Here is a 72,089-nt window from a genome sequence, read left to right as displayed (position 1 = left end):
TCTGGAGTCTCAAGGAAGACATGAGACAGCAAAATCAGACAATGAAAGATCACATTGACAAACAAATCCAGGAAGTAAAAGATCAATTTCACAGGGAGATAGAGGTAATAAAAAACAAACAAATAGAAATTCTAGAAATGCAGGAAGCAATAAACCAACTTAAAAACTCAATTGAGAATACTACCAGCAGAGTAGATCACTTAGAAGAGAGAACATCAGACAATGAAGACAAAGTATTTCAACTGGAAAAGAACATAGACAGCTCAGCAAGTCTGCTAAGAAACCATGAGCAGAACATCCAAGAATTATGGGACAATATCAAAAGACCAAATTTAAGAGTCATTGGGATACAGGAAGGCACAGAGCTCCATTCCAAAGGAATAAACAGTCTATTCAGTGAAATAATATGAGAAAACTTCCCAGAATTGAAGAATGAGACAGAATCCCAAATCCTAGAAGCCTACAGGATGCCAAATGTTCAAAATCATAAGAGATCCACACCTAGACACATTATAATGAAGATGTCCAACATACAGAATAAGGAGAGAATTTTAAAAGCTGCAAGAGAAAGAAAGCAGATTACATTTAGGGGTAAACCAATCAGGATAACAGCTGATCTCTCAACACAGACTCTGAAAGCTAGAAGGTCCTGGAATAACATATTTCAAACACTGAAAGACAATGGGCTCCAACCAAGAATCGTGTATCCGGCGAAATTAAGCTTCAGGTTAGAAGATGAAATCAAAACCTTCCACGATAAACAAAAGTTAAAAGAATTCGCAGCTAGAAAACCATCTCTTCAAAAAATCCTTGGCAAAACATTACAGGAAGAGGAAATGGAAAATAACATTGAAAACCAACAATGGGAGGTAGGACAGTAAAGGGGGGAAAGTAGTCAAAGAGGATAACAAATTAGGTTTAGTAACATCAATAAACAAATATGGATAGAAGAACAAACGATATCTCAATAATAACCCTAAATGTTAATGGCTTAAACTCACCAATTAAGAGACACAGGCTAGTTGAATGGATCACAAAACAAGACCCAACAATATGCTGTCTACAGGAGACGCATTTGATAGGAAAATATGTACATAGAATGAAGGTGAAAGGTTGGGAAAAATCATATCACTCATATGGACCGTGGAAACAAGCAGGAGTGTCCATACTCATATCTAATAAAATAGATTTCAAGCCAAAGCTAATCAAAAGGGATAAAGAAGGACACTTCATACTGCTCAAGGGAACCATACACCAACAAGACATAACAATCATAAATATATATGCCCCAAATAATGGTGCAGCTGTGTTCATCAAGCAAACTCTTCTCAAGTTCAAGAGTCTAATAGACCACCATACAATAATCATGGGAGACTTCAACACACCTCTCTCACCACTGGACAGATCTTCCAAACAAAAGTTAAATAAGGAAACTATAGAACTCAATAACACAATTAACAACCTAGACTTAATTGACATATATAGACTATACCACCCAACATCAAGTAGGTACACTTTTTTCTCAGCAGCACATGGAACCTTCTCAAAAATAGACCATATACTATGTCACAGGGCAACTCTTAGACAATACACAGGGGTAGAGATAATACCATGCATCTTATCTGATCATAATGGAATGAAACTGAAAATCAATGATAAAAGAAGAAAGGAAAAATCAAGCATCACCTGGAGAATGAACAATAGGTTGCTGAGTGATCAATGGGTTTTAGAAGACATTAAGGAGGAAATTAAAAAATTCCTAGAGTTAAATGAAAACACAGACACAACATATCGGAATCTATGGGACACATTGAAAGCAGTTCTAAGAGGAAAATTCATTGCTTGGAGTTCATTCCTCAAAAAAATAAAAAACCAACAAATAAATGATCTCATACTTCATCTCAAAATCCTAGAAAAAGAAGAGCAAAACAACAGCAAAAGAAGTAGAAGGCAAGAAATAATTGAAATCAGAGCTGAAATTAATGAGATTGAAACAAAAGAAACAATTGAAAAAATTGACAAAACTAAAAGCTGGTTCTTTGAAAAAATAGATAAAATTGACAGACCCTTAGCCATGCTAACGAAGAGAAGAAGAGAGAGAACCCAAATTACTAGCATACAGGATGAAAAAGGCAATATCACAACAGACACTTCAGAAATACAGAAGATAATCAGAAATTACTTTGAATCCTTATACTCCAATAAAATAGAAGATAGTGAAGGCATAGATAAATTCCTTGAGTCTTATGATCTGCCCAGATTGAGCCAGGAGGATATAGACAACCTAAACAGACCAATAACAATAGAGGAAATAGAAGAAACCATCAAAAGACGACCAACTAAGGAAAGCCCAGGACCGGATGGGTATACAGCAGAGTTTTACAAAACCTTTAAAGAGGAACTAACACCAATACTTTTCAAGCTATTTCAGGAAATAGAAAAAGAGGGAGAACTTCCAAATTCATTCTACGAGGCCAACATCATCCTGATTCCGAAACCAGACAAAGACACTTCAAAGAAAGAAAACTACAGACCAATATCTCTAATGAACCTTGACCCCAAAAATCCTCAATAAAATTCTGGCGAATCGGATTCAAATACATATCAAAAAAATTATACATCATGATCAAGTAGGATTCATCCCTGGGATGCAAGGCTGGTTTAATATATGGAAATCAATAAATGTTATTCACCACATCAATAGACTTAAAAATAAGAACCATATGATCATCTCAATAGATGCAGAAAAAGCATTCGACAAAGTACAGCATCCCTTTATGTTCAAAACGCTAGAAAAATTAGGGATAACAGGATCATACCTCAACATTGTAAAAGCAATCTATGATAAGCCACATGCCAGCATCATTCTGAATGGAGAAAAATTGAAGGCATTCCCTCTAAGATCTGGTACAAGACAGGGATGCCCTCTCTCACCACTTCTGTTCAACATAGTCCTCGAAACACTGGCCAGAACAATTAGACAGACAAAAGAAATTAAAGGCATAAAAATAGGAAAAGAAGAACTTAAATTATCACTATTTACAGATGATATGATTCTATACCTAGCAGACCCAAAAGGGTCTACAAAGAAGCTATTAGAACTAATAAATGAATTCAGCAAAGTGGCAGGATATAAGATCAACACGCATAAATCAAAGGCATTCCTGTATATCAGCGACAAAGCCTCTGAAACGGAAATGAGGACAAATACTCCATTCACAATATCTCCCCAAAAAATAAAATACTTGGGAATCAACCTAACAAAAGAGGTGAAAGATTTATACAATGAAAATTACAGAACCCTAAAGAAAGATATAGAAGAAGACCTTAGAAGATGGAAAAATATACCCTGCTCATGGATAGGCAGAACTAACATCATCAAGATGGCGATATTACCAAAAGTTCTCTATAAGTTTAATGCAATGCCAATCAAAATCCCAGCAGCATTTCTTGTAGAAATAGATAAAAGAATCATGAAATTCATATGGAATAATAAAAGACCCAGAATAGCAAAAACAATGCTAAGCAGGAAGTGTGAATCAGGCGGTATAGTGATACCAGACTTCAAACTATACTACAGAGCAATAGTAACTAAAACAGCATGGTACTGGTACCAAAACAGGCGGGTGGACCAATGGTACAGAATAGAGGACACAGTAACCAACCCACAAAACTACAACTATCTTATATTTGATAAAGGGGCTAAAAGCATGCAATGGAGGAAGGATAGCATCTTCAACAAATGGTGCTGGGAAAACTGGAAATCCATTTGCATCAAAATGAATCTGAATCCCTATCTCTCGCCATGCACAAAAGTTAACTCAAAATGGATCAAGGAACTGGATATTAAATCAGAGACATGGCATCTGATAGAAGAAAAAGTAGGTTATGATCTACATACTGTGGGATCGGGCTCCAAATTCCTCAATAGGACACCCATAGCGCAAGAGTTAACAACTTGAATCAACAAATGGGACTTACTCAAACTAAAAAGTTTTTTCTCAGCAAAAGAAACAATAAGAGAGATAAACAGGGAGCCTACATCCTGGGAACAAATCTTTACTCCACACACTTCAGATAGAGCCCTAATAACCAGAATATACAAAGAACTCAAAAAATTAGACAATAAGATAACAAATAACCCAATCAATAAATGGGCCAAGGACCTGAACAGACACTTCTCAGAGGAGGACATACAATCAATCAATAAGTACATGAAAAAATGCTCACCATCGCTAGCAGTCAGAGAAATGCAAATCAAAACCACCCTAAGATACCATCTCACCCCAGTAAGATTGGCAGCCAATAGAAAGTCTAACAACAATAAGTGCTGGAGAGGATGCGGGGAAAAGGGCACTCTTGTTCATTGCTGGTGGGAATGCAAATTGGTGCAGCCAATTTGGAAAGCAGTATGGAGATTTCTTGGAAAGCTGGGAATGGAACCACCATTTGACCCAGCTATTCCCCTTCTCGGTCTATTCCCTAAAGACCTAATAAGAGCATGCTACAGGGACACTGCTACATCGATGTTCATAGCAGCACAATTCATGATAGCAAGATTGTGGAATCAGTGTAGATGCCCCTCAATAGATGAATGGATAAAAAAATGTGGCATTTATACACAATGGAGTATTACTCTGCATTAAAAAATGACAAAATCATAGAATTTGGAGGGAAATGGATGACATTAGAGCAGATTATGCTAAGTGAAGCTAGTCAATCTTTAAAAAATAAATACCAAATGATCCCCTTGATATAAGGGGAGTAAACAAGGACAGGGTAGGGACGAAAGGTTGAGAAGAAGATTTACATAAAACAGGGATGAGAGGTGGGAGGGAAAGGGAGTGAGATGGGAAACCGCATGGAAATGGAAGGCGATCCTCAGGGTTATACAAAATGACATACAAGAGGAAAGGAGGGGTAAGACAAGATAATACAAATCGAAGAAATGATTTACAGTAGAAGGGGTAGAGAGAGAAAAGGGGAGGGGAGGGGAGGGGAGGGGGGATAGTAGAGAATAGGACAGACAGCAGAATACATCAGACACTAGAAAGGCAATTTGTCAATCAATGGAAGGGTAACTGATGTGATACAGCAATCTGTATACGGGGTAAAATTGGGAGTTCATAACCCACTTGAATCAAACTGTGAAATATGATGTATTAAGAACTATGTAATGTTTTGAACGACCAACAATAAAAAAAATTTAAAAAAAAGAAAGGAGAGGTTTAAAATGTAGAGAATTAAAAATACTTTTGAGAAAGTGAAGGAAATTTAATTAATGCATATGAAAGAATGCTTTTTATTTTAAAAAGTAAAATTCACATGACATAAAATTAGCCATTCTGTAGTGAAAAATTTCTCATTTAGTACAATTACAATGTTGTGTAACCATGACATCTATCTACTTTAAAAACATTTCTTATCACCACAAAAGGAAAACCTGTACAGTATGCAGTTATGTCCCATTCCCCTGTCACTCTTGGGGCTGGCAAACTCTTATCTGCTTTATGACTCTATGTGACTTTGTGTCTGGCTGCTTCACTTTGCATAATATTTTCGAGAATTTTTCATACTGTAGCATGTACCAGTAGTTCACTCTTTATTCTAGACGAGTAACATTGTCTAGTATGTATATGACACAAAATTTTTTTAAAAAAATCCTTTATCCGTGGATGAACATTCATTTTGTTATAACTTTTGGCTATTGTGAATATTGCTAGTATGAAAATGTATTTATGTGTATCTGAAAAAATAAATAAATAAAATAAAAGAAGTTTACTGAACTAAACCAACACACAAAAAAACAGAATAAAAGTTAGTCAAGAATTGTTAATAGCAATAAGCAGAAAATGTATGTTTAAAGACTTTCTTTAGAAAATGTCTGAAAGAGTCAGGGGTGGTTGTACATAGCAACTTAGGAGGTTGAGCTAGAGCATCAAAATTTGAAGGCTAGACAAAGTAAAAAAATGCAAAGTGCTAAATCACCCTTAAGTTCTCTTTCCAGTACTAATAAACACATCTCAGAAAATAGAAAAAATGAACATCTAAGCAGCTCAGATTTCTCCAAGTTGTAAAGACTCAAAGTAGGTTTTAACCCAAGTTATAAAACTCAGAATACTGAGAGCATCCAAGAGAAAAAGATGGGTCACCTAGAAATGTGTAACTATATAATTGTGAAATCCTTAGTCAAATCTTCACAACACAGGAAGGAATTAGAGTCTATCTATATTCAAGGGATGAAAGAATAAAAGTAAAAACCAAGACATTATATTCACACCTACTAACTTTCAAAAGAGAAGGAAAATGAAGACTTTAAACATATAAAAATACACATACTATTCATCAACACTAGATCTGTTCTCCAAAAGTACTAAATATAATCTTTCATAATAAAATGTAAGTGCACAGCATCATAAGTCATATGAAATTTTAAATATTTCTTGGCCAAAACAATTCTATTTTATTGTAATGATGGGTAATAAAACATGTAATTTTTGCAATAGAATTTGAAAGAAAAAAGCATAACAACAATACTGTCAATAGGCATATATACCTGTAACAATAATATAATTTTAAAAGGACAGTTTTTTAATAAAGTGAAGTCAAGTTGATACTCATACAAAGTATGAGAAGGAGATTCTTCATTTTTAGAGATTTTCATTGGCAAATGCAAGATTACAAAATTCTGATCAAAACAAAACTTGGATATCTGAATTAACTCTAAATATTGCAACTGTAGGTAGTCTATAGGATATGCTAAATCGAAGAACACACACATACTGAAAGCAAAGGGATATAATAATGACACATACAAAAGTGATCTAACAAAACCTGGGCTGTCTAAATTATAGTACACAAAACATAGTTTAAGACAGTTATAGGACATAGAAGACATTTTAAATTAAAAAAAACTTGAAAAAGAGACAAAAGAGAGAAAAGGACCCTTTCCCTTAGCTTCTGAATTAAGAGTAAATACATTCGCTACATACTTCATACTTCCCAAACACACAAAGAAAACACTGAGAGGGTTCAATGAAAACAAAGAATCACTGTCATACTAAGACACATATATCCCCACTTACTGAAAAGGGAAAAACAGTGAAGCAAAATGGTAATTGCAAAGCATAAGACTTTGAAAATATTTTGAAACTACTATAGACTTATAGAATCCCTGTTCTTAATCACAAATGGGATATTATGCTAGTTAGATCAATTTTATATATTAAAACAAAGGTTAATAAATATTTAAGTGAGAGTTATCTTGTAACCAACATGGAATAAATATTTGAAGTCAAAAGTGGTCGGGATTTTCAAAAATCCCTAAATATGTGTCACTTGATTGAACACTCTTTAGCATGCTGTTGTTCAAAATTGAAAGATTAAATTTAAAGATGTTTATACTAGTTAAATTTAACTAGAGGCTCCATGTAGTATCCGTCAACCTCCTACTGATAAAAAAAAAAAATTGCAGAGAAATCTATCCTTTAAATTGTATAAATATCCCCCAAAATACAAAGAAGACTATTTCCCTGCTAAAAAATATATTAAAAGTTACAGCATTCAATTGTGAATGCAAACATGGAGTCAGGTAAACGGAGTTCTTAGTGAGTGTGGCAATAAGCCCTCACATCGTAAGCAAATTAAAAACATTCGTTAGCAAATTAAAAACATTGCACACCAGTGTTGTTAGATTGTTATTCAACAGAGCCATCATAAGGGACACAAACCAAATATCCCTTGAGAAGAATGATGAGCCATGTTGGAATATAGAAACTATAGAACTCTGAAGTCAAAGAATTTATTCTAATTATATATTTTACAAAATGTATGTATACTAGGTTAACTGATATGTCACAGAAAGAATACTGCAGAATTCTATGAACATGACAGCTCTAAACTAAAAAAGAAGCTTTCTGAACAAAAGAGAATAGTTTTGTGATGAGATGACAGAAATGATCCCTTGCTTTCTAGGCATTCTTTATTTTTTTTTTGAGATGTAAACTTTGTAGAGATTTATTGCATAAAAATTTGAATTAATGTTACTGAAATGTATATTTAAAATTTTGGAGACAGTAAGTTTTATTTTGCGGTTTTGATTACAATGAAAATTAAAAGATAAAGAGAATTGCAACATTTCTCAAAGCTACATTTAAAATAATGTGGTCTTTATCCTATAAATAAGAACAAGCTCATCCATATACAAATGATGGGCACGCATGTAATCTCAGGTACTAGGAAGTCTGAGGCAAGTGAATTGCAAATTCAAGACATTCTCAATAACTTAGTGAGAACCTGTCTCCAAATATGAGTGAAAAGGAGCTTGGGGTGTAGTTCAGCATGAGAGTATCACTGCCATCAATCCCCATTACACTTATACATAGAAAACTTCAATTTCTACGTACATGGGCAGAATCAAAAGCCAATCAAGATAAAATACAAAAGTCATGGACAAAAGAGGCTTAATAGTTATACAAGCAAAAGACATATAATATTATTGGCAATACAAACAAGAATCATACATATCTTAGTTTGTGAAGCAATTAACTGATATGCGGAAACCCAGTCCTTAACAGGAAACCTACTGTATACAATTAAAAAAAGAAAAAAAAGCAATTTGTAAATATTTACCAATGTATTATTTTACAAATCCTCTAACTCAAATAAAATTTACACCATCTCTCGAAACAGCAGTCTTTGTCCAACTTGACATTCATTCCATGGAAGATAATTTCACAGAAAATCCATTACACATATCAGAAAAAAACACTGATAAGGAAATTTTCTTGAAAAAATGTACAAATAAGATTAGAGAAACTGACATATGATAGTAATGTATTACAATGGGTGGACCTAGAGGTCTCCAGAAATGTGGAAAACTTTCCTGCAAATAATGAAAGAAGGGCTGGAGTTGTAGAGTAGTGTTAGAGAGCTTGCCTAGCATGTGTGAGGCCCTGGGTTCAATTCTCTGCACCATATATGGATAAATAGGAAATTCATTAACAACTAAAAATATTTTTTAAATTATGGAAGAGCTGTCAGATAATATTGACACTCACAAGGCAAGGGGGGTGTTTTGTTGTTAATTTGAATGTATGGAGACATTACTGAAGGAAAAGCAGGATACTATATAATTTTAAAGCACAAAACACAGGACAGGCTTTTCTGATAACAAGAGAAAGAATTCAAAGCTTTTCAAAAATATTTTCTGGTGTATAATGTCTCAATGAACCTTTTTGAATGTAGGCTTCCTCCCCTACCTCAACTATGTCCACTGCTATATGTGGGCCACAGGAGTTGACATCACTGCATTCCTCTAAGTCAACCATATTTCAAGTGAAAGATATATATCTTGCCACCAAAGGAAAACATTAAGGGTGAAAATAGACATCATTAACATTATCTTGTCAGCACCAAGAACTACCCCATCTTCTTTATTGAAAGCATAAATCTGCAACACATTCTTGTGGAGAAGTTCCCAAATGATATACTTCAAGGGAAGAAAACTAAATAATGATAATTAGTAATTTTGAAGGAAAGTTATGCTCACCCACAAAGACTAGGTTGCTGTAGTTTTCCAACATCACTTCTCTATATAAATTCTGCTGAGAAGGATCCAGGCATTCCCATTCCTCCTCAGAGAAATCAATAGCGACATCCCAGAATGTCAATGGCTCCTGAAATAAAAATTGTTAGATAAATAGAACATGGACAAACCATTATTCAGTTTTTAATTTGAATTAAGAGATTGTAGAACTGACTGTCATGTAGGACAGTGACTTTAATTATGTAATAAGATACTTTCCATTATCTAATTCAGAGGAAAATACATGAGTCCAAATACAGTATATATATTTCATATCAGAGTGATGTGAAGGATATATACCATAACACAAGGACTGAATAAAAGCCCAACTCCTAACTTTTCTGTCATCAGTGAAGGTGAAATTTGGCGGACATTCCAGATGCAAATTAGACTTCTCAAAGATATTCTCACAAGGTGATTGTGTACAACGGAGAAAAAAGACTGGTAAAAAGCTTTTGAAAATGTTCTTGTTTCTATTCTCTCAGCTTTCTATCCATGAGATAGATTGAGATCCCCAATACAATTAGTTTCAAATATCATCCATGAAACATTCCCAATGTATAAAATATTCATGAAATATTAATGTTTGGAGACAGGTAAAGTGACACTTCCACCTCGTGAAAAGACAAACTTGAAATATTTCAAGTTCTATAAGCAGTTCAACGAATGAATCAATTTGGTACAATAGAATGAATTATGGGTTACAGAAGACTTCAAGGAGGAGATTAGAAAATTCTTAGAGGTAAACAAGAACATGGACACAACATATCAAAATCTCTCGGACACTATGAAAACAGAACTAGGAGGAAACTTCATTGCATGGAGTTCATTCCTTAAAAGAAGAAAAAGTCAATAATTGATCTCATACTTCATCTCAAAGCCCTAGAAGAACAAATCAACAACAAAAGCAGTAGAAGGCAATAAATAATTAAAATTACAACTTAAATTGAATTAAAAGAAACAATTAAACCTTGACAAAAAGTTGGTTCTCTGACAGACCCTTAGCTATGCTAATGAAAAGGAGAGAGAAAATTCAAATAACAAGCATACATAATGAAAAAGGTGTTATCCCAACAGACACCTCAGAAATAGAGAGGATAATTAGAAATTATCTTGAAAATGTATACCCCAATATAATAGAAGACATTGAAGGCATCAACAAATTTCTTAAGTCATATGATATGCCCAGATTGAATCAGGAAGACATACACAATTTAAACAAACCAATATTAAATGATGAAATACAAGATGCCATCAGAAGCTTATCAACCAAGAAAAGCCCAGGCCCAGATGGATACACTGCCGATTTAAACAAGACCTTTAAAGAAGAAATTCAAAATACCAATACTCTTCAATTTACTTCAGTAAATAGAGAAAGAAGCAGCACTTCCAAACTCATTCAATGAGGCCAATATCACCCTGATCCCCAAACCAGGCAGGGATAAATGAAAGAAAGAAAACTTCAGGCCAATATCTCGAATGAACATAGATGCAAAAATTCTGAATAAAATTCTGGCAAAATAAATACAAATCACATTAAAAAGGTCGTGCACCAAGACCAAGTGGGGTTTGTCCAGGAATATAGGGTTGATTCAACATATTGAAATCAATAAAGGTAATTTATCACATCAATAAACTTAAAAATAAGAATCATATGATCATCTCAAGAGACACAGAAAAACCATTTGACAAAATACAGCACACTTTCATGTTCAAGAAATTAGGAAAACTTGAGATAACAGGAACATACCTCAACATCATACTGGCTCTCTACATTAAGCCTAAGGCCAACATCATTCTAAAGGGAGAAAACCTAAAGGCATTCCCTCTAAAAACTGGAACAAGACAGGGGTGCTCTCTCTCACCATTTCTATTCAACATATTTCTTGAAACACTGGCCAGAGCAATTAGACAGATGAAAGAAATTAAAGGAATAACTACAGGAAAAGAACTTAAATTAGCACTATTTGCTGAGAATACGATTCTATACCTAGAAGACCCCAAAAACACCACAAGAAAACTTCTAGAACTGAATTGAGCAAAGCAGCACTATATAAAATTAACACACATTAAAAAAAGGCATTTCTGTATATCAGTGGCAAAGCCTCAAGAAGGAAATAAGAAAACCTACCCAATTTACAGTAACTTCAAAATGAATTTACAGTAACTTCAAAATGAATGGCACCTTTTAACTAACCCACATGTGTTTGGTTTTCAATGGTTTTTTATATTCAGATGTATATATGGTGCTCACTTTAGGATCAGCAGTGTTGACCATTTATGCTGCATAGCTGTATTATAGCCTTATTAGTTATGTGTGGTGGGTGACCCTCTGGGTATACAGTTGTCTGTCTGAGTGTTGTCTAACTCATTTGTTGATAAGTGAATGATTGTGCATGTGTTGTATGTCATAGTATGTCGTCACATAAAAGGGAGGGAGCGGAAAACCATTACATTAAGATAATATTGGACCAAACTACTTACTTGCTCTAAACAGTTACTTGTACCCCTTAACCTGTCTTCAAAAGTTGCATATAGTTACAGTAGTGTATATTAAATATTGTGGGAAAACAGTTAGTCTTGTATTTTTCTGTATGTGTGTATATACATATAATTATGTACTTCTGGCAATTCTATCTGTATTTAAAGATGTAACAATCTTGACACCGATTTTAAGACTAGCCGCGAGACTGAATTAAAGATGATATCCCTACCAAGTGAAAATTGATGTGTGTTAAGAGGGTACAGAATTATCAACTGATTTGGTCAGTTGCTTCCAATTCTAGTTGATTTTCCTCATTGTGTAAACATTGGCAGGTATGTGACAAATGGGAAAATAACCCAAATAATAAAGTGACATATTGGTGTTCAGCAATAAAAAAAAAAAGAAAGAAAACATAAGATACTTGGGAAACAACGAAAGAGGTGAAAGATCTATACAAGGAAACCTACAGAACCCTAAAGAAAGAAATCAAAGAAGACCTTAGAAGATGGAAAGATCTTCCTTACTCTTGCATAGGCAGAATAAGTATTATCAAAACAACCATACAACCAAAAGCACTATACTGATTGAATGCAATTATGAACAAAATCCCAATGACATTTCTCATAGAAATAGAAAAAGCAATCATGAAATTCATCTGGAAAAATAAGAATCCCAGAATAGCTAAAACAATTATAAGCAGGAAGAGCAAAGCAGGTGGTATCACTATATCAGACCTTAAACTATACTACAGAGCAATAGTAACAAAAACAGCATGGTATTGGCACTAAAACAGGCCAGTATACCAATGGTACAGAATAGTGGACACATAGACTAACTCACAAAATTACAATTATCTTATATTAGACAAAGCTGCCCAGAACATGCATTGGAGAAAAGATAGCCTCTTCAACAAATGGTGCTGCGAAACCTGGACATCCATTTTCAAAAAAAAAAAAAAAAAATGAAATTAAAACCCTATCTCTCACCATGCACAAAACTCAACTCAAAGTGGATCAAGGACCTACAATTTAAACCAGAGACTCTGCATCTAATAGATGAAAAAGTAGGCCATAATCTTCATTACATGCAGCTAGGCCTCTCCAATATCCTTAATAAGATACCTATAGCACAAGAATTAAAACCAAGAATCAACAAATGGGATGGATTCAAATTAAAAAGTTTCTTCTCAGAAAAAAATCTGAGGTGAACAGAGAGCCTACATCCTGGGAGTAGATTTTTACCCCTCACACACCAGATAGAGAACTAATATCTAGTATATAAAGAACTCAAAATGCTAAGCAACAAAAATCCCAATAATCCAACCAACAAATTGGCCAAGGACCTGAACAGACACTTCTCAGAAAAGGATGTAGAATCAATCAACAAATATTTAAAAAAATGTTCATCATCTCTTGCAAGTAGAGAAATGCAAATCAAAACCACTCTCAGATATCATCTCACTCCAGTCAGAATGGCAGCTATCATAAAGACAAACAAGAAGTGTTGGCAAGGTTGTGGGGGAAAAAGGCACACTCATACACTGCTGGTGGGACTGCAAATTGGTGCAAACAACATGGAAAACTGTATAGAGATTCCTGCGAAATCTGGGAATGAAAAAAAACATTTCACCCAGCTATTCCTCTTCTCGCACTATTCACAAAGGACTTGAAAACAGCATACTACAGGGTCATAGCCATGTCAATGTTTATAGCAGCACAATGCAGAATAGAAAACTGTGGAGCCAACCCAGATGCCCTTCAGTGGATGAATGGATAAAAATATGGGGCATATATACACAATGCAATTTTACTCAGCAATAATATAATCATGGCAACTGCAAGTAAATGGATGGTATTGGAGAGTGAAGTTAGGCAAACCCAAAAAATAAATGTTGAATGGTTTCTCTGATATAAGGAGGCAGACTATAGTGGGGTAGGGAGGGGGAGCATAGGAGGAATAGATGAATTCTACATAGGGCAGAGGGGTTGGAGGGGAGGGGAAGAGGCAGGGGATTAGCAGTGATTGTGGATTGTGATGACACTTTTTTCCAAAGTACATGTATGAAGACCCAAATTGGTGCCAACATACCTTATATAGAACCAGTGATATGAAAAATTGTGATATATATGGGTATTAAGAGTTGTATTGCAGAAAGATATGAGTACATATATAATGGCATAAATTAGCATGAATATACTTTCTGTACAGAGATACGAAAAATTGTGCTCTAGGTGTGTAATAAGAATCGTAATGCATTCAACTGTCGTGTATTTAAAAAAATAAATTTTTAAAAAAGAAAGGTATTGAAACCCATTGGGGACACTATAAGCCTACATGGCTATATATCTTAAAAACACAGAGCTGGAAGGGAAGTTGCATGAACAACATGAGAAACCAAGAAAGAATGTGCCCCAAACAAAGATGCTACATTATTAGAATCCATGGTCAGAATAGCAGGATAAATAGGAGAAGGTACATAATTTTCTGTGAATTAAAGGATCCTATGAGAGAAAATACAGGCAGCAAAGGATCATTTTGATAAAGAGCTACATAAGCAAATACAGAAAGAAAAAGATTCCTTCAATAAGGAGATAGAGATTATGAAAAAAAAGAACACCACAAAACAGAGATCCTTGAAATGAAGGAAACAGTAAACCAAATTAAGAACTCAATAGGAAGCATCTCCAACAGAATAGATCACTTGGAAGACAGAACCTCTGACATTGAAGGCAAAATATATAATCTTGAGAAAATAAAGTTGACCCCAGTGAAGATGGTAAGAAACCATGAGCAGAAGATTCAAGAATTGTGAGATAATATGAAAAGACCAAATTTAACAAATATTGGGATAGATTAAGGCATAGAGGTCTAAACTACAGAAATGGACAATCTATTCAATGAAATAATACCAGAAAAATTTTCAAACACGTAGAGTGAATTGGGAAATCAAATACAAGGATCATATAGGACACCAAATGAACAAGATCACTACAGATCTACACCAATGCACATCATAATGAAAACACCTATCATACAGGAGAAGCAGAACATTTCAAAACCCACAAGAGAAAGGAATCAAATTACATATGGGGAAAACCAATCAGGATCTCTGATTTCTGAACTGAGACCCTGAAATCTACAAGATCCTGCAACAATATAAACCAAGCTCTGAAAGAAATGGATGCCAACCAAGAATCATACCCAGCAAAATTAAATTTTGATTAGCAATTAGATTTCGATTCAGATGTTATTTTATGACAAAATAAAAACCTTCCATCATACACAAAATTAAAAGAATTTACAACCAGAAACCTGCACTACAGAACACCCTTGGCAAAATATTCCATGAGGAGGAAATGAACAACAATAAAAAATCAGAAAAGGGTAGTATCACTGTAAAGGCAAAACCTATCAAAGAGAAACTGACTTAGTTAAATACCAAAAAATAAACAAAAATAACTGGGATTTCAAATCTTGTCTCAATAATAACCCGGAAAGATTATTTCCAACTCAGCTATCAAAAGACAGGCAGATTGGAGTTTAAAAAGATGAACAATATGATGCCTCCAAGAGACTCATATCATAGAAAAAGACACCCACACACTGAAGGTGACAGGTTGGAAAAAAATATATCACTCAGGCTGGGGCTGGGGCTCAGTGATAGAGCACTTGCCTAGCACATATGAGACCCTGTATTGGATCCTCAGCACCACATAAAACTAAATAATAAAGGTATTGTGTCTATATACAAAAAATAAATATTAAAACACATACTTCCACTCACATGGAATGTGGAGGCAAGCAGGGGTTTCTATTCTTATATCAAATAATGTGGACTTCAAGTAAAAGTTAATCAAAATGGATAAAGAAGGACACTACATACTGCTTAAAGGAACCATACACCAACAAGACAGAACAATTATAAATATACACACCCCCAAAACAATGGAGCATTTATGTTCAAACAGACTCTTCTCAAGTTTAAGGGCCAAGTAGACCACAAGACAATAATCCTGGGTGACTCCTCTTTTACTACTGGATACATATTCCAAACAATATCCAGACAGAAACTATAGAACTCATAATACAATCAATAACGTAGATTTAACTGACATACATTGACTATTTCATCCTTCAACAGGCAAAGACACTTTCTTCTCAGCAGGAAATGCATCCTTCTCTGAAATAGACCATATGTCATGCCAAAAAGGAACTCTAAGCAATACAGAAAAGTAAATATACTACCCTGCATTCTATCAGATCATAATGGAATGAAATTATAAATCAATGATAAAAATAGAAGCTACTCCTATACCTGGAGACTAAATAATATGCTAGTGAAGGAACAATGGGTTGCAGAAAACATCAAAGAGGAGATTTAAAAATTTTTAGAGGTGAATGAGGACTCAGATACAACATATCAAAATCTCTGGGACATTATGAAGGCATTACTAAGAGAAAAGTTCATTGCATGGAGTTCATTCCTTAAAAGAAGAAAAAGTCAAATAAATGACCTAAAATTACATCTCAAAGCCCTAGGAAAAACAATTAATCAACACCAAAAGCAGTAAAGGACAGAAAATAATTAAAATCAGAGCTGAGATCAATGAAACTGGAACAAAATAAGCAATTAAAAATTGACAAAGTGACTGGGAATGGAACCACCATTTGACCCAGGTATCCCACTCCCTGGTCTATACCTAAAGGACTTAAAAACAGCATACTACAGGGACACAGTCACAATGATTTTAGCAGCACAATTCACAAGAGTTAAACTGTGGAGCCAACATACATGCCCTTCAGTGGGTGAATGGATAAAGAAAACGTGGCATTTGTACACAATGGAATATTACTCACCAATAAAAGAAAATAAAATCATGGCATTTGCAGGTAAATGGATGGCATTGGAGAAGATAATGCTAAGTGAAGTTAGCCAAACCCGAAATAACAAATGCCGAATGTTTTCTCTGATATAAGGAGGCTGACTCATAGTGGCATAGGGAGGGGGAGCATGGGAGGAATAGATGAATTCTATTTAGGCCAGTGTGGTGGGAGGAATAGGGAGGGGAAAGGGATTAGCAAGGATGGTTTAATACAATAGACATCATTATCCAAAGTACACGTATGAACACAAGAATTGATGTCAACCTACTTTATAAAAAGACATACAAAAAATTGTGCTGTATTTGTAATAAGAATTGTAATATATTCTGCTGCCATATATTTTAAATTTTTTAAAAAAATTTTCAAAATGAAACGTTAGCTCTTTGAAAAACAAATACATTTGATAAAACCTTATCCATGCTACTGTAGAGAAGGAGAGAAATACTCCAATTACTAAAATCCATGTTGAAAAAGGAAATATCACCATGAACACTAGAGAAATACAGAATTAGAAATTATTTTGAAAATTTGTACTGCAATAAAAGAGAAAATATTTAAGTCATCAACAAATGTCTAGAATCATGTGACTTATACAAACTGAGTAAGTTAAACAGATCATTTTCAAGCAATGAAATAGAAGACACCATCAAAAGCCTACCAACCAAAAATAAATAAATAAATCCCAGGACTCAATGGATACAAGACCTTCAAAGAAGAACTAACACCAATACTCCTCAAATTATTCCATGAAATAGAAAAGGAGGGAACACTTCCAAACTCACTCAAAAAGCCAATATCTTCTTGATGCTAAAATCAGACAAACACAGAAAAGAAAGTGTACTTCAAACCAATACCTCTAAAAAGCAGAAGCAAAAATTCTGAGTAAAATTCTGGCAAATCAAATACAAAAACATATCAAAAAGATGGTTCATCATGATGAAGTGGGATTCATCCCAGGGATGCAACGTTGGTTCAACATACAGATATCATTAAATGTAATTCATCACATCAGTAGATTTAAAGATAAGAACCTTATGATATTCTCAACAAATGCAGAAAAAGCATTTGACAAAATACAGCACCCCTTCATGTTCAAAACACTAGGAAAAACTAGGGATAACAGGAACTTATCTCAACATTTTAAGGCTCTCTATGCCAAGTCTCAGGCCAACATCATTCTAAATGGAGAAAAACTGAAGGCATTTCCTCTATAATTGGAAACAAGACAGGGATGCCCTCTCTCACACTTCTATTCAATATACTTCTTAAAACAATGCTGATGATATGATTGTGTACCTAGAAGACTCAAAAAGCTACACTAGAAAACTTCTAGAACTAGAATTCAGCAAAGTAGCAGGATATAAAATAAACACCTGTAAATTAAAGGCATTTCTGTATATCAGTGACAAATCCTCGGAGAGAGAAATGAGGAAAATTGAATAATATTCTAGTGAATGAACAATGGGTTTCAGAAACATCAAAGAGGAGATTTAAAAATTCTTAGAGGTGAATGAGGACTCCGATACAACATATCAAAATGAGGAGAATTGAACAACAGCAGAGGAGGTAGAGAGGGAAGATGGGAGGGGAGGGGAGGGGAGTGGGGATAGTAGGGGATAGGAAAGGTAGCAGAATACAACAGTCACTATTATGCCATCATGTAAAAATGTGAGTATGTAACAGATGTGATTCTGCAATCTGTATTAGGGCCCCCTGGTTTCAATCCCCAGTTTCACAAAAGGAAAAAAAGAACGAAAAAAAGTCCTTTCCAAAGTTACAGAAAAATAATTTTAAATTTATAAATTGTATATATGAAAACAAAAATTCTATTCCTCAAATGACTCCATTAAAGAGAACAAGGAGAAGTGACAGATGAAAGAAACCAATTGCCTCACCTTTAACCAAACACTTCTAAGAAAGGAGAACAGAGACTGTGAGAGAAACACAGGCAAGAGCTGTGAACAGCCCCTTCAAATAGCAGGTATCTAAATGTCCCTTCATCACAAAGCAATCAACATCTTAAGAAAGGAGGGACTGCACAATAAAGTCACAATGAACACAAATTGAGACAGTGTTGAAGAACATGTGGGGTTATCATGAAGGTCCACAGAAACAGATGTGGACCCCAGAGCACCTGTTCATATGGGGACACAGCACGCTCCTCCAGAGTCGAGACCCAGGGCGTGGTGACAGAGGATGTCCATTTGGGAATAGATAAGTAATAAACTATGGAAAATAACCATTTCTGGCAATCAGCCACATTTTCTTTGCCATATTGCATACAGTTTGACAAATACTATGAAACACCTTGTCAGTTTTATATAGCTGTCACATAAATGTCACATTTCACATATAAGCATACTTAAATAGTACATCTGCAGAATTTGAAAAATAATACAAACTCAGATTAGCACATAAAAGACTGAATTACACACCCTGGGTATAGATGATAGGACTCCTCATTATAAAGAGGACAGCTTCCCTCAGGTTCATCTATGACAACACCCCATCAAAATTTCACCATGGTTTCCTTTTCATTGAAGAAGGGACCAAAGCAAACAGTTTGAAAATTCTCCTGGAAGGTTGAATTGATATGAAATTAGCCAAGAATTCTGAACTCTAAGAGCAAAAGCAGGAGCTATCATTACCAGGCACTAATGCATGCTATAAAATTATCATATTGCAGTAATTTGAGGACCAAAAAAATCACAATGCAGAAATTTCATAGATGACTCCATATGTATGTAAATGTCATTTTTATTATGAAGTGCAATGAAAAGGCCTAGCTAAATGCCACCATCTCCAGCAGAAGATTTGATGTGAATGAACAAGGCAACCCAACAAGAAGGGAGGTGTGGAAACTGGAGGCCCAGAACACTAGTAGGGCTTGGGTGCAGAACGTGCGTGGTACTGGATTACACTCCAGCATCCCAAAGAAGCACATATTGAGTAGGATTAGGTTTCAAAATTATACGAGAATATGAGGCTCCTGGATTCTCTTCACACATGGATACACCAAATAAACACCTACTTCTGTTTTGAGTCCCTCTTAAATAAAGTTATACATGGACTGAGAGACCTATGCATTGGACCACTCAGAAAATATCTACCATCCAAATGGCAGGCAAAGTTGGGGGACACGTGGGCATTAGTCCTGCCTTGAGGAATGTGCCACATAATTGGGACAGAATACCCCCATCCAGTGGCACCCAGAGTAGAGGTAGACTGAATTGGGGTCACAAATGGAGCACATTGAACACTAAATGACTTGTAGCTGGAAAAGCAATTTGTCTGGTGCTCATAGAAGAAAGAGCTAGATATACACAAGTATCAGGATGAGAGAAAAAGGAGTTCTTTTCTATGGCCGTGGAGGGTCATGAGCTTTATCCATGGGACCAGGGCAGAAGGGGAGTGAGGTCAAGGGTCCCAGTTTATCCCTACAAGGGATTTGCAGCATGATCTGCAAACTGTGGTTGCTAACAGTTGAGCTCCTCTCTAGCCAGTCCCTAAGAGTAGACAGGACAAATGCAGTCCACCTAGGAGCCCTGCCTGAGCCCTCTCCCTCCTACCTCAGAAATAACTCCAGGTCTAACCAGTTCTTTCTGGAAGGAGTATGTCCAGGCACTCTGGGTCCCAACATTTTCCCCATCTCATGGACTCCATCCTGACCTACCAAGCTTTGGGAGCAATGGCAACTGTGCATGTGCATATCTGCCTGGATCACAAAGGAGGAGCATCACATTGATGTCTGAGTATTTCCCTGTGCTACAATCCACACCAGGAGTAAAACAAAAGGGGTCAAAACCCTGTTTCTTTCTAGAATAGGCTCACACCACCTTCCTGCAGTGAGCACAGGCAGCATGGGTTCTAACAAATTGCATCAGGAATTCAGTCACCAGCCAAGTAGGAGACCTTCTGCAGCCCTACTCCAGCTGTGGGAAAGGCTCCTATCAAATAGGCAAAGGAACTAGTCCTCCAACGACATGGGTATGGAGAAAAAGACCTGCTCACACGGGGCTAGAATATCAGTTTAGTGCAGCCATTTTAAAAAACTAGAATGGAGTTCTTTAAAAGCTAACAACCAATCTGGATGCATTTCCAAAGAACTTAACCAGTGTGTTAATAAATGGCTGCATGCCCACTGATGTTCAGGTATCCACAGGAGTCAGGACAGGAAACTTCTGAAGTGGCTTCTGGATAAGAAGACTCCTCCCAGCTGCATGTCAGTCACCTGCTCCCCTGAGAAACTACTTCCCCTAAATGCACCTGCTCATAGGTCCACAGGTGGCTGATATGTACCAGATTCTCAGGAGACCTCAGATGAGCCAGGTGTGGGATCCCTGTGTCAGGCAGAGCCAAACCAGGACCAGGAAAATATCACAGAGGGCATGAGACCCCTGGAACATGCAGTCCACAGAGGGGGACATTCAGGCCAAAGATATTCTGACAAGGTGTCTGGCCTGGGAGAGGAGGGGAGAATTCACATGCACACACACATGCACACACATATTTGTACTGGAAATGGGGACAGGGGACTTGAATTTGAGGGATTCATTGATACATGTGTACAGGTTTCGTCTGGGAGACAGGGTTCTGGATCTGACATTTTGCTTCCCTTATATTTAGAACATTCAGGGGGACCCAGGCAGGAGACCCACACCTGTAATCCCAGCCACTCTGGAGGCTGAGGCCCAAGTTCAAGGCCAGACTCAGAATCTCAGCTCTGTCTCCAGATAAATGATAAAAAGTATGAGGGATGTAGCTCAGTGGGAAACGGGCTCTGCGTTTAATACACTATGCCCCATGCCCCCCCAAAAGAAAGAAAAGCTCAGGGGGAAGAAAAACCTGAGACCCCTGCAGATCCCAGCCCCCTTGGGTAGGAAAGAGCCCACGGAGTTGTGGTTCTCAAGGTCCCAAGACTCTGAAATCCACCACAGAAGAAATTCAGGGAGGAGACTTGAGCTGCCAATTTGCACAGGAGATACCCATGTGTTCAATAATGAGAATAAAAAGAATCCAACATCTTTAAAACCTGAGAAATGTGAAATAAACGCCTATCAGAGAGAAAATTAAACAGTATCAATGAAGATAGGAAAGAAAAGAATTCTAATAAACTCAAAGAATTTAAGTGCTTCTTAATTATTTGTGGAAAGTGTTTTGCCATTAAAGACACGATAGCCCTGCCACAGGGACTTGCTGAAATCAGTTCATAGGACCAGGATAATACATTAATAGTCATGGGATATTCAGATTAATAATAGTATAAAATACCATGGGTAAGTTTTACAAGGGTGCCATATGCAGGTGGTATTATATATAACTCTGATGCACTAATAAACAATCCAGCATGCTTTACTCTTAATGGAAGCATCCAATCCTAAATTTCATCCGCAAAGATAAATATAAGTAAACTTAACCAAGAAACATTTGAAGTATAAGAGCAAAAAATTATAAGAGAAAAAAATAGTAAGATGAAGTTATTACCTAACACGTGCATTATGAAGCTGTTCTGTTACAATTGTCATCAAGGAATCACGACTTCAACAGAGTCCACCCACGAAACCACGTGGTTGTAAAAATCATACACTTAATTGCAACGGAAAAGTCATTATCAATCCAACCCTAACCAGGCCAATCTCAGCAACTTAGCTAGACCAGCGGGCAGAATAAAAACTAAAAACTACCAGGAGAGAGCTCAGTGGTAAAGCACCCTTCTGTTAACTACCAAAACACAACCACCACCAAAAAAATAAATAAATAAATAATAAATAAACTCCACAAAACTAGTTTAGGAATAGGCAAGGTCCCTGTTCACCACAGCTTCCATCCTGCAGGAAAATGGTGTTTGGAAATTTGATTTTTTTTGGGGGGGAGGGGGTGTGCTGGGCATTGAACTCAGGTGCACTCGACCACTGAGCCCAATCCCCAGCCCTATTTTGCATTTGATTTCCAGGCAGGGTCTCCCTGAGTCTCTAAGTGCCTCATCCACTTGCGGAGGCTGGCCTTGACCTCACAGTCCTCCTGCATCAGCCCCCACCCCCAGGCACTGGGATGACAGGTGAGCGCCATCCCCAGCCTCAGAGATTGGAGTCTTCCAGTGGTCCAACCTGTCAATCACCACAGCCAGGAAGACGCCTGGCAGCCTCGCTCACCTGCCAGATAGATAGGACTTGAGCAGGGGCTGAGGCTGCCCAGAGGATGGGGAGCCTGCGAGGGGTCTCCGCCACTGTCACGCTCCACACCAGGCTGGCCAGGGGGACTGATGGGCGCTGTCCACAACGGGTTCAGGCCTGTGGTCTCAGAGAGCGCCCGAAGTCAGGGTCCGCCAGCTCGAGTTCCCTTCACAGCCTGTCCTACCAGACAGCCTCCCTGCCCGACCTCCCTCCGGAGCCTCCCTGTCCAGGCACCAGGTGCCACTGCACACTCACCATTTTCTGGTGCCCAGCAGCCAAGCCTGGACTGGTGAGCTTTAGCCCCTGGATGGCAGGGCCACCTGGGATTCTGGGCAGGAGCGAAGCCTGGAGTCCAACTGCAGGAATCTGAGAAGAACCGCGGATGGCGGAGAAATAAATCCCATTCCCAGCCCGGAGGCCCGCCCCCTGCTGCTGGCTACGCTCAGGATTGGGTAGCGCTCAGTACGGGGGCTTCTGATTGGACAGGGAATCAGTCAGTCTCCGCTCTCCACAGCCTGAGCACAGCGAGCCTTCTTTTGGAGTGACAGGGGGGTGATATCTGCTCCAGGCAGAGGAAACAAGAATGGCAGGGTTTGGGTGCAACTTTTCTCTTTTTTCTTTTTTCTCCTTTTGAGGTCTCAGCATTGAGTCAGGGTTAGGGTGACCAGAATTCAAGTTCTGTTGGGTTTTGATGTTGGGAAATTGAAGTCATTTCTTGACAGTTTCACCACCTGGGCCTCCTCCTATAATAAGAGCACCCAGAGCATCTTCGGGTGCTGACTTGTCCTCTGTTCGTCTGTGCAAAATTCTCCAAGCAGAATTGGCCTTTCCTCCCTTGGGAACTGCCCAGTGGTGGAGGCTCTCGACTGGGCCTGGCAGGCTCCAACCAGGTTGGCAGCATTAGAGCTGATGTTCGTCCAGCTGAGTTGAATCTGCATCTCCAGCCCACGTTGAGGCTGGAGGCAGAGTAGGGAGATCAGCACAGAAGAGACCTGGAGACCCGGTAAACCCCAGCTGCACCTGTGCTCCCTCACTCTCTGGCAAACTGGGGGTTGAATTCAGAGGACTCCTACTCAGCCCCTTCCACAGCCCTATTTGAATTTTATTTAGAGACAGGGTCTCACTGACTTGCTTAGCACCTTGCTTTTGCTGAGGCTTGCTTTGAATTCCCCATCCTCCTGCCTCAGCCTCCCCAGCCACTGGAATGACAGGCTTATGCCACTTTTTTTTTTCTTTTTGAGAGAAATACCTGTGGTGGCCACAGGATAACAGCCTTGCACAGATCAAGGCCACCCTGGGTGATCTCCTTAGTTCCTGCCAGTCCCCTGGATCTCAGGCAATGGGAAGCTGCCTCCTCCTAAAACCAGAGACCCTCTGCCCAGGTGTGCATCCTTATATCAGCTGAATACTCTGCACTAGACAAGAAAAAAGAAATAGAAAAAAAGACAGACCTTACCTGCTTGTCATGATGCAAACAAAGCCAGTGTGTTTCCAAAGAGAGCTCTGGTCTTGTCCCCCCAATTCAGTGGTGCAAAAACTCACATAATACAGAGAAGACTTCTCGTTAAGGGGGGCTCCAGGGTCTGTCTATTAATGAAAAATAATTTGGGTTTGATTGGGAGTCCAGGAAAGCCAATTACAGGTTTTCCTAATTTGGTAAATAACTCCATAGATTCGAATGCACCCTGCTCCTCTCTGCCTTAATTAATCATGGAGGCCTCGAGGTTACCTGGCCCCTGGGACCCCAGATCCTGCAGATAAAAGCAGAGGAGGTCCTTTGTTCTCCATGCAGCACCCTGAACCTCCACCTTCCCTTCAGACTCCAACACCTTTGGCAGCATCCAATGGGGGAGCGATTTAGAAAATTCTGTAATGTACCTAAAGACATTTCCTCATCTGAGTGTGATGCTATCAATTTGGTCCTATGGACCTGTTTAGTATGTTTTATGTTTTTTCTATTTTGTTGGTTCTTCTTAGTTATACATGACCATAGAGTCCATTTTGGTAAAATTATCCAAACATAAATTGTACCTTTTTCCCCTTAGGACCCCATTCATGTGGGTGAGCATGATTGTTACTGTATTCTGGATAAATGCCATTTTGACTTGAGTGAAAGGGAATCTCAGTGCAGTTTTAATTTGCATTCCCCTAATTGCTAGATACATTGCCTTTTCAATATTTATTTTTTAAAATATATTTTATAGTTGGAGTTGGACCCAATACCTTTAATCTATCCATTTATTTTTCTGTGGTGCTAAGGATGAAACCCAGTACCTTGCACGTGCTAGGTGAGCACTCTATGGCTGAGCCCCAGTCCCCGCCCCCATTTGCAGTATATTTTACTTTTGATTCTTAGTAACAGCAGCCTGGGTCTTTGGGGAACCAGTTTTGCTGCATTTGTGAATTGGGAACATTTCTATTGAAGAAAGACTGAGAAGTTCAAGGCACATGCCCAGAATTTCAGGGATGAGCAGTACACAGTTTTCTTTCCCAGGATGAGGAGAAGATTATGTGGGTGAGAAGAGGGAAAGAGCTGGGGACACCTTTGGGCCAGAAACTCTCCTATCCCCCATGAGGGAAATTATTCTTCCTGTTAGTTTTCTTATCCCAAATGAGAGATTTTCCTTAGCTACCAGAACTACTAGATATAATTCCCTGGATGGAGCTCAGATTTGTCTTGAGAGGCAAGGAAAAGTGAATAACCAACCCAGTGATTCTAATACCAACAAGCTAGACCTTGGGCTCCTTGGGGACAAAACCCTGGGGTTTACCCAATAATTAACAATCCAACAGCACCCGACACCCAATTAATGGGGGACAGAGAATTGGATCAGTGGGTGTGGGGGTCTATGGGTGGCCAGTTGTAGGAGCTTGCCTCTGGGGTGCATTCCTTGCATCTGGGAGATTTTTCAACACCAATGACATAAACAAAGTGGTGAGAACACTGGCAAAACCCTCTGCAATATTCTAGCCAGGAAAATTCATAAGCAGTTTAAAAGCATCTTAATGTTTACCCTCAGTCAAATGTGCCTCAATCTGAATGAAACCATTTGAAAAGAGTTCTCAACATGAAAAGTTTCTGAAATCTGCTGGTTTGTGGATCACTGCACATCCATGAGTCCATGGCTAAATACATAAGTAAAAATAGAAATCTAATAATGAGCATTCTCTTAAGACTTTCATCCTGAAAACACTGCCCTATTTGCTTTGATAACTAAATGATAATTTATTCGTTCCTCTAGCAACACTTGAGGTCCATAAAGAACTGTGGAACATTTCTGGTTGGGACAGAAATGTTGGGATACCAACAAGAAAGTTTCACTGAACCTCAAAGGAGAAGGTTCATAAATAACCAGAATGCAGGAATGCCCACAAAACTTGAAATTAAAAACAAGGGACTGGGGTGGTGGCGCAGTGAAAGAGCACCTGCCTAGCACCTGTGAGGCACTGAGTTTGATCCTTGGCACCACATAAAAAAGAAATATATAAAATAAAGGTATCCTGTCCAAGTAAAAACTATTTTTAAAAATAAAGATCAGATTTAAAATAAAAAAGAAAAGCAACTCCCTGCAATGCAGCATTTCTCCTAGACCAGCTTCCTGGACCCCCATATACTAGCATGATATGAGCAAGCTTAAAAAAATGGGTGAGAAATTACAGAACTCTGCTCTGGCCCCATCTCTAGTCCAGCCCCACTTAAATGTCCCTCTCCAAATAGCAACACCTCAGATCATGTATTTGCTGTCTCTCCCTTTAGAGCTTTCTCACATTTTTCCTTTCTTTCTTCTTGTGGTGGTGAGGATTGAACCTAGGGCCTTGTGCATGCAGGGCAAGCACACTACCGACCTGACTGAATCCCTGGCCGCTCACGTTCTTTCCTGAATGTGCATCTGTTTTCTAAATAGGTCTGTTCACGCACCTGACAATAATGAAGTTGTTTTCTGCTTTGAAAACCAAGGAACTTACTTTTTCTGAGCTGATGTCCCTCTCTGTCCCTGAAATCCCTTCCCATTACACAACCTCACACAGCAATATCAGACTTGAGCTTTGCAATTGTGTGGGTTTTTTTATTGGTTGGGGTCTGATATCACATATATCACTGGAGGGAGGTAACTAGCAGCCATGCACTTTTTTTAATAAGCAAAGGACAATGTTTGGTAGCACATATCATTAAGGCCAGGAATATGGAAGGCTGCTTCAGGAGGATATCAAGTCGGAGGCCACAGTTGGCCTCCTAGCAAGACCCTGCCTCAAAATAAAATATTCAAAGTTCTGACACTGGGTGAGTCTTCCTGAACAATGAAGGGTCAGAATTCCTGTTTCAACAGTCTCCCCTTAGGATACTGTGTGTAGGTATGTGACTGTTACCTTCCAACAGGACCTAGAGCTGTTGCTGGTGTCCACCTGTATTAATAAATAGATCAAAGGAAGTGAGTAAATAAGTAAAGCAATAAAAAATCTGACATTGTTGCTGGTTGTGATCCAAGAGATACAAAGGTTATATTGTGTTTCTTGGATCTTGTGTTCTTGCAAGAGTGAATTTTAGATAATACAAAAAATGTAATGAAAGTAGAGCAAAGTTTATTGGCCCAGAAATCACTATCAAAAAGGGGGGAGGAAAACAGTGAGTCTTCTCTGACATCTCTAGGCCTCACACCCCTTTGATCCTCAGGTTTATGGGAGATGCTGTGGGTGATTCCAGAGGCCTGCCCATGGACCAATTCCTACTCTTAACTGGCAGTAGGATGACATCGTGTTTGTAGGTTCCTAGTCCACATGGTCTTGTCCAGAGACACCAAAGCAAAACCCGAGTGTGTGTGTGTGTGTGTGTGTGTGTGTGTGTGTGAGAGTGTCTTTGTGAATTTAACTATAATAAAAATTTTATTATGGCAGCTATTATGAAGACAAACAACAACAAGTGTTGGCGAGGATGTGCGGAAAATGGTACACTCATACACTGCTGGTGGGACTACAAATTGGTGCAGCCAATATGGAAAGCAGTATGAAGATTCCTTGGAAATCTGAGAATGAAGCCACCATTTTACCCAGATATCCTGTGGAGCCAACCTAGAGGCCCTTCAGTGGATGAATGGATAAAAAATATGAATTATATATACACAGTGGAATTTTATTCAGCAATAAAAGAATAAAATCATGTGAGATTGTCAGAGATTATGGTCTTTTTCTCTTGGTTTCTAACTTTTAGGGAATAGAGTTTTTCTGAGATTCTCACCAGTATCTTTGCCTTTGTAAAAGGGGTATTGCAACTTACTTCTGTTTCTTGCTGTCTAACTTTTGTGGTTTTCCAATATGAGGTATGAGGTAGAAGTGGATTTTAAGTGGATATTTTTAATGTAGGAGTTCACTAATTACTATTAGAAGCAACAGATGAGCTCAGAACAGTAATAAAATTTAATATCATCAGTTGTTTATGTGCATAATAAAGTAAGTAGCAAATGTAAAATTAAAGACAGTTCTAATGACCATAATATCAAAAGCAAAATAATTGGGAATATTTCAAGAAATGTGAACATTTGAACATTTAACATGGCTTGTTTTTAGAGAATATAACATTATCCCTAAGCCACCTTCTTTGTTGTAGTGACCTTAACTCATAGAAAAAAGATAGGATTTAAAAACTTTCCCCTGTCATCCTGAGGACAGGACTTAGGTATGGTCTACCAGTGAGCTCTATCATCATCCCATTCTTATTTTTCTTTGAGATATGGTCTTGCCAAGTTAGTGAGGCTAGACTCAAAGTTGTGACCCTCAAGGCTTGACTTCCATGTTAGCTCTGGTTACATGCATGTGACATCACAACACTGGTAGGGATTAGTCTTTTTTGTTTTCTTTAGTTGTAGTGGACAGAGTACCTTTATTTATATATTTATTTTTATGTCGTGCTGAGGATTGAACCCAGTGCCTCACATGTGCTAGGCAGATGCTCTCACCTGAGCCCCAGCCCCAGGGATTAAATTCTTGACTTTCATATTGCAGGTTGGCTCAGGATAATATCTAGGTTTGCAAATGTGAATAATGTCCTCATTTTGTGAGTAGAATGTAGAGGCCACAATGAGAGAAAATATCTATCCTTATCCTTGGAACAGGAACATCAACTGTGGATTCACATGAAACTTAGTATTTGAGGATTTCCCTGATATTAGAAATATAAGCAAGAGACATGAGGTGAAGGCTCTGAGGAAGGGGGACTAGGTATTTCAAATTGTGAGGCATCAGATTGAGAAATAAAATGCTAAGGCAGCTGGATATGGAGAATAGGGTCCCTCACATTTAACTGTAGGATTAGGATCACAGAAGATATATAAGAAAATAAAAAATTTACTGGGTACATTTTAAAAAGATGATCATGGGTAGGACTTGGTCAGAAGTCATCATTATCACACCCCACCCACATGCCCACACACATTACTTCCCTTTTACCTCTTCCCCACTTTAGCAGTCAAGTCAACATCCACTCCTCAAGGTGCATCTGTGCATGAAGTTAAAGGACTGAGCCATAGTACCCTGGGGATCACAACGGGCAGATCTTTGCCTAGCTTATGGCAGAAACTAGCAAAGGAATGGCAGAGTTCAGGAACATCTCTGTCTCCTTTCTCTCACAAACAAATAACTAGAGATTTCAATTATAAATTGATGGATGAAGTGAACTTGGGAGTATTGGGCCAAACATTGGCAACACTGAAAATATAAATGTTCAGCAGCCTAATGTCTTATTTCTTTTTTATCTTTCTTTTTGTTTTTAATGCTGTGGATTGAGCCCAGGGGCACTCAACCTCTCAGCAACATTCATGATTATTTTTGTAATTTAGTTAGAGACAGGTTTTCACTGAATTGCTTAGTCCCTCCCTAAGTTGTTGAGGCTGGCTTTGTATCAGCCTCCAGAGACTCTGGGATTACAGTCATGCACCACCACACCTGGCTAAGGTTTTATTTCATTATTTGCACAAGAGCAGTTTTTCATGTAATATAACCTACTGAATGCTCTCAAAATATTGCACTTTGTGAAAGACTCAAAGAGTTAGCATATTAACTTTATATTAACAAACTTAAAGAATATGATTTTTGTTATGCCTTGGCTTTTTTTCATTTGATAAAATCAGGTTAGGACATAGTTTTCTAGTTTCTTTATTCTCTTTTTTTTGGGGGGCGGGGGTATACTAGGGATAGGTCCCAGTATCACTCAACCACAAAGCCACTTCCCCAGTCATGTTTAATTTGTTTTTTTTTAGAAACAGGGTCTCACTTAGTTGTATAGGTCCCTATTAATTTGCTGAGTCTGTCTTTGAACTCGTGAATTTCCTGCCTCAGCCTCCCAAGCCATTGGGATTGCAGGTTTGTGCCCCCACTCCCAGTTTCTTCATTCTTTTGTAGTTGTTGCTTTCTTTTGTTACATAATTTCAAGTTGAATAACAGTATGTTTAACAATACAGATATAGAGAAAAGCTAGTGTTGTAGGTAAGCAATTGAACATATCCACCAGAAAGTATATCATATATTCACCATGGTGTATTACTCAGCCATCAATACAAACTCCTCTAATGGTCAGCAAAATAGATGAAATTGGATGATGTCATGCTAAGTGAAGAAACACACAATAGTGTCACATCTCATATGTTAACTAATATAATATCATGTGCAAGTACAATAATGATTAGTATGGCTGAGGAGTGTGTGGGGGGCATCAAAGGCAGAAAAGGATGTTTGGATATTATGAATACATATATCTGCATATATATAAACATCACACTGAATCCCATAAGTATTTGCAATTGCTATGTGATGATAAAACCCATCATCTCTCATAATTATCAAATTCTGCACTAAAAACATAATCCTGTCTTTTGGAATTTCCAGTATATGATGCGATATTATTGATGATGCTCCCTGATAACAACCCGGCTCTCCCTACACATCCATTCTATTTTATTCCAGGCTCTGAACATAGAGTATACAATGTATTTCTGCATCTGGAATCATCTCACTTATCCTAAAGTCCTCCAGCTTGTCTGTGTTATTGGAGAATATTCTTTTGTTTCTGGGGTTTCGACCCAGGGTTGCCTTACCAGTGACAGAGATCCACCATCATTTTCTTTTTCAGTTTTAAGACAGAATGTTACCAAACTACTAAGGTTGGCCTTCAAATTTTGGCAACACTGCCATATACATCATCCTTATTTTAAAGTTGAGTAATAAGTGAGGTGTGGAGGCACATTTCTTTTGTCATGCTATGGACTCAAGAGGCTGAGGGAGGAGAATCACTATCTTGGAGCCAGCCTCGCATCTTTGTGACACCCTCTGCACCTTAAAGACCTTGTCTTAAAATAATTGTAAAACACTGAAAAGGTTATATATGCATGTTTATACATTTGTGTGTCAACACAATAATAAATCTCTCTTTCTCTATTATCTGTAATATACCATAGGTTCCTCTTCCTGAGTTACTCTTTGGAAATTTAGGTTGTGGATAGTATGGTGGTTAACTTGGGAGGGTAGATATTCCTAAAGATGGATTTTATTTCCTTCAATTTTTGAAGTGGTTAATGTCAGCTGTCAATTTGAGTGGATTGAGATACCCAGAGAATTGGTGTGGAAGATCTCTGCAGGTGTCTGTGAGTGTGCTTCCAGAAGGCTGAGTCAGAAAGCATGGGGAATACCTGTAATGAACAAATATATTGGTGTTCAATAGGTTTGATTTGGAAAAAAAGCAATAGAAGCAGTCACTTGCTTATTCTCCAAGCTTCTTAAAGTCCCCTTTGGGGACTTGCACCTTTGGCTCTACCAGGGTCTTTTTAAAAAATTTTATTTGTTTTAATTAGTTATCCATGACAGCATAATGCATTTATATACTTTGATATATCATACATAGATGGGATATAATTTCTCATTTTTCTGAGTATACATATTGTAGAATCACATGGGTCATACAGTCACATACATACATAAAGTAATAATGTCTGTTTCATTCTCTTTCTTATCCCCACATCCCCTGCCTTCCCCTCCATTTACTTTGCTCTACCTAATGTAAGTTAATGTGATTCTTTTTTTCTTTTGCATTACAATTCTTAATAGACATATATACCACAATTTTTGTATCTTTTTTTTTTAATGTAACGTATGTTGACACCCAATTCAAGTCTACATACATATATTTTGGATGTATTACACATTCCAAGATCCTTGCTAATACCTGTCCCCCTCCCTTTTCCTTCCACCCCTCTGCCCTATCTAGAATTCATATATTCCTCCTATGCTCCCCATGCACACTCTACTATAAGTCAGTCCCCTTATGTCCAGGAAATATTCAGTATTTGGTTTTTTTTTGTTTGTTTGTTTGTTTTTAGGGGGGGGGCATTGGCTAACTCCACTTATCATTATCTTCTCCAACTCCATCCATTTACATGCAAATGCCAAGATTTTGTTCTTTTATTGCTGAGTAAAATTCCATTGTGTATATATGCCACATTTTTTGAATTTATTCAACCACTGAAGGGCATCTATGTTGGCTCCATAGTTTAGCTATTGTGAATTGTGGTGCCATAAACATTGATGTGGCTGTGTCCTTGTAGTATAATGTTTTTAAACCTTTGTGCTTAGCCTGAGGAGGGGGATAGGTGGGTCAAATGGAGGTTCCAATCCCATATTTCCAAGAAATCTCCATACTACTTTCCAAATTGACTGTATCAATTTGCAGTCCCACCAGAAGTGTATGAGTGTACCTTTTCCCCACATCCTCACCAACACTTATTGTTGTTTGTCTTCATAATAACTGCCATTCTGACTGGAGTGAGATAATATCTTAGAGTAGTTTTGATTTGCATTTCTCTGATTCCTAGAGATTATGAGCATTTTTTCATATATTTATTGATTGTATATTCTATCCTGAGAAGTATCTGTTCAGGTCCTTGGCCTACTTGTTGATCAAGTTATTTGTTTTTTCATCTACTGGGATTATTTAAGTCCTCTGTCCTGTACCAAAGCTGCTTCATTTGCTTCCTCATATTGTGAAGCTTCCAGCTGCTTGGACTGAGCTGCTACCAGTTTCCCAGTGTTGCCATCCTGTAGGCAAACATTTGGTGACTATTCCTCCCATGATTATGTGAGTAAATATAATAAGCTCCCTTCTTTCTAGACATGTACATGTTTTATGTATTCTATTTTTTCTGAAGAATCCTAAAAATACAGGTATATTCTCAATGTCTGGGTCATATGGCATCTCTAGTTCTAATTTTTTGAAAAGCCCCCTTATAGTTTTTTTTTTTAACGTCTATTCAAATTTATATTCCTGGCAAGGATGTCCAAGTGTCTCCTTTTCTGCATATCCTCTGCAGTATGTGTTACCTACCAACATTTTGAGGATTGAGTCCACAAGTGTGTGGTTATATCTCATTGTGATATAACCTGAAAGCATCAAAATTCCAGAAGAAAATGAGAATTATTTTTTGCCATTGGTGTTGGCAATGGTTTTAGATCGAATATGCAGAGACTGTGCAAGGAAAAACAGCTGAGACTATATAAATCTAAAAATGCTGCTCAACAGCAATGGAATCAATCAATGAAATGTAAAAGTAGACTGGGTTAAAGAAAACCGTTTCTAGCCCCATGTCTGATAAAAGATCAACATGCAAAATATAAGAAACTTACACAACTCAACAAAATTTAATATAAACCCCTCATAACCTAATTTAAATATGGTAAACTACTTAGATTCTGCCCTAAAAATGAAACAAGTGTGTAAAGACATATGAAAGTTACTCAAGATCACGTATTAGGCTACATAAAATGATAATTTAGCTTTTCTGCTTCATTTGTCTCACAGGATTATGGGTGCACTCTCTCCATCCAGCACAGGGCATCCTTAGATCAATTCTCAAAATGCCACGTTCTCATTTCCACACATTGTTCTTGCTCATCATTCCATCTTAATTGCCAAGAAAATCTCGAGCCTGGAAAACAACAAAATATAGATAAATTGCTAGATAATCATCGACTTTGAAAATTACTTCAGAAATTAATAGAATACATTAGTAGAACCAGATGTGAAGAAATGTAAAATAGACCTACAAATCAACATTTAACTTTACAGCTGCTCAAAAAATACTTGCAGTTATGCTGATATGGGAGCACATGCCACTAGTCTTGACTACCTTGAGGCCACAGCAAGAAGAGGATTAAGGCTAAGGAATTTGAAGCCAAAATGGCAAAAACCTAGCTCTAAAAATTGACCCACCAAAAAACCAAACAGTAGTCACATTTTTAAAAAGGAGCCTTCACGGGTGATTTCTATGAAACATGTAATTAGGATCAGTACCAATAATTCATGATCACGTCTAAATGTAGAAGAAGAAAATTGACTAATTCTTGCTGTAAGGCCAGAAATACCAGCTAACACAGCATAAGAATGGAAATTGCAGACCATATTTTTATAGATGTTGACCCAGATATTCAAAACCCCTAGCAAACTAAGAACAACAACAAAAAGAATGATTGGACTTCATGACCAAGAGGGACATTGTCATATGGGAAGTTTCCAAAAATCATTTTGATAGAGCATACCTTTTGGCAAATCACTTATAAATTTACTGTAAAACGTATGGCCAATTATGACCAGAGAAAAATTCTTTTACAATCCACTTAAGGGCAGCTATGAACTGTTTTCATATTTAAAGGTGTTAACTGAAGTGTTTCACGATTTAGTTTACAAAAAGATAAAAATGTTTGCTTTTCTGACTTCTAAATATTGTTTGAGAATATTAAACAGGATTTTCATCAAAAATCAAATAGCATATGCAGATGATACTATTATTTTTACAATGTTTCTAAGCAATTTCCATAAACTAATGAAACATAAGAATTAGTTCAATAATTTCATGGTCAACATTAAATCATTTAAATTATATACAGTAGAAACGAGCAGTGTTAAAATCACAAATATAGGAAAATAATTTAAATGAAAGTATTAACAAAAGAATTGTTCACTGCAAAGTAAAAAGTAAAGGTGAAAATAAAATGCAAAAAAGATCATGGAAACAAAATGGGAAACCTGTTAATATTAAATGATTAAAAGTTTGATTTTGGGTTGTAAGGGTTGATGGGCTTCCTCCAGACTAGCTCTCAGGGTGGGGCCAGCCTTCCTCCTCCCTCTGGCCTGGCATGGTGCCGAGCTTCCTCCTCAGGTCTGATATATATTCTAATATATGTCAATTAAGTTCTTAATTGTGTTACTGAGCTCTATAGTTTCTTTATTCAACTTTTGTTTGGAAGATATATCCAGTGGTGAGAAAGGTGTGTTAAAGTCACCCCAGATCATGTTGTGGTCAATTTTACTCTTGAACTGGAGAAGACTTTGTTTGAACATAGGTGCCCCATTGTTTGGGGCATATATATTTATGATTGTTATGTCTTGTTGGTGTATGGTTCCCTTGAGCAGTATGAGATGTTCTTCTTTATCTATTTTGATTAACTTTGGCTTAAAGTCTACTTGATTTAATGTAAGTATGGAGATCCCTGCTTGCTTTCAAGGTTCATGTGAGTGGTATGTTTTTTCCCAATCTTTCACCTTCAATCTGTCTTTCCCTGAGTCTCCTGGAGGCAGAATATTGTTGGATTTTTTAAATCCAGGCTTCTAGCCCATGTCTTTTGATTGGTGTGTTAAGCTACTAACATTTAAGGTTACTATTGAGACATGGTTTGTATTTCCAGCCATCCTTGTTTATTATTGCTACTTGACTTGAAGTGTTAATTATTGTTTAATTTTTAATTGGTATCTACATATAGGACCCAGCATTTTAATTGAACATGTGTAGTGATCAAATCAGTGTAATTTCTACCTTCTAAAATATCATTTTAGTGTTTGAAACCTGTGAACTCTTTTTAGAATGTCTACAGTCTAATAATTACTTGTACGATTCAAACTATGTGCTGTAAAACCTGAGTTACTTTTCCCTCTTAACTGCTTTTTGGCATTCCTTGCCATCTATCTCTTAAAACAGATATAAAAAGCTTCTCTCGTTTGAGGTTCTTTGTGATCAACTTTTTCAGATTCAACATGTGAGGGCAAACATACAGAATTTGTAAAATATGAAAAATCACTAGAAAAAGACAGTCTCCCATGGTAAATCCAGAAAAAAATATGAATTTTAAAATTCGAAACTATAATCCCAGTGCCTTGGGAGGCTAAGACAGGAGGATGGTGATTTCGAATCCAGCAACAGCAAGGCCCTGAGAAACTTGGTGAGATGCTGTCTCTAAATAAAATACAAAATAGGAGTGTGGATGTGGCTCAATGGTTGAGTGCCCATGAGTTTAATCGCTGGTACCCCCCCAAATATTTTAAGGTTCACATTTAATCACTTGGCCTTAGTTATTTTTTTGTGAGATCTATATATAAATGTCATATGCCAATTCTTATGAATTTACTTTATGTAAGTCAAATATTATATAAATATTTTGATAGTATAAGATTAAATTGATCTATATTAGCATGAAAAGAAATAACTTAAAAATTGTTTTAGGTGAGGCTGAATGCCTGCAATCCCGTTGGCTCAGGAGTCAGAGGATGACAAGGCCAAAGCTCAGTAACTAGGCAAGATTTTCTCCCAATATAAAAAAAAAATGGCTGGTGAGATAGTTTAATGACTAAATGCCCTGGGTTCAATCTGGGGTAAAAGGAAAGGAAGAGGGTTTAAAATTGCCTTATCTCAACAACAAAAAGACATGTGAAATTTAAAACCAAAAACTGCATTCTATCACTTTTCTGTGACACACAGAATCTGCTTTAATTCATTTGAAACATTTGAATCTTACACAATCTAAGTTTTCTAACACTCAATAAATGACATGTTTTAATCACGTGTGTATCAAGGCCATTGGATGAATTTAAGGTCAGTGTAACTGAGGAATCTGCAGTCATACAAACTGGAGTGTGCAGGTGCCATGAATTTGCAGTAATAGTCAAGAACTCATGGATGGGTTGTTCATTGCCTTGAAACTGTTGGAAAATTGTTTTCTGATGGTAAATTTCTGTATCAGTATTGGGAAAAACTTAGACCCTTTCCTGATATCATGCTTCAAAGAAAGGGACACAATTTCATGCAATAATGAGGAGAACTAATCTTCACACAGGTAGTGGCCAGGAGAAAGCACAGTCTGGTCATTCTGCTAGCTCCAGTTTTGAACCACAATCATCACTAAATGATGTGCATCGAGTATATATGGTTAAAATTGTGTAAATGTACCATGGTAGTGTTGTGAAGAAACATCTATAGTAATGTCCATGATAAGGTACCATTGTTGTTAGGAAGCATCCTGGAGAATGGGAATGATTCATAGAAGACAGAAATCCTGAGCTATGTACCTTCCCAGCTGTGCACATTATGCCTGGCACAACATAGTCCAGGAGATCATGAGACATAACACAAACTCTCTGACATCAGGGAGGTAATCTGAGAAACACCCTTCAAACAAGGGTCTACGGAGTGATACTTCCAGCTTGGTCCACAGATGCACTATTGTACTGGGCACTAATGTTCTTTATGCACTGGAGAAATCAAGCTGCCCCCTAGAGTGGGCATTCTGTGTGGAAGGATATGTAAATCACAGGGAATCTAACACAGATTTCTGAAATAGGTTACATTTGAAGAATTCACATATGGTAAGAAGAAGGTAAGGCCAAGTGAGGAGATGAGAAAAAACAGATCACACATGAAAAAGAAATTTTCAAAAAACATCCGAAGTTTTGTTTGTTAGAGCTGATAGTAAAGACTCCCTCTAGTATCTGGATCCAGGAAGGAGTCATGTTAGATACGGTGCTGTCACTAAAATCAGGGGAGGCTGTGTGATACATGCACCATCATCTGTGTTGCAAACATCTAGTGAGGACTGATAAGGCAGTTCACACGAGCTGGTGGTCAGGACAGAAGTAGAGAGAATTACAGGAGAAGAACACCCCACTGCAAGTTAGAGTTATTTGGACCCTCTGGCTTGCACATTCCATGGTGAAAGTGAGAGGAAGAAACATCTCTTCTCCCATATGCAATCTGAGCACCATCCTGTTCACAACGGGTGAGGAAATAGGATCTGTCACCCCTAATAACACATATGCAGACTTAAAGCTTGGGGTTTAAGTGTGCATGTGTGAAGCTCAGCTTCACCACTACAGCCAACACTCCCCATGTCCTCTTGGTATTCACTAACGAAAAACAGACAAAAGGGAGATGAAGAATTGAGACTGGTCTTGCTTCAAGCAAGTGGGCTTGGGACTGATGTCAGCCTAGGCAGAAACCTCTTACTTGTGGCTCTTTGTGTGTTGGGAATCTATATATAGCACTAGGGAGAAATGACTGACAGTGCAGAGAGGGTGACACCATCACCCAGCATCTCTGCTGCAAAACACACCCTCCAGTAACACAACCAGCAAACCCTGGGCAAGACTTGACTGAATGAATGGCAGCTCTTTGTGAGAAGTAGATATGAGAACCATGGGTTGCTTTTGTAAATTGTCAGGGTTTGAAAATACAGCTCAGGGTTCATACTTACATCTATGATATTTATATTACTATTATTTTAAATTTCTCCTGAGAAAAGCAACTAGAAGAGAAATTGTTCTTTAAAGTCAAGAAAAAAGAAGCCTCAGAGGTGCTTCTCTGTGGGGACAAGTGCATGGAGTACTGCATACAGGGCATAGATTAAGGGTGTCTGTATGGCAGGACACTCCCCATGCTAGGCGTGTGAGTGGCAAACTGCTTACCCCATCGGCACAGCTCTGGGCACTAGGCCATGTGTTGCAGTCCCAATCTTTGATTGTTCACTGCTAGGACAGTTAGCAGACATTACATTGGTGGCTGTCTATATTTTGCTTAGGCACTGCCTGAGTACACATGGTAACTGCACAATAAAATCAGGGCAGCTTCCTGCTGGGTCTCTGGAGGTCTTGATTAGAGACTCCACAGCCACACTCTCCTCTACTCTGTTCTGTGGATATCCTCAGGGATGAGAGAGTCCAAGCACTTCTCTGCAGAATCCAAGCTCTCATTACTGGGAAATCCACATGATCCTGCAGGAGGGTCCATTTTCCCTGACTGATATTGCGATGGAAGAGTCAAGTTCTGCTTTCAGCTTTCCTGCTTTATCTTGCTCTGTGTGTCTTGGGTTCACATTTACCTGTGCGTGCTAATGACATAAAAAATTGAATTTTGGAAAAAAAATCTGAAAGTGACCAGGGCAGGATGATTTTCAAGTGTCCAGAATGTTCCTCTAAGCAAAATTAAATTTACACATTTCCACTATTAGATATTTCAAAATGTTTTTAGTGATTAAAACAGAATGGACTAATACATAAAAATATTCTTCCAAATTCTTGTGAATTATATTCACAAGCCTATATTTTGCCACCATGAATTGAAACTTACCAGCACATTTATTTGATTTTCTAAAAGACTTAATGTACTTCCTTTTGATCACGGTCCCTTGTTTGACATTTACCATCTGAAAGTTCTTAACCATGTGAGATTCCATTCTATAAAATGAGGTTTTGAACATAGAACCTCATTTCCCTCTAAAGATTTCAAAATGTACAATTACTCAAACAATTGTTCTATGAGTTATGAAGATGACCAAAGCAAGATTATCAATCAAAATATTAAAAGTTATTAATTCCCTGGTAATAAGTATACAAATTAGTAGTGTTTAAAATCTCTATATGACATACCATATGTAAGTTGTGTCCCATGAAGTTAATAAACTGAAAAATGAAGAAGTAAAACTGACATTCCCTATAAGAAAAATTGACTCATTTTAGCAGGATCTCAAAGAAGCAAACATCTTTAGAAGACAATATCCTTGTAACACCATACAGAACATGGTCCTCTGGGCTCCAAAAGTCCTAATGAGCTCAGAGGACCATGTTGTATATGGTGCAATGAGGATATTGTCTCCTAAAGATGTTTGCTTCTTTGAGAAGCAAAGAAGCTACTGGAAAAGCTCACTAGTAGATTGAATTCCCTCCTCCAATGCCCTTTTTAGAATCCACACTAACTCCACATCTGAGGACACAGAGGTACTTTGTCACCTGAATAAGCTGAGCAGAGCACAAACACTTGTAAGTTTTATGGAAAGGATGTGTTTAAGTTCTGTCTCTGCAGAATTGTAATTTTATTGTTTGTAGAAAGGCACAAAGTTCCCACTGGAGAACACAGAACTGTGGCTTCCCCAGTGGGACATGTCATCTCTCTTAATTTTATTGTCTTCTCTGATGGATAACAGCAATCCAGGAGATCTGGGCTTCAAACTCTTAAAGTTTTCTGGACACATCTGGAAAAGGATCTTGATTGAGATTATTTTCTCATGTTGATAAGGAAACTTAAATTACTCTAATTCTGGTCGTAAAATCAAATTAGTCCAAACCTGTCCCACAACCTATAATGCCTCTACTTTGATATGAGGGACTCCTGGCACCCCCATAATTTCCCTGAAGCCCTGAAGTATGTGATGGGCCCCTCTTTCCTAGTTTGTACATGGAGCAAACCTTCTTGTGGTTAGTGATGGTTTGGTAAGTCATCCTTTCGAAAGTGACAGTCCTGTGATTTGAGCTCTAAGTGAAATATTAAATTTAAGGAAAGAAGAGGAAGACCTATAGGTCACATGTTGTAGAAATCACAAGCAGATGGATCTAATCAGAGCCGAGGCAGAGTCCGAGCTGGAGTCCACTCTGAGAAACCTACATGATCAACTCCACATTCTCTGGGAGAAAACCATGAAAAAACAGGCTCAGTATCCTGGGTACTGTATATAAATATACATAAAATCATTAACACGCTATATTAAAAAGGATACCCGTTTTCGGGAGTCAAAAGAAAGGACAGTCATTTCAAGCAGACCCACTTATGTTCCAGTTATAGAAATCAGAAGATAGTTCTTGAACACTGCCATTATCAACATGTGAAGGGTAATTACAAGCATGATAATGAATTAAACATTTATTTTTTCATGAGCTAATGGAAATTTGGACTAAATGGAAATATATAAAATGAAAACTAATATCAACAGACAGAAATTCCACATGGATGGGAAGAGGGAGGTTGGAAAACTGAAGAAGAAAGTCACAATAATTGCCAAAGCATGAGACCTCCAAAGCCACATGAGAGGGAAACATAAAACTGGAAATGTCATTGAACAAGTATTTCAGCATGTGAACAGTTAGGAAAGGCACATCAAGGGTGGAGGAAAAGAATCCCCTCATGCAGCCCCAATCCTGGACCAGCCACATGAAAGTTTTGTGCCTTTTGTGAATTTGGCTCTGCCTTAGTCCCTGGCATAGCCTACTAATCACCAAAGTGCCACCTGGAATTCTGTACCTCATACACACTGACTTCCGTGGAGGCTTCGGAATGATCAATGGCAGAAGGTTGGCCAGTACTCCCAACATTGTGGAGCCAAGAAGAGCTCTTTGGAGAGGTGGAGAATTGCAGACCACAACTTTGTTGTAATGTGGACATGCTGTGTAATTAGCTGTTGTTGAGTCCAATCTCTTTGTAGCCCTGATTTTTAATATAGAGGAAAATAGTTTCATCTCTACTTGTGAGGATTAGGCCAAAACATCCTGAACAAGTGGGTTCCAACCAGTTAGAGAAGGCTCTCTGGGGAGCTGGGCATGGTGGTATTTCCTGTAATCTCAGCAGCTTGGAAGGCTGAGGAAAAAGGGTCTTGAGTTCACAGCCAGCCTAAGTGAAAAAAATTTACTAAGCAGATCAGTAAGATCCCGTATCTACATAAAATAAGGATAGGGATGTGGCTCTGGGGTTGAGTGCCACTGAATTCAATCTTCGTCATCGTACCACCCTCCCCCAAAAGAAGAATGTCTGGGGAATGAGTCTCAGGCTTTGGATTTTTAAGAGCTTTCATGGAGGTTCTAAAGTGTAGAACTAGTATACAATAAGTGTTATGGGCCAAGCTCTGGGGTGGATGTGCATGCATTTGAATCCAGGCTTATATGTATATTTATATATATTATAGATTTGATGTTGATCTATTGATAGAATACTTCCTACACAAGGCATGGATGTGCTTTATTTAAAGTCTAAAATAATAGATTTATATTTTAAACCATCTGCAGCTACATATTGAAAAATAACAGTCATCAGAAAATCATGTATGAGAACCTAGATCATTTCATGACTCTTTAGAACATGTAGATCTATAAGGCAAGATAGTAAGAGAAACAATAAAAGTGAAACATTCATGAACTTGGGATGCCATTTAAAAATCTTAGGTGAATGTTGGTCCACAATCTGACTTCCATAACAAGACCCCTACAGCACAAAAATTAAAAATCAAGAATAAATAAAGGGGATAGATTCAAACTAAAAAGCTGCTTCTCAGCAAAAGAAAGAATAATGTGAAGAAAGAACCTACACATTTTATACAAATCACTTCAGTCAGAATGGCAATCATTAATAATACAGGCAACAGTAATTGTTTGTGAGGATGTGGGTGAAAAGGAACACTCACACATTGCTTATCAGATTGACTCCAAATTGGTGCAACCCCATGGAAAGCAGTATGGAGACGCCTTGAAAAACAAGAATGGAAACATCATTTGACCCAGCTATCCCTCTCTTTGGACTATGCCCAAAGCACTTAAAAACACCATACTACAGGAAAACAGCTGCACCAATGTTTATAGCAGCACAATTCACAATAGTTTAAACCATAGAAACAACCTATGTTTTCTTAAACAGATGAATGGATAAATAAAATGTGATATATGTATGTATATATATATATATATATATATATATATATATATATATATATATATAATTTCCCCCACCAATGGAATATTACTTAGCTTTAAAGATGAATGAAACTATGCCATTTGGTGGTAAAAGGATAGAGTTGAAGAATATCATGCTAAGTGAAATAAGCCACCCCCCCACACACAAACACAAAGGCCAAATGTTCCCTCCAATAAGTGTATGCTAATTCACAATGGGGGTGGGGAAGAATAGTTATTTAGATTAAGTAGAGAGGATTGCAGGGATGGGAGGGAATATGGGGATAGAAATGAAAGTAGAGTGAAACAGACATTACATATAATACATAATATATATAGATGCTAAAGCACTCAACAAGGGTGGGGGAGAGAATAGAAATTCAGTGGATTAGACAAAGTTGGACTGAAGAAAAGAAAAGGGAAATAGGAGTACAAATGACAGTAGAATGAATCAGACACAACTTTTCATTGTTTATATATAAATACACCACCAGGGAAGGTCCACACCATGTACACCTCAAGAATAAAATGCTAACAAAAATGAGTTTTACTCCATGTATAATATGTCAAAATTTGCTCTACTATCATGTATACCTAAAAAGAGTAAGACATTTTAAAAATGACAAGGGAAAATTTGTATACCGAGAAGGTTTGTGAGTTAAAAACTCTTCAATGAATGGTAATGTCATTAAGGTTAAATAAAAGTATAAAAGAGTACCTTGAGCCCATACAAAACAACAATGGTAAATAGAGTTGCCCATGTCAGTCTGCACAACAAGCTATAATCACAAAATTTTTGGTTTACAACTCTTTTCTATTTATTTTACAAAGCAGCACAAGAACAATACTTACAAGTTGAGCAGAGAGGAAACATTACATAGAAGTGTAATGAATACTATGAATAGTGCTGTGGGAACTCAAAGAAAGCATTCCCAATTTCCTCCCCCATGCAATAAAAAATCATGTAGTTGAAAGATACACTACTCCCTGATTAGATAACACATACATGTGTTTGTGACATTCAGTATGTGGGCAGCTGCTCAACTTGGCAGGTCAGATCCAATAGATAATGAAGACACTCTCTTCACACAAGACAGTGTTTCCTTGAGTAATACTATGAAAGCAAGAGAGAAAGCAAAAGGGAAAGACACAGGAAACTGTATTGCCAGACTAGGAAAATCCAACCACTGAACCTATGTACTGGGGAGTCCCAAAGAGCTTCTCAGGGTCCTGACTGGGAAGTGCTCGGCAGAGCATCCTCTCCACAGGTGAGAGTCTGAAGTCTTGTTCCAACTTGTATTGAAAGTGAGGCTGAATAAATACAAATTAGAACAAAGAAAACTTCATTCTAACATCTTGCATGACCTGGTGATCCCCTGAAGAACACGAAGTCCTCCCAAGAACAGGTCAGATCCTAGAGGAGGGAATGATAGCCTTGAGATGACTAAATAAATTGGGATTCCAATGAGTGAGTCACCGAGCCAGGTGCATTGAGAAATCAGCATTCTTTATTACATCAAGGACTGCAGACATCATTCCAATCAAGAAAAGGGAAGATCTTTAGTATTTTCCTTAGACCTCTAGGACTGTATCTTCCCTCCTGGCCTTATTAATAGTCTGAACTCTCATATGTAAAATGAAGCCAGTTTTCTGCATAAAATAATGTGGAGATAAGCATGAAACCTAGATATATACCCTTTGGAATAAAGAATGTTGTGAATATTATTCTCCTAGAACTTATCATTATATTTCAATATTTATTTTCCCAAATAAAGTTTGAAATGTTGGTGGGTGGTGTTTTGTTGACCCAAAAGGTTCACATATGAAGAGAATATTGTGTTTTTACTTTTTGAACATGACTTGTAGATGAGAGTCTAAGGTTTATTTCAATCAAAATTGTGTTTCTCTCTCTGTGGTGTCATGGGCTCTTGGAGTTATAAGATCTGAGTAGGGACATGGTTAGTTAATAGTACCTTATAATTACTGAGTTGCAGAGGGTTCTGCTAGACCATGACACATGCTATCTATCATATAATCCAATAAGTATAACAAACATTATATTGTAAATTATTAAGTAGAACCAAAGGGTCTACAAAATCAAAATATATAATGAAATAAAAAATGTGGGGGCATAAATGCTCCTACAGTATGTCTTTTTCTTTTTACAGTCATCAATTTACATGTTTCTATTTTACATGTTTTTACTGGGTATGCAAAACTAATGAGGTGGTCCAAAAGTGTGATGTTCTTCCTATACTAGAGGTGAGTATAGTCACCTCAGTGATGAACGTCATAGAATTCATGAGGAACTGCATGGTTTATTCAGTCCAAGAGTCAGGATGGGCCTATGGACCATGTGGATTCCCCAGGAAACATTAAGACTCTTTCCCCCTTCAGCAATCCTCGTTTATTGCCTGAATACACATGTCCGCTCCTAGTCTCTTGGGTCTTTCTGCTCTCCCTGATTGGGAGCTTGTATAACTCTCCGGAGTTGTAGATCCCTTAGGGTGTACTGCTATTATATAAGGTGAAATGTTAAACTCATTATTCAAACTAGGGATATCTGGGCATTATTTTAGTATCCCTAGGTCCTTCCTATAACTGTCTTAATTTTCCCATAATTACAAACAAGAGAGTATATAATTTACATAAATAATATTCTCCAAATAATACTTGATTAAACATATGAAATAATTAATGGAGACATTATAGCATTATTTACCCAATAGAATGTTTTACTATTGCATCGATCCAGTAGCAAAGTGAATAGTGGGAGATGTGTGACCTAATAACATCATTAAATGCATGACAAAGTTAACATTAAGAAATTCACACTTTATTTAGCAAGAAATTGCATCTGTAATGAAATACAAGTAAAAACGCTCTGTAAAACTGACATGGTGGACCATGCTGTGACCCTAGGGATGTGAGAAGCTTTGCAAGTTCAAAGTCAGGCTCCATAATTAGTGAGGACGTATGCAACTTAGCAAAACCTATCTCTAAATAAAAAAAAAAAATCTGAGGATGTGGTTTACTGATTAAGTGTCCCTAAGTTTAAGGGGCTCTGAAAATTTTAAATTTCATATAAATCTTAAGAAACTTCTGAAATAATCAACTCTGAGAATTTTTATTTCTCCAGAAAAATGAGACTCTTTAGTAATTGTTGATTTATACTAAAATTATATACTTTTAGGGATACACAATTCTATACTTGTATTTCCTTATTTCTACAATATCAGCTAAAGATTCTAGAAAATTTTCAGCAAATGTCAAAAGCAATTACCCATTTTCTACATTTAAATGATTTTTTCCCTCCTAGGTCCCAAATACTTCAAGGGATGGGCTATAGATACGAAACTTACTACAATCTTTATATTTGTCAAGGTGTTTTTCTAAATATTGTGCTGTTATCTAAGGTACACACTTTGGACAGATGCTACTCCACATTTGCTACAGATATGAGGTCAGTAATTAAAAAATGTTGGAAATTTGAATACAGTCTTGGACACAATCTATGGGTTTCTATATGCTATAAATCCTCCAGTGTTTTAAAAATGTTGGATCAATTGCCAAAGCTTTACAAAATTTTTTCCACATGTCCTCTCACTCGTATGAATTCTGAGGTGCTGAGTAGGGTGTGAAAATTATTGGAGACTCTGTCACCTATTTTATATTTATATGATTTCTGTGCTATCATATCTCTGGTGTGAAATAGTATTGAACTACTGTGAAATAGGGTTGATTCATCCTTAAAAACACTGATGCAATGTTTTCATTGTAAAACTTCTCCAGTGTAAAATCTATAATGTTTAGTAAGATGTGATCTTCAATATTAAAAGATTTGCCATTCTTCACATTTATAGGACTTCTCTCTAGTATGGGTTCTCTGGTGTCGAGTAAGTGACGATTGTTGATTAAAAGCTTTGCCACATTCTCTACATTTGTAGGGCTTCGCTGGTGCTGGGTAAGTGTTAATATGTGATTAAAACTCTTGCCACACTCTTTACACTTGTAGGGCTTCTCTCCAGTGTGGATTCACTGGTGATGAGTAAGTGATGATTGTTGACTGAAACTTTTGCCACACACTGTACGTTTGTAGGGCTTCTCTCCAGTGTGGATTCTCAGGTGCTGAGTAAGTACTATTTTTTGATTAAAACTCTTGCCACACCCTGTACATTTGTAGGGCTTCTCTCCAGTATGAATCCTGTTGTGGTAATGGAGATGTGAGTTTGTATTAAAACTTTTGCCACAAACTTTACATTTGTAGGGCTTCTCTCCAGTATGAATACGTTTGTGCCAATTACACTGTGAGATGCTATTAAAAGCTTTGCCACATTCTTCACAGCTGTAGGGCTATTCTCCAGTGTGAATTCTCTGGTGGTGAGTAAGTGATGATGTGTGACTAAAACTCTTGCCACACACTTTACATTTGTAGGGCTTCTCTCCAGTATGAATCCTTTTGTGACAATTACGCTGTGAGATTCTACTAAAAGCTTTGCCACACTCTTTACATTTGTAGGGCTTCTCTCCAGTGTGGATTCACTGGTGCTGAGTAACTGATGATTTTTCACTAAAACTCTTGCCACACACTTTACATTTGTAGGGCTTCTCTCCAGTATGAATCCTGTTGTGGCGATCAAGATTTGAGTTTCTATTAAAACTCATGCCACACACTTTACATTTGTAGGGCTTCTATCCAGTATGAGTTCTCTGGCAATTTTTAAGGCTTGGTTTTTGACTGAAACCTTTGCAAAATTATTTACATATGTAGGGCATCACTCCAGGGTGTGTCCACTGGTGACAAATAAGATTTGAGCTTTTATTAGAAGTTTTGTCACATTCTTTGAATTTGCATGGCATATCATCTGAATGAACACTGTGATGTTGAGTAAAGTTCTTGAGTGCATTGCATTCTTCACATTGGTAGGTCTTCTCTGTAGAATAATTTTTTTTGGTGTAGAGTAAGGTTGAGAAACTTTTTAAGGCTTTCCCTCACTTTTTACATTTACAGGTCTCTCCTTCATTATAATCCTCTGTTACTTAACAAGTTGAAACTTTTCACTAAAAGTTTTTTCACATTCTTTAAATTTGTAGAATTTATCACTGTCATAGTATCTGCTGTGTTTAAAAAATATAGCAAAGCATGTGCTTGCTCAATATCTTCTATACTTATAGGGCTCTCTTTCTCTATTAATTTTCTTGTATTAAGCAAGCTCTGCACTGTGGTTAAGAGCCCTTTAACATATCTTACACTTGCAGGTTTTGTCTTGGCTATGAATATTTTAATGAATACTAGTTTTTGATCACTAAAGCAAGACTTTCCTACATTTTTCATCTTGGTAAATTTCCTTCAGAAAAGAACTAGGATTTCTCTATGTTCATAATTTTTATCACCAATGTAAATATACTGGTCATTACTCAGGGTAGACACATGGCTTAATGTGTTACTTATAGCATTATCTATATAGTGCACTTTCCAGAAATCTGTACCAGAATTGTCGTTGAGCAATAGTGGGGGAGTAGAAACTTTTCTACAATTACTAATATTGTCCATTTGTGCACAAGGAGAAATTAATCTTTTGTTTCAGAAAATGGACATTTTATAAAGAAACTCCCAAAAGGATCACTTTTAGAAATATCTTTTCTGTACAAATATTTGACTTGAATTTTAAATCAGTGCTACTTTTATAATTGGCCAAGTTAAAACCTGATGCATGGACTAGATTTCAAATTTTCCACATTGCCTTTCAGTTCAAAAATGGCTGTGGATTTATTCTTAAAGACATATAAAACTCCTCAAAATAATTGGAATACATTGAATTATTGTTTCAGATATTAATTGTCTCTGGTGTCTTTTGACAAAAAAATTTTATCATAAATAGGGACTACTGATTGATTTTGTCTATTATAATACAATTTTTGAACTTTACTCTCACCTATATTTTCCCATTGTATTCTTGGTTGTAGATAGTCAAAGTCACACTTTCTATATCTTCCCTCTCTCTCATTTATTCCCTGCTCTGGAAAAATTTGTCGAGGATGATGAGAAGTCATGGCTGTAATAAATAAAAATAACAAACATGTTTATTTACTGTACTGGGTTGAGTATATTTTGGAAACCTAAGAAATTACAGGAAATAATAACATCAGCATGGGAGTGGATTATTAAATCCAAGTCCATCATTACTGTAGAAATATATAAATCAAATAAAAATACACACAGAAAATTACTTTGAAGATTGTCCTAATCATCTTTGTGTTCACAGTATCCAAGATGAGTACATTACTATGGAGAGTAATATAGTAGAGAAAAATATATTGTGTTACACAAAGATTTTCCTCCTTCAGAATATATTTTCAAAATCTATCAACTTTCTTCTGTTTCATTAAAGATAAAAATATGAAACATGTGAATATTTGGGGACTGTTCAAAAAGGGGTTCCTGCTTACCAACAGAAAAAAACATGGCTAAATCAACTGTAAGCAAAGTTATGAATCACTCAAAGGGAATAGTCAATTATCATTTAAAAGAAGTTTACTGAACTAAACCAAGACACAAAAAACAGAATAAAAATTAGTCCAGAATTGTTAATAGTAATAAGCAGAAAATGTATGTTTAAAGACTTTCTTTAGAAAACGTTGGAAAGAGTCAGGAGTGGTTGTACATAGCAACATAGGAGGTTGAGCTAGAGCATCAAAATTTGAAGGCCAGACAAAGTGAAAAATGCAAAGTGCTAAATCACCCTTTAGTTCTCTTTCCAGTACTAATAAACACATCTCTAAAAATACAAAACAAGGAACATCCAAGCAGCAGAGTTTTCTCCATGTTGTAAAGACTTAAAGTAGTTTTTAATCCAAGTTTTAAAACTCAGAATACTGAGAGCATCCAAGAGAAAAAGATGGGTCACCTAGAAATGTGTAACTATATAATCGTGAAATCCAATCTTCACAACACAGGAAGAAATTCTAGTCTTTCTATATTCAACCAAGACATTATATTCACAGCTACTACCTTTCAAAAGTGAAGGAAAATGAAGACTTTAAACATATAAAAATACACACACTATTCATTAACACTGGATCTGTTCTCCAAAAAGTACTAAATGTAATCTTTCATAATAAAATGTAAGTGCACAGCATCATAAGTCATATGAAATTTTAAACATTTCTTGGCAAAACAATACTATTTTATTGTAATGATGGGTCATAAAACATGTAATTTTGCAATAGAATTTGAAAGAAAAAAAGCATAACAACAATACTGTTAGTAGGCATATATACCTGTAACAATAATATAATTTTCAAAGAACATATAAATATATTCAGTTTTTTAATAAAGTGAAGTCAAGTTGATATTCATACAAAGTATGAATAGGAGACTCTTCAGTTTTAGACTTTTTGTTAGCAAATGCAAGATTACAAAATTCTGATCAAAACAAAACTTGGATATCTGAATTAACTCTAAATATTGCAACTGTTGGTAGTCTACATGATACTCTAAATCTAAGCACACACACATACTGAAAGCAAAAGGATATAATAATGACACATACAAAAGTGATCAAACAAAACCTGGGCTGTCTAAATTATAGTACACAAAACATAGTTTAAGACAGTTATAGGACATAGAAAGAATTTTAAATTAAAAAAAACTTTGAAAAGAGGCAAAAGAGTGAAAAGTACCCTTTTCCTTAGCTTCTGAATTAAGAGTAAATACATTCGCTACATACTTCATACTTCCTATGTACAAAGAAAACACTGAGAGGGTTGAATGAAAACAAAGAATCACTGTCATACTAAGAGACATCAATCCCCACTTACTGAAAAGCAAAATACAGGGAAGCAAAATGGTAATTGCAAAGCATAAGACTTTGAAAATATTTTGAAACTACTATAGACTTATAGAATCCCTGTTCTTAATCACAACTGGGATATTATGCTGGTTAGATCAATTTTATATATTAAAACAAAGGTTAATAAATATTTTTAAGTGATAGTTATTTTGTAACCAACATGGAATAAATATTTGAAATCAAAAGTGGTAGGGATTTTCAAAAATCCCTAAATATGTGTCAGTTGATTGAAGACTCTTGGGCATGCTGTTGTTCAAAATTGAAAGATTATATTTAAAGATGTTTATACTAGTTAAATTTAACTAGAGGCTCCATGTAGTATTCATCAACCTCCCATTGTTAAAAATTTTTTTTTTGCCGAGAAATATACCCCAAAATACAAATAAGACTATTTCCCTGCTAAAATTATACTAAAATTTACAGCATTCAATTGTAAAAGCAAACATGGAGTCAGGTAGATGGAGATCTTAGTGAGTGTGGCAATAAGCCCTCACATCAATAGCAAATTAAAAACATTGCACACCAGTGTTGTTACATTGTTATTCAACAGAGCCATCATGGGGCACGCAAACCAAATATCCCTTGAAAAGAACGATGAGCCATATTGGAATATACAAACTATAGAACTTTGAAGTCAAAGAATTTATTCTAATTATATATTTTACAAAATGTAGGTACAAGAAGTTAACTGAAATGTCACTGAAAGAATACTGCAGAATTCTATGAACATGACATCTCTAAACTTAAAAAGAAGCTTTCTGAACAAAAGAGAATAGTTTTGTGATAAGGAGACAATTATGAGCCCTTGCTTTTGAGGCATTTTATTTTTGAGATGTAAACTTTTAGATATATATTGCATAACAATTTGAATTACTATTACTGAACTGTATATTTAAAATTTTAGAGACAGTAAGTTTTATTTTGTGGTTTTGATTACAATAAAAAATAAAAGAAAGAGAATTGCAACATTTCTCAAAGCTACATTTAAAATAATGTGGTCTTTATTTTATAAATAATAACAAACTCATCAGTATACAAATGATGGGCATGCATGTAATCTCAGCTACTAGGAAGTCTTAGGCAAGAGAATTGCAAATTCAAGACATCCTCAATAACTTAGTGAGAACCTCTACAAAATATGAGTGAAAAGGAGCTTGGGGTGTAGTTCAGCATGAGAGTATCAGTGCCATCAATCCCCATTACACTTATACATAGAAAACTTCAATTTCTACATACATGGGCAGAATGAAAAGCCAATCAAGATAAAATACAAAAGTATTGGACAAAAGAGGCTTAATATTTATACAAGCAAAAGCACACATAATATTATTGGCAATACAAACAAGAATCATACATATCTTAGTTTGTGAAGCAATTAACTGATAAAAGGAAACCCAGGCTATAACAGGAAACCTACTGTACACAATTTAAAAAAAAGCAAATTATAAATATCTAGAGATGTATTATTTTACAAATCCTCTAACTCAAATAAAACTTACACCATCTCTCAAAACAGCAGTCTTTGGTCCAACTTGACATTCATTCCTTGAAAGATAATTTCACAGAAAATCCATTACACATATCATAAAGAACACTGATAAGGAAATTTTAGTGAAAAAATGTACAAATAAGATTACAGAAACTTACTTATGATAGAAATGTATTACAATGGGTGGACCTAGAGGTCTCCAGAAATGTGCAAAACTTTCCTGAAAATAATGGAAGAAGATCTGGAGTTGTAGAGTAGTGTTAGAGAGCTTGCCTAGCATGTGTGAGGCCCTGGGTTCAATTCTCAGCACCATATATGGATAAATAGGAAATTCATTAAAAACTAAAAATATATTTTTTAATTATGGAATAGCTGTCAGGTAATATTGACACTCACAAGGCAAGGGGAGTGTTTTGTTGTTAATTTGAATGTATGGAGACATTACTGGAGGAAAAGCAGTATATAACATAATTTTAAAGCACAAAACACAGGACAGGATTTTCTGATAACAAGAGAAAGAATTCAAAGCTTCTCAAAAATATTTTCTGCTGGATAATGTGTCAATGAACCTTTTGAATTTAGGCTTCCTCGCCTACCTCAAATATGTCCTCTGCTATATGTGGGCCACAGTATTTGACATCAGTGCATTCCTCTAAGTCAACCATATGTCAAGTGAAAGATATATATCATACCACCAAAGGAAAACATTAAGGATGAAAATAAACATCATCAACATTTTCTTGTCAGCACCAAGAACTACCCCATCTTCTTTATTGAAAGCATAAATCTGCAACACATTCTTGTGGAGAAGTTCCCAAATGATATACTTCAAGAAAAAAAACTAAATAATGATAATTAGGAATTTTGAAGAAAGTTATGCTCACCCACAAAGACTAGGTTGCTGTAGTTCTCCAACATCACTTCTCTATATAAATTCTGCTGAGCAGGATCCAGGCATTCCCATTCCTCCTTAGAGAAATCAATAGCCACATCCCCGAATGTCAATGGCTCCTGAAATAAAAATTGTTAGATCAATAGAACATGGACCAAACCTTATTCAGTTTTTAATTTTAATGAAGAATTTGTAAAACTGACTGTCATGTAGGAGAGTGACTTTAATTATGTAATAAGATACTTTCCATTATCTAATTCAGAGAAAAATACATAAGTCCAAAAACAGTACATATATTCCATATCAGAGTGAAGTGAAGGATATATACCATAACCCAAGGACTGAATAAAAGCCCAACTGCTAACTTTTCTGCCATCAGTGAATGTGAAATTCGGCGGACTTTCTAAATGCAAATCATACTTGTCAGAGATATTTTCATAAGGTGATTGCGCACAAGAGAGACAAAAAGACTGGTAAAAAAGCTTTTGAAAATAGTGTGCTTCCTATTCTCTCTGCTTTCTATCCATGAGATAGATCGAGATCCCCAATACAATTAGGTTCAAATATCATCCATGAAACATTCCCAATGTGTAAAATATTCATAAAATATTAATGTTTGGAGACATGTAAAGTGACACTTCCACCTTGTGAAAAGACAAACTTGAAATATTCCAAGTACTATAAGCAGTTCAATGAGTGAATCAATTTGGTAAAATAGAATGAACAATGGGTTACAGAAGACTTCAAGGAGGATATTAAATATTCTTAGAGGTAAACAAGAACATTGACACAACATATCAAAATCTCTTGGACACTATGAAAGCAGTACAAGGAGGAAACTTCATTGCATGGAGTTCATTCTTTAAAAGAAGAAAAAGTCAATAATTAATCTCATACTTTATCTCAAAGCCCTAGAAGAACAAATCAACAACAAAAGCAGTAGAAGGCAAGAAATAATTGAAATTAGAACTGAAATTGAATTAAAAGAAACAATTAAACCTTGACAAAAAGTTGGTTCTCTGACAGATCCCTATCTATGCTAATAAAAAGAAGGAGAGAGAAAATTCAAATTACCAGCATACATGATGAAAAATGCAATGTCCCAACAGACACTACAGAAATAGAGAGGATATTTAGAAACTATCTTGAAAATCTATACCCCAATAAAATAGAACACATTCAAGGCATCTACAAATTTCTTAAGTCATATGATGTGCCCAGATTAAATCAGGAAAACATACACAATTTAAACAGACCAATATTAAATGATGAAATACAAGATGCCATCAGAATCTTACCAACCAAGAAAGCCCAGCACCAGATGGATACACTGCCGATTTAAACAAGACCTTTAAAGAAGAAACTCAAAAATACCAATATTCTTCAATTTATTTCATAAAATACAAAAAGAAGCAGCACTTCCAAACTCATTCAATGAGGCCAATATCACCCTGATCCCCAAACCAGGCAGGGATAAATGAAAGAAAGAAAACTTCAGGTCAATATCTTGAATGAACATAGATGCAAAAATTCTGAATAAAATTCTGTCAAATTAAATACAAAAACATGTTAAAAAGGTCGTGCACCAAGATCAAATCAGCTCTATGTGTGTAATAAGAATTGTAATGCATTCCACTGTTGTCATGTATTTAAAAAAATAAATTTTTAAAAAAGAAAGGTATTGAAACCCATTGGGGAAATGATAAGCCTGCATGGCTATATATCTTAAAAACACAGAGCTGGAAGGGAAGTTGCATGAACAACATGAGAAACCAAGAAAGAATGTGCCCCAAACAAAGATGCTACATTATTAATATCTATGGTCAGAATAGCAGGATAAATAGGAGAAGGTACATAATTTTCTGTGAATTAAAGGATCCTATGAGAGAAAATACAGGCAGCAAAGGATCATTTTGATAAAGAGCTACATAAGCAAATACAGAAAGAAAAAGATTCCTTCAATAAGGAGATAGAGATTTTGAAAAAAAAAAAAAACCACAAAACAGAGATCCTTGAAATGAAGGAAACAGTAAACCAAATTAAGAACTCAATAGGAAGCATCTCCAACAGAATAGATCACTTGGAAGAAAGAACCTCTGACATTGAAGGCAAAATATATAATCTTGAAAAAATAAAGTTGACCCCAGTGAAGATGGTAAGAAACCATAAGCAGAAGATTCAAGAATTGTGAGATAATATGAAAAGACCAAATTTAACAACTATTGGGATAGATGAAGGCATAGAGGTCTAAACTACAGAAATGGACAATCTATTCAATGAAATAATACCAGAAAAATTTCCAAACATGTAGAGTGAATTGGGAAATCAAATACAAGGATCATATAGGACACCAAATGAACAACATCACTACAGGTCTACACCAACGCAAATCATAATGAAAACACCTAGCATACAGGAGAAGCAGAGCATTTCAAAAGCCACAAGAGAAAGCAATCAAATTACATATGGGGAAAACCAATCAGGATCTCTGATTTCTGAACTGAGACCCAGAAATCTACAAGATCCTGCAACAATATAAACCAAGCTCTGAAAGAAATGGATGCCAACCAAGAATCATACCCAGCAAAATTAAATTTTGATTAGCAATTAGATTTCAATTCAGATGTTATTTTATGACAAAATAAAAACCTTCCATCATACACAAATTTAAAAGAATTTACAACCAGAAACCTGCAGTCCAAGTTTTGGCAAAATATTCCATGAGGAGAAAATGAACAACAATAAAAAAATCAGAAAAGGGTAGTATCACTCTAAAGGAAAAATCTATCAAAGAGAAACTGACTTAAATACCAAAAATAAACAAAAATAACTGGGAATACAAATCTTGACTAAATAATAACCCTGAAAGTTTAGTTCCAACTCAGCAATAAAAAAGACAGGCAGATTAGATTAAAAAGACCAACAATATGCTGCCTCCAAGAGACTCATCTCATAGGAAAAGACACCCAGAGACTAAAGGTGACAGGTTGGAAAAAAATATATCGCTCAGGCTGGGGCTGGGGCTCAGTGGTAGAGCACTATCCTAGCACATGTGAGGCCCTGTACTTGATCCTCAGCACCTCATTAAACTAAATAATAAAGGTATTGTGTTTGTATACAAAAAATAAATATTAAAACACATACCACTCACATGGACTGTGGAGGCAAGCAGGGGTTTCTATTCTTATATCAAATAATGTGGAATTCAAGTGAAAGTTAATCAAAAGGGATAAAGAAGGACACTTCATACTGCTTAAAGGAACCATACAACAACAAGACAGAACAATTATAAATATACACACCCCCAAAACAATGGAGCATCTATGTTCAAACAGACTCTTCTCAAGTTTAAGGGCCAAGTAGACCACAAGACAATAATTCTGGGTGACTTTAACACACCTCTTTTGCCACTGGATTGATCTCCCAAACAATATCCAGACAGAAACTATAGAACTCAATAATACAATCAGCAGCTTAGATTTAACTGACATACATAGACTGTTTCATCCTTCAACAGGCGAAGACACTTCCTTCTCAGCAGCAAATGGATCTTTCTCTAAAATAGACCATATGTCATGCCAAAAAGGAACTCTAAGCAATACAGAAAAGTAAAGATACTACCCTGCATTCTATCAGATAATAATGAAAGGAAATTAGATTTCAATGATAAAAATAGAAGCTACTCATATACCTAAATAATATGCTAGTGAATGAACAATGGGTTGCAGAAAACAACAAAGAGGAGATTTAAAAATTCTTAGAGGTGAATGAGGACTCAGATACAACATTTCAAAATCTCTGGGACACTATGAAGGCGTTACTAAGAGGAAAGTTCATTGCATGGAGTTCATTCCTTAAAAAAAGAAAAAGTCAAATAAATGACCTAAAATTACATCTCAAAGCCATTGGAAAAACAATTAATCAACACCAAAAGCAGTAAAGGACAGAAAATAATTAAAATCAGAGCTGAGATCAATAAAATTGGAACAAAAGAAGCAAATAAAAATAGACAAAGTGACTGGTAATGGTACCACCATTTGACACAGCTATCCCACTCCCTGGTCTATACCTAAAGGACTTAAAAGCAGCATACTACAGGGACACTGTCACAATGTTTTTAGCAGCACAATTCACAAGAGTTAAACTGTGGAACCAACATAGATGGCCTTCAGTGGATGAATGGATAAAGAAAACGTGGCATTTGTACACAATGGAATATTACTTAGCAATAAAAGAAAATAAAATCATGGCATTTGCAGGTAAATGGATGGCATTGGAGAAGATAATGCTAAGTTAGCCAAACCCAAATAACAAATGCTGAAAATTTTCTCTGATATAAGGAGGCTGACTCATAGGGGGGTAGGGAGGGAGAGCATGGCAGGAATAGATGAATTCTATTTTGGGCAGAGTGGTGGGAGGAATAGGGAGGGGAAAGGGATTAGCAAAAATGGTGGAATATAATATTCATCATTATCCAAAGTACATGTATGAACACATGAATTGATATCAACCTATTTTATATACAGAGATATGAAAAAATGTGCTGTATATGTGTAATAAGAATTGTAATATATTGTGATGCCATATATTTTAATTTTTTTTAATTTTCAAAATGAAAAGTTGGCTCTTTGAAAAACAAATATATTTGATAAAACCTTATCCATGCTACTATAGAGAAGGAGAGAAATACTCCAATTACTATAATCCATGATGAAAAACGAAATATCACCATGAACATTAGAGAAATACAGAAGATAATTAGAAATTATTTTGAAAATTTGTACTGCAATAAAACAGAAAATATTGAAGTCATCAACAAATGTCTAGAATCATGTGACTTACCCAAACCGAGTAAGTTAGACAGATCATTTTCAAGCAATGAAATAGAAGACACCATCAAAAGCCTACCAACCAAAAAACAAATAAATAAAGCCCAGGACTCAATGGATACAAGACCTTCAAAGAGGAACTAACACCAACACTCCTCAAATTATTCTATGAAATATAAAAAGAGGGAGCACTTCCAAACTCACTCTATAAGGCCAATATATCCTTCATTCTAAAATCAGACAAACACAGAAAAGAAAGTGCACTTCAGACCAATACCTCTAAAAAGCAGAAACAAAAATTCTGAGTAAAGTTGTGGCAAATCAAATACAAAAACGTATCAAAAAGATGGTTCATAATGATGAAGAGGGATTCATCTGAGGGATGCAACGTTGGTTCGACATACAGATATCATTAAATGTAATTCATCACATCAGTAGATTTAAAGATAAGAACCTTATGATCATCTCAACAAATGCAGAAAAAGCATTTGACAAAATACTGCACCCCTTCATGTTCAAAACACTAGAAAAACAAGGGATAACAGGAACTTCTCTCAATATTTTAAAGGCTATCTATGCCAAGTCTCAGGCCAACATCATTCTAAATGCAGAAAAACTGAAGGCATTCCCTCTATAATTGGAAACAAGACAGGGATGCCCTCTCTCACACTTCTATTCAATATAGTTCTTGAAACACTGGCCAGAACAATTAGACAGATGAAAGAAATTAAAGAATAAGTATAGGAAAAGATGAACCTAACATAGCAGTATTTGCTGATGATATGATTCTGTACCTAGAAGACTCAAAAAACTCCACTAGAAATCTTCTAGAACTAGAATTCAGCAAAGTAGCAGGATATAAAATCAACACCTGTAAATCAAAGGCATTTCTGTATATCAGTGACAAATCCTCTGAGAGAGAAATGAGAAAAACTACCCCATTCACAATATCCTCAATAAAAAAAGATACTTGGGAATCAACAAGAGGTGAAGGATCTATACAATGAAAACTATGAAACACTAAAGAGAAATCAAAGACCTTAGAAGATGGAAAGATTTAACTTTATCTTGAATAGGCAGAATTAATATTATCAAAATGGCCCTACTACCAAAAGCACTCTACAGATTTAATGCAATTCTGATCAAAATCCCAATGGCATTCCTCATAGAAATAGAAAAGCAATCATGAAATTTATCTGGAAAAATAAGAGACCCAGAATAGCTAAAGCAATCCTTAGCAGGAAAAGGGAGGCAGGTGGCATTGCTATACCAGACCTTAAACTATACTACAGAGCCACAGTAACAAAAACAGCATGGTTCTGGCATCAAAACAGGCTGGTAGACCAATAGTACAGAATAGAGGACACAGAGACCAACCCACAAAACAACAATTATCTTATATTAGACAAAGGTGCTAAAAATATGCACTGGAAAAAGATAGCATCTTCAACAAATGGTGCTGGGAAAACTGGAAATCCATATGCAGCAAAATAAAATTGAATCCCTCTCTCTCACCATGCATAAAAGTTAACTCAAAATGGATCAAGGATCTAGGAATTAAACCAGAGACTCTCCAAATAGAAGATAAAGTAGGCCTTATCTCCATCATGTGGGATTAGGCTACAGCTTCCTTAATAACACTCCTATAGCACAGGAATTAAAACCAAGAATCAACACATGGGATGGATTGAAACTAAAGATTTTTATTAAAAAAAAAAACAATAGAATAGAGAGCCTACATTCTGGGAGCAATTTTTTACCCCTCATACATCAGATAGAGCACTAATATCTAGGGTATATAAAGAACTCAAATGTCTTAACACCAAAAAAATCCAATCAATAAATGGGCCAAGAACCTGAAAAAACACTTCTGAGAAGAGGATATACAATCAATCAACAATTATATAAAAAAAGTTCATCATCTCTAGCAATCAGAGAAATTAAAATTAAAACCACTCTAAGATACCACCTCACTGCAGTCAGAAGGGCAGATATTATGAAGACAAACAACAATAAGTGTTGGTGAGGATGTGGGGGAAAGGTACACTCATACACTGCTGGTGGGACTGCAAATTGGTGCAGCCAATTTGGAAATCAGTATGGAGATTCCTTGGAAATCTGGGAATGGAACCCCCATTTGAACCAACTATTTCCCTTCTCAGACTATACCAAGAAACAAAAACAGCATACTACAGAGACACAGCAGGTCAATGTTTATAGCAGCACAATTCACAATAGCTAAACTATGGAGTCAACTTAGATGCCCTTCAGTGGATGACTGGATAAAATATAATGTGGCTTATATACACAATGGAATATTACTCATCATTAAAAAAGAACAAAATCATGGCACTTTCATGTAAATGGATGCAGTTGGAGAAGATAATGCTAAGTGAAGTCCGCCAATCCCCCCCAAAAAAATGCCGAACCTTTTCTCTGATATAAGGAGGCTGAATCATAGTGGGTTAGGGAGGGGGAGCATGGGAGGAATAGATGAATTCTAAATAGAGTAGAGGGGTGGAAGGGAAAGGGAAGGCACAGGGGATTAGCAAGGATGATGGAATGTGATGGACATCTTTCTACAAAGTTCATGAAAATTTGAAATATGAAAAATTGTGCTCTATGTGAAATAAGGATTGTAATGCATTCCACTGTTGTCATGTATTTAAAAAAATAATAAAAACCATTAAAAATCATGATCTAAAAAACATCTAGAAAAAAGAAAGAAAGAGGAAAGAAAGAAAGAAAGAAAGAAAGAAAGAAAGAAAGAAAGAAAGAAAGAAAGAAAGAAAGAAAGAAACTGAGATAGGATGCATTTGGTGCTACATACCTGATATATCCAGTGGTCTGGAGGCTGAGGCAGGGGGATCACAATTGTGAAGCTTACCCTAGCAACTGAGTGAAACCCTGCCTAAATTTAAAAATAAATAGGCAGTAGTGATTTTTAAAAATTAAGAAAAAATTAAATTTTTTAAATAAAAATTTTAAAAGTGTTCAGTAATAGGGCACCCTGGTTCCAATCCCCAGTTTCACAAAAGGAAAAAACGAATGAAAAAAAGTCCTTTTCAAAGTTACAGAAAAAATATTTTTAAATTTATACATTCTATATATGAAAACAAAAATTCTAATCCACAAATGACTCCATTAAAGAGAACAAGGAGAAGTGACAGATGAAAGAAACCAATTGCCTCACCTTTAACCAAAACTCTTCTAAGAAAGGAGAACAGAGACTACTAGAGAAACGCAGGCTAGAGCCATGAACAACCCCTTCAAATAGCAGGTATCTAAATGTCCCTTCATCACAAAGCAATCAACGTGTTAAGAAAGGAGGGACTGCACCATAAAGTCACATTGAACAAAAATTGCAGATCCCAGCCCCCTTGGGTAGGAAAGTGCCCACGGAGTTGTGGTTCTCAGGGTCCCAAGACTCTGAAATCCACCACAGAAGAAATTCAGGGAGGAGACTTGAGCTGCCAATTTGCACAGGAGATACCCATGTGTTCAATAATGAGAATAAAAAGAATCCAACATCTTTAAAACCTGAGAAATGTGAAATAAACGCCTATCAGAGAGAAAATTAAACAGTATCAATGAAGATAGGAAAGAAAAGAATTCTAATAAACTCAAAGAATTTAAGTGCTTCTTAATTATTTGTGGAAAGTGTTTTGCCATTAAAGACACGATAGCCCTGCCACAGGGACTTGCTGAAATCAGTTCATAGGACCAGGATAATACATTAATAGTCATGGGATATTCAGATTAAAAATAGTGTAAAATACCATGGGTAAGTTTTACACGGGTGCCATATGCATGTGGTATTATGTATAACTATGATGCACTAATAAACAATCCAGCATGCTTTTCTCTTAATGGAAGCACCCAATCCTAAAATTCATCCACAAAGTTAAATATATGTAAACTTATCCAAGAAACTTTTGAATTATAAGAGCAAAAAATTATAAGAGAAAAAAATAATAAGAAGAAGATATTATTACCTAACACGTGCATTGTGAAGCTGTTCTGTTACAATTGTCATCAAGTAATCACGACTTCAACAGAGTCCACCCACGAAACCACGTGGTTGTAAAAATCATACACTTAATTGCAATGGAAAAGTCATTATCAATCCAACCCTAACCAGGCCAATCTCAGCACTTAGCTAGACCAGCGGGCAGAATAAAAACTAAAAACTACCAAGGAGAGAGCTCAATAGTAAAGCACCTTTCTGTTAACTATCAAGACAACAACAACAACTATAACAACAACAACAACAACAAAAAAAAAAACAATAAACTCCCCAAAATTAGTTTAGGAATAGGCAAGGTCCCTGTTCACCGCAGCTTCCCTTCTGCAGGAAAATGGTGTTTGGAAATTTGATTTTTTTGGGGGGAGGGGGGGTGCTGGGCATTGAACTCAGGGGCACTTCACCACTGTGCCCCATCCTCAGCCCTAGTTTGCATTTGATTTCGAGGCAGGGTCTCCCTGAGTCTCTAAGTGCCTCACCCACTTTTGGAGGCTGGCCTTGACCTCGAAATCCTTCTGCATTAGCCCCCACCCCCAGCCACTGGGAATGACAGATGTGTGCCATTTCCTGGCTTGGAATTGGATTCTTCTAGTGCTGCCACCTGTCACTCACCACAGTCCGGGAAGAAGCCAGGCTGCCTCCCTCACCTGCCAGAGAGATAGGACTTGAGCAGGGGCTGAGGCTGCCTCAGGAGATGGGGATGCTGCCAGGAGTCTCCGCCACTGTCACGCTCTCCATTCGGCTGGCCAGGGGGACAGAGGGGCACTGACCCCAATGGGCTCAGGCCTGTGGTTGCAGAGAGCCCCGGAGTCAGGGTCGGACAACTCGGGTTCCCCCCACAGCGGGTCACGCCAGACGGACTCCCTGCCCTGCCTCCCTCCTGAGCCTTCCTGTCCAGGCACCAGGTGCCACCGCACACTCACCATCCCCTGGTGCCCAGCAGTCAAGCCTGCCCTGGGGAGCTTCGGCTCCTGCATGGCAGGGCCACCCGGGATCCTTGGCAGGAGCGAAGCCTAGAGTCCAACTGCAGAAATCTGAGTCGAACCACGGACAGCAGAGAAATAAATCCCATTCCAAGCGCGGAGGCCCGCCCCCTGCTGCTGAGTACGCTCAGGATTGGACAGCGCTCAGCACAGGGGCTTCTGATTGGACACGGAACCAGTCAGTCTCCGCTCTCCTGAGTCTGAGCCCAGAGAGCTGTCTTTTTGAGTGACAGGGGGGTGATATCCTCTGCAGGCAAGGAGGAAACAAGAATGGCAGGGTTTGGGTGCAACTTTTTTCGGTTTTCTTTTCCTTTTGAGGTCTCAGAATTGGGTTAGGGTTAGGGTGACCAGAATTCTAAGTTCTGTTGGTTTTGATGTTAGGAAATTGAAGTCAATTCTTGAAAGTTTCATCACCTGGATCTCTTCCTATAATAAGACCACCCAAAGCATCTTCGAAAGGCTGACTTGTCCTCTGTTTATCTGTGCAAAATTCTCCAAGCAGAACTGGCCTTTTGCCCCGTAGGAACTGCCCAGTGCGTCATGGCCAGCGCTACTGGAGGCTCACTGGGGGCCTGGCAGGCGCCCTGGAGGAGTATACCACCCAGTTGGCAGCGTGAGAGCTGATGTTCCTCCAGCTGAGTTGAATCTATTGGAGCCCACATTGAGGCTGGAGGCAGAGTAAGAAGATCAGCACAGAAGAGACCCCGAGAGTGCAGACCTGAGTAAACCACAGCTGCACCAGGGCTCCCACGCTCTCTGGCGCACTGGGGGTTGAATTCAGAGGCCTTGACCTCTGAGCCCCTTCCCCAGCCCTAGCTTGAAGTTTATTTAGAGACAGGGTCTCAGTGAGTTGCTTAACATCTTGCTTTTGCTGAGGCTGCGGTGGCCACAGGATAACAGCCTTGCACAGATCAAGGCCACCCTGGTTCCTGACAGTCCCCTGGATCCCAGGCAATAGGGTCCTGCCTCCTCCTAACACCAAACACCCCCTGCCCAGGTGTGCATCCTTAGTATCAGCTGAATACTCTGCACTTGACAAAAAAAAAAAAGAAAAGAAAAGAAAAAAGACAGACCCTTCCTGCTTGTCTTGATGCAAACAAAGTCAATGTGTTTCCAAAGACAGCTCTGGTCTTGTCCCCCCAATTAAGTGGTGCAAAAAGTCACATAATACATACAACACTTCTCATTAAGAGGGGCGCAAGGGTCTCTCTCTTTAAGGAAAAACAATTTGCGTTTGTTTGGGAGTCCAGGAAAGCCAATTCCAGGTTTTCCTAATTTGGTAAATAACTCCATAGACTCAATGCACCCTGCTCCTCTCTGCCTTTGTTAACTGTAGAGGCCTGGAGATTACCTGCCCCCTGGAACCCCTGCACTTTAGATGAATGGGGGGGGTCCTATCTTCTCCATTCAGTGCCCTGAACCTCCACCTTCCCAAAGGCTCCAACACCTTTGGCAGCATCCAGTGGGGGAATGGTTTAGAAAGTTCTGGAATATACATAAAGACATTCCCTTATCAGGCTATGATTCTATCAAGTTGGACCCATGATCCTTTTAACTACTTTTTATCTTTTTCTGTTTTATTCATTCTTTTTAGTTATACATGACCATAGAGTCCATTTTGGTAAAATTATCCAAACATAAAATATACCTTATTCTCCTTAGGGGCATGATGGACAGATTCACTTAGGTATTTTCATATACTTAAATAGGAAGATTATGGTCGACTCATGCTACTGTCTTTGCTGTTCTTATCTCCCCTCCCTTCCTGTTGTGCCCCTTTGTCTAATTTACTGAACTTCTCTTTGTGTGTGCCCCCCTTCCTTGTGATGTAGATAACACATGTCGGAGTAAACATGTGACCTTTGGTTTGGGGGGGTTGCCTTATTTTACTTTAGCATGATAATCTCCAGATCCATTCATTTACTGGCCACTGTTATGAAGTCATCTATTTTAAAGCTGAGTAATATTCCACCATGTATACATTCCACAATTTCTTTATCTATTCATCTGTTCATGGACATTTAGGCTGGTTCTGTAGCTTAGCTATTGTGAGTTGTGCTATCATGAACATTGATGTGGCTGTGTCCCTGTAGTATGTTGATTTTAAATCCTCTGGATATATTCTGAGGAGTGGGATAACTGAGTCAAATGGTGGTTCCAGTCCTAGTTTCTTGAGGAGTCTCCATCCTGCTTTCCAGAGGGGTTGCACCAATGTGCAGTGCCTCCAACAAGGTGTGAGCATGTCCTGTCCCTCACATCCTCACCAATTTATTGTTACTGTATTCTTGATAATTGCTATTGTAACTGGAGTGAAAGAGAACCTCAGTGCAGTTTTAATTTGCATTTTCCTAATTGCTAGATATGTTACCTTTTCAGTATTTAGTTTTTAAAAAAATTTTTTTTCTATTCGAGTTGGACCCAATACTTTATTCTATCCATTTATTTTTACATGGTGCTGAGGATGGAACCCAGGGTCTTGCACGTGCTAGGCAAGCACTCTACAGCTGAGCCTCAGCCCCAGCCCTCATTTTCAGTATTTTTTACATTTGCTTCTAAGTAACAGCAGCCCAGTTATTTGGGTGACCAGTTTTGCTGCATTTATCAAATGGGAACATTTCTCTTGAAGGAAAACTGAGAAGGTCAAGCCACAGGCCCCGGATTTCAGGGATGAGCAGTACACAGTTTTCTTGCCCAGGATGAGGAGAAGATTATGTGGCTGAGAAGAAGGAAAGAGCCAGGGAACCCCTGGGTCCAGAACCCCTTCTTCCCCCATGAAGGAAATGATTAATTATTATTGCTGTTACTTTTCTTCACCAAAATGTGAAATTTTCCTAAACTATCAGTTCCACTAAATTTAGGTCCCTGGATGGAGCTCAGATTCGTCTTGAGAGGCAAGGAAAAGTTAATAAGCAACCCAGTGGTTCCAATACCAACAAGCTAGACCTTGGGCTCCTTGGAGACAAAACACTGGGTTTTATCCAATAATTAACAATCCAACAGCACCCGACACCCAATTAATAGGGGACGGAGAATTGGATCAGTAGGTGTGGGGGTCTGTGGGTGGCCAGCTGCAGGAGCTTGCCTATGGGTGCATTCCTTGCATCTGGGAGGTTTTTCAACACCAATGAGATAAACAAAGTGGGAGAACACTGGCAAAACCCTCTGCAATTTTTTAGCCAGGAAAATTCATAAGCACTTTAAAAGCATCTTAATGTTTACCCGCAGTCAAATGTGCCTCAATCCGAATGAAACCATTTAAAAATAGTTGTCAACATGAAAAGTTTCTGAAATCTGCCGGTTTGTGGATCACTGCAAATCCATATGAGTCCATGGCTAAATACATAAGTAAAAATAGAAATCTAATAATGAGCATTTTCTTAAAACTTCTATCCTGAAAACACTGCCCTATTTGCTTTGATAACTAAATGACCATTTAATCATTCCTCTAGCAACACTTGAGGTCCATAAAGAACTATGGAACACATCTGGTTGGGGCAGAAATGTTGAGATTCCAAAAAGAAAGTTACTCTGAACCTCAAAGGAAAAGATTCATAAATCACCAGAATGCAGGAAAGCTCACAAAATATTTGAAATTAAAAACAAGTGACCGGGGTTGTGGCTCAGTGACAGAGCACCTGCCTAGCACCTGTGAGGCACTGGGTTTAATCCTCAGCACCACATTAAATAGAAATATATAAAATAAAGGTATACTGTCCAACTAAAAACTATTTTTAAACATAAAGATCAGATTTATAAAAAAAAAACAACTCCCTGCAATGCAGCATTTCTCCTAGACCAGCTTCCTGTACCACCAAATACTAGTATGATGTGACCAAGGTTAGAATAATGGGTGAGAAATTGGCCCCATCTCTGGTGCAGCCCCACTTAAATGTCCCTCTCCAAATAGCAACACCTAAGACCACGTATTTGCTGTCTCTCTCTTTAGGGCTTTCTCACATTTTTTCCTTTCTTTCTTCTTCTGGTGCTGGGGATTGAACCTGGGACCTTGTGCATGCAGGGCAAGAACACTACCGACCTCACTGAATCCCTGGCCCCTCACATTCTTTCCTGAATGTGTATCTGCTTTTCTAAATAGGTGTATCCACGCGCCTGACAAATGAAGTTCTTTTCTGCCGTGAAACCAAGGAACCTACTTTTTCTGAGCTGATGTCTCTCTCTCTCCCTGGAATCCCTTCCCATCACATAACCTCTCACAGCCAGAGTCAGACTTGAGCTTTGGAATTGTGTGGGGTTTTTATTGTTTGGGGTCTGATATCACATACATCACTGGAGGGAGGTAACCAGCAGCTATGCATTTTTTTAATAAGCAAAGGACAAGGTTTGGTAGCACATGTCTGTAAGGCCAGGCATTTAGGATGCTGCTTCAGGAGAATCTCAAGTCGGAGGCCACAGTTGGCCTCTTAGCAAGACCCTGCCTCAAAATAAAATATTCAAAGTTCTGATACTGAGTGAATCTTCATGAACAATGAAGGGTCAGAATTCCTGTTTCAACAGTCTCCCCTTAGGATGCTGTGTGTAGGTGTGTGACTGTTACCTCACAACAGGACCTAGAGCAGTGGCTGGTGTCCACCTGTATTAATAAATAGATCAAATGAAGTGAGTAAATAAGTAAAGCAATAAACACTGTAACTGGTTGTGATCCCAGGGATATGGAGGTTATGTTGTGTTTCTTGGCTCTTGTGTTCTTACAAGAGTAGATTTTAGATAATACATAAAATGAAATCAAAGTAGAGCAAAGCTCATTGGCCCAGAACTCACTATCAAGAAAGGGGGAGGAACACAGTGAGTCTTCTCTGACATCTCTAGGACTCACACCCGCTTTGCTCCTCAAGTTTCTGGGAGATGCTGTGGGTGACTCCAGAATTCTGCCCATGGACCAATTCCTACTCTTAACTGGCAGTAGGATGACATTGTGTTTGTAGGTTCCTACTCCACAAGATCTTGTCCAGAGACACCAAAGCAAAACCAGGGTGTGTGAGTGTGTGTGTGTGTGTGTGTGTGTGTGTTTGTGAATTTTACTATAATAAAAATTTTATTATGGCAGCTATTATGAAGACAAACAACAACAAGTGTTGGCGAGGATGTGTGGAAAATGGTACACTCATGCTGGTGGGACTGGAAATTGGTGCAGCCAATATGGAAAGCAGTATGAAGATTCCTTGGAAATATGAGAATGGAACCACCATTTTACACAGCTATCCTGTGGAGCCAACCTAGAGGCCCTTCAGGGGATGAATGGATAAAAAAGTATGCGTTATTTATACAAAATGGAATTTTATTCAGCAATAAAATAATAAAATCATGTGTCTGTGGGAGATTATGGTGTTGTTCTCTTGGTTTCTGACTTTTAGGGAATAGAGTTTTTCTGAGATTCTCACCAGTATCTTTGCCTTTGTCAAAGGTATATTGCAACTTACTTCTGTTTCTTGCTGTCTAACTTTTGTGGTTTTCCAATATGAGGTATGAGGTAGAAGTGGACTTTAAGTGTATATTTTTAATGTAGGAGTTCACTAATTACTATTAGAAGCAACAGATGAGCTCAGAACAGTAATAAAATTTAATATCATCAGTTATTTATGTGCATAAGAAAATAAGTCTCAAACAAAAAATTAAAGACAGTTCTACTTATCATTATGTCAAAAGCAAAATACTTGGGAATTTTTCAAGAAATGTGAAAACTTAAACATTTAACATGGCTTGTTTTTAGAAAATATGACATTATCCCTAAGCCACCTTCTTTTTTGTGGTGACCTTAACTCATAGAAAAAAGATAGGAATTAAAAACTTTCCCCTGTGAGCCTGAGGAGAAGACTTAGGTATGGTCTACCAGTGAGCTCTATCATCATCCCATTCTTATTTTTCTTTGAGATATGGTCTTGCCAAGTTAGTGAGGCTAGACTCAAAGTTGTGACCCTCAAGGCTTGACTTCCATGTTAGCTCTGGTTACATGCATGTGCCATCACAACCCTGGTAGGGATTAGTCTTTTTTGTTTTCTTTAGTTGTAGTGGACAGAGTACCTTTATTTATATATTTATTTTTATGTCGTGCTGAGGATTGAACCCAGTGCCTCACATGTGCTAGGCAGATACTCTAACCCTGAGCCCCAGTCCCAGGGATTAAATTCTTGACGTTCATATAACAGGTTGGCTCAGGATAATATCTAGGTTTGCAAACGTGAATAATGTCCCCATTTTGTGAGTAGAAGGTAGAGGCCACAATGAGAGAAAATGTCTACACTCATCCTTGGAAGAGGGAACATCAAATGTGGATTCACCTGCAACTTAGTATTTGAGGATTTCCCAGATATTAAAAATATAAGCATAAGAGACATGAGGTCAAGGCTCTGACGAAGGGGGAATAGGTATTTCAAATTCTGAGGCATCAGACTGAGAAAAACAATGCTAAGCTACCTGGGTATAGAGAATAGGGTCCCTCACATTTAACTGTAGGATCACAGAAGATATATAAGAAAATAAACCATTTACTGAGTACATTTTAAAAAGATGATCATGGGTAGGACTTGGTCAGATGTCATCATTATCACACCCCACCCACACAGAAACACACATTACTTCCCTTTTACCTCTTCCTCACTTTATCAGTCAAGCCAAAATCCACTCCTCAAGGTGCATCCTTGCATGAAGAGAAAGGACTGAGCCACAGTACCCTGGGGATCACAATGGGCAGATCTTTGCCTAGCTTATGGCAGAAACTAGCAAAGGAATGGCAGAGTTCAGGAACATCTCTGTCTCTTTTCTGTCACAAACAAATAACTAGAGATTTCAATTATAAATTGAGGAATGAAGTGAACTTGGGAGTATTGGGCCAAACATTGGCAACACTGAAAATATAAATGTTCAGCAGCCTAATGTCTTATTTCTTTTTTTATCTTTGTTTTTGTTTTTTAATGCTGTGGATTGAGCCCAGGGGCACTCAACCTCTCAGCAACATTCCTGATCTTTTTTGTAATTTAGTTAGAGACAGGGTTTCACTGAATTGCTTAGTTCTTTCCTAAGTTGTTGAGGCTGGCTTTGTATCTGCCTCCAGAGACACTGGGATTACAGTCATGCACCACCACACCTGGCTAAGCTTTTATTTCATTATTTGCACAAGAGCAGTTTTTCATGTAATATAACCTACTGAATGCTCTCAAAATATTGCACTTTGTGAAAGATTCAAAGAGAGAGCTTATTAACTTTATGTTAACAAACTTAAAGAATATGATTTTTCTTATGCCTTGGCTTCTTTTCACTTGATAAAATCAGGTTAGGACATAGTTTTCTAGTTTCATTATTCTTTTTTTTTCTGGGGGGGGGTATACTAGGGATAGGTCCCAGTATCACTCAACCACAAAGCCACATCCCCAGTCTTGTTTGATTTTTCTTTTTTAGAAACAGGGTCTCACTGAGTTGTATAGGTCCCTATTAATTTACTGAGTCTGTCTTTGAACTTGTGAATTTCCTGCCTCAGCCTCTCAAGCCATTGGGATTGCAGGTATGTGCCCCCACTCCCAGTTTCTTCATTCTTTATAGTTGTTGCTTTCTTTTCTTACATAAATTCAAGTTGAATAACATTATGTTTAACAATACAGATATTGAGAAAAGCCAGTGATGTAGGTAAGCAATTGAACATATCACCAGAAAGTAGATTATATATTCACCATGGTGTATTACTCAGCCATCAATACAAACTCCTCTAATGGTCAGCAAAATAGATGAAATTGGTTGATGTCATGCTAAGGGAAGAAATACACAATAGTGTCACATCTCATATGTTAACTAATATAATATCATGTGCAAGTACAATAGTGATTAGTATGGCTGAGGAGTGTGTGAGGGGCATCAAAAGCAGAAGAGGGTGTTTTGATATTATGAATACATGTATATGCATATATATAAACATCACACTGAATCCCATAAGTATGTGCAATTGCTATGTAATGAGAAAACCCATCATCTTGCATAATTATCAAATTCTGCACAAAGAACAGAATCCTGCTGTCTTTTGGAATTTCCAGTATATGATACGATATTATTGATGATGCTCCCTGATAACAACCCGGCTCTGCCTACACATCCATTCTATTTTATTCCAGGCTCTGAACATAGAGCATTCAATGTATTTCTGCATCTGGAATCATCTCACTTATCCTAAAGTCCTCCAGCTTATCTGTGTTATTGGAGAATATTCTTTTGTTTCTGGGGTTTCGACCCAGGTTTGCCTTACCAGTGACAGAGATCCACCATCATTATCTTTTTCAGTTTTAAGACAGAATGTTACCAAACTACTAAGGCTAGCCTTCACATTTTGGCAATACTGCCATATGCATCATCCTTATTTTAAAGTTGAGTAATAAGTGAGGTGTGGAGGCACATTTCTTTTGTCATGCTAGGGACTCGATAGGCTGAGGGAGGAGAATCACTATCTTGGAGCCAGCCTCACATCTTTTTGACACCCTCTGCACCTTAAAACACCTTGTCTCAAAATAATCGTAAAATAACTGAAAAGTTTATATACGTATGTTGATACATTTGTGTGTAAACACAGTGATAAATCTCTCTTTCTCTATTATGTGTAATATACCATAGGTTCTTCTTCCTACGTTACTCTTTGGAAATTTAGGTTGTGGATAGTATGGTGGTTAACTTGGGAGGGTAGATATTCCTAAGGATGGATTTTATTTCCTTCAATTTTTGAAGTGGTTAATGTCAGCTGTCCATTTGAGTGGATTGAGATACCCAGAGAATTGGTGTGGAAGATCTCTGCAGGTGTCTGTGAGTGTGCTTCCAGAAGGCTGAGTCAGAAAGCCTGGGGAATACCTGTAATGAACATATATATTGGTGTTCAATAAGTTTGATTTGGAAAAAATCAAGAGAAGCAGTCACATGCTTATGCTCCAAGCTTCTTGAAGTCCCCTTTGGGGACCTGCACCATTGGCTCTACCGGGGTCTTTTTAAAAATTTTTATTTGTTTAAATTTGTTATCCATGACAGTATAATGCATTTATATACTTTGATATATCATACATAGATGGGATATAATTTCTCATTTTTCTGAGTATACATATTGTAGAATCACAT

At 37.2% G+C, this 72,089-nt stretch overlaps 1 pseudogene; it reads right to left on the bottom strand.

The window, feature by feature from the left end:
- Positions 1-46,689: 46,689 nt before the first annotated feature.
- On the bottom strand, positions 46,690-62,930 carry LOC144250649 (uncharacterized; annotated as a pseudogene).
- Positions 62,931-72,089: the final 9,159 nt, after the last annotated feature.

This window comes from Urocitellus parryii, chromosome 16 (genome assembly GCF_045843805.1).
Source record: "Urocitellus parryii isolate mUroPar1 chromosome 16, mUroPar1.hap1, whole genome shotgun sequence".
Taxonomy (NCBI): Eukaryota; Metazoa; Chordata; class Mammalia; order Rodentia; family Sciuridae; genus Urocitellus; species Urocitellus parryii.
The sequence above is the reverse complement of the archived record's forward strand: the minus strand, read 5'-3'. Positions and strand labels throughout refer to the sequence as shown.